The sequence below is a fragment of the Juglans microcarpa x Juglans regia genome, chromosome 2D, assembly GCF_004785595.1.
Source record: "Juglans microcarpa x Juglans regia isolate MS1-56 chromosome 2D, Jm3101_v1.0, whole genome shotgun sequence".
In the NCBI taxonomy this organism is placed as follows: Eukaryota; Viridiplantae; Streptophyta; class Magnoliopsida; order Fagales; family Juglandaceae; genus Juglans; species Juglans microcarpa x Juglans regia.
The window spans coordinates 38,601,147-38,673,235 of record NC_054596.1 but is presented as its reverse complement, the minus strand read 5'-3'; the positions used below and the strand labels follow the sequence as shown (position 1 = coordinate 38,673,235).

Here is a 72,089-nt window from a genome sequence, read left to right as displayed (position 1 = left end):
TCGGCTTTTACTTTTAAAAGCAAGAGGTCTATTCAAGGATTTGGGGAAATTAATAAAGAGAAAGCCCAAACTAATTTGAGTAATCCAATAGCAAAAGCCTCATCCAAAGTACTGTACCAAAATAAGTTATATATATATGACCTAAAACTCTAAACCTAGTTGGAGTTAATCTAAAACTAAGTCGGCTATTAATTAAAAACATGCATTAATATCTTGTCCAAGCAATCGATCAACATTCAACATGACTAAGAGTCGACCCGGCCTAGAAGGTTTTTCCCGAGTTCGATCGCTTCCAGATCAAGTGTTAATTGGAATCGCGCGACCTGGTACGTAAGTCCGAACGCTTATGTCAATTTCTAGATTCCTTCAAGAAACCAAAGACAACTTGGTTAATTACACTACATATAATTAATATATACACCTATATATTAATACAACCACGTGAATCAACTGGTTGTAAGGGGGGGGCTGAGGGAAAATTGTTTTCATGGGGGATCGAATATAAGATTCGTGTGAGTGCAAGTCCAAAAATATTCTGCCCTTCCTAGCTTGCTCGGCTTTCCTTTTGGCAATAATTGAAATGCCATTCCAAGAATATTCATATCCTTTAGCCAACCTTTCCTTGTATACGCATGCCTGAATTCTATTGCGACGTGACGGCCTAGAGCTTTTATAACCATGTGCATGGAAGCCTTTGACATATGTATTATTTGAGTGTGTATAATTTAAATGGGTGTGTACGTATTATATGTATATACAATAATTATATGTATACACACACACACACACACACACACACACACACACACACACACACATGACCATACCTATTATTTTATGCTCTTCAGGTTCCTCCTGCCTGGCTACCTGCCACAGGCCAGCTTGTTACACCATCGAATTTGAGAGAAAAATATCTGATCTGCTCCTTCTAGAAAATCAACCTTTACAATTTTTTAAAGAAAAAGGGAATGTGTTAGAAGCAATTTTATAAGAACAAGATTCGCGGCAGACCGACGCAGAGCATGAGGGCAGAATGGGCGTGACAACCTGGTCGATCTGGTACGTAGTTTTCTGAAAAGTTGTGCTACAGTATTGAAGTTAAGATTCCCTTTACCTCTAGCTCTGGATTGCAACATGACAAACAAGTTTTCTATGTGGGCAGGAGTTAATGTATTTCTTTGATTATATATATATATATAGCAACTCATAATATTCTTTGAAAAGGATTATATTCCTAATTGTCTACCCAGAGATACAGTCCTATAAATTATCTAGAATTATTATATACAGATGCATCTGCACAGCAATAAAGCTCGAATATGAATAAAAAAAGTTACAAAGTTTTCATGCACCTAAACATCACAAGATATGATTAGGTAACTCGAGTTACTATGTATGTTAAATTCATTAAGTATTTTATCATGAGAAAGATTATCAATTCCATCATGACTAGGAGCAATATTATATACTCAGCCACATGAACATGATGTCTCTAATCCCAATGTTGGGCTTGGCTCAGGAAAGGACTATACATGAATCGGATCATTTTTTATGAATTATGTTTGCCCATTTTCCAGAACTTTCTCAGATCAGTAGAGATGATCACTGCGCATGCATGCCACATTTAACTGATCATGGACTACTGCAGTAAATTAAATGTGATTATATTAATTATCTTATAAATCAAAGTGATGTGATTTTCAAAATTGTCAGGGCTATTCGGAGCAAGTAATTCTTTAGGCCGAGTTAGAATGCGGGTGTAGGCTAAGAAAATCAATGGATGCATGGGAATATGAAGATTGCACATTTTTGTATGATCTCATTGATTGAGGCCTCAGACGGGAACTAATAATATTATATATTGCATTAATTATTCATGATCTAGCTATGAGAAATTAAGACTGCAAGCAAGTATGTTTAGCGAGCCCCACAATATCAAATATTCTGCAAATCATCTTAATTATATGGTTTCCATGTTTCCTAGCTGATGATCAGCTACGTACCGATTAATAAAATGAAGCCCTACGGCCTGCTGCATGCACTTGGGTACAGATAAATTAAACGAATGTTAGAGCTAGCGCATGCTTTGCAACCCATGGAGACATGATGTATCGATCCAAGGGACCAAGAAGACAACATACTTTATCAAAAGGATTTAACCCTTGGAAATTAAAGCTAGCCTTCTGCAGCATGCATGAGCGTGGACGTATATATGCATGAGAGGTCCACACCTGATTTGTTCATGATAAGGCAATAACATTGATCAAATCAGCAAAGAAGAGATATATAATTGGCAAATAATGCAGCTAGCTAGCTAGCTTGCGTTTTGACCGACGATTCGATAAGGAGGAATCATAATCGATCGCCATACATCTTTTTTTCTTTTCTTACCAGACATGATGAATATTCCAAATGAAAAACCATAGTCATTATTGCACCCCCACAATCCTTATAATATATATATATTCTCCATGTGTGACTAACTTTTAAAGGGGGGCTTTTTCTCTTCAATAATACTTAAGAGAATCCACATCCTAACGTCGACACTTCACACCGAAAAACCAAAAAGGAAAAAAAATAGACGTTGCTTTTGAATTTTGAATATTCCCATATATATATATGTTGCTCTAACGAGTTGATATTTTTCAGCTAGCTCATGGTCTGGAAACCGGCCTATTAATACAAGTTTGGACCTGGGCGTAGGCAATTACAATTTGAGAGGTCGCTTTCCGATATGGGATTTGATAATTGATAGATGCTTGATCACTATTTATAATAATAATGGTCAATGTATATTACAAAATTTCCCATCACAAAAAGTTGCATGCATGCCCGCCATTGCCCACCCCATTTACATATCCTAGCTGTAATTAAAAGCATGGAAAATGACTAATTAATATGTAAGTTGCCAATTTCAACCAAAGTTGTAAAGCATCTAGTACATGCACTTTAATTTGATTAACTAATAATTAAGCTGCTTTCAGTTGAAATTAAGCATGCAGCTAGCTCCCTGGCCTGCATCCCGCCCTGAACAGAACTTTTGCCGGAGGAAGAAGGCTAGAAGAAGCTGCTAATTTTCCTACCTAGATCTCTACAACCAATCACCTCCACTTTAGCTGATCTCTTCCTTCCAACCCTCCTCTCCCCATGATCTTCATGTTAAGAAACTAATGAAATGACTCATTTTGATAAGTTTTGAACTAAGGGGTTTGCAAGTTCTGTAAATTTGCATTAAAACAAATCAGAGTACATATGTGCTCTTTTATACAAGCCAAAAAAGAGGCGGGAAAAATAAGTTTAAAACTAACTAAACTAACTAAGTGAACTAATATAACTTGGTTCACAACTAAACTAAATAAACAGAAGAAAAATACTTCTAATACCCTCCTATCAACCTGGAGCATGAATGTCAATAATGCCCAGCTTGGAGAGCAAGGTAGAAAACAATGGAAAACCCAATGGTTTAGTGAAGCAATCATCAAGCTGAATGTGAGAGTTAACATGAAAAATTTTGATAGAACTGTTTTGAATCTTGTCACGAACAAATGACAATCGATCTCTATATGTTTTGTACGTTCATGGAAGACATGGTTAGCTGCAATATGGATGGCAGACTTGTTGTCACAATACAAAGTTGCTGCACTTGAGTGATTAACTTGTAAATCCTGTAACAAAGAGATAAGCCAAACTAATTCAGAAACTGTATTAGCTAAAGCTCTATATTCAACCTTAGCTGATGATCTTGAAACCACGGATTGTTTATTTGATTTCCAAGAGATAAGAGAGCTGCCAAGGAATATGCAAAAGCCTGTGATAGATCTTCTGGTGTCTTGACACTTTGCCCAATCAAAATCAGCAAAACCAATGAGTTTTAAGTTTGAATTGGAAGAAAAAAAGAGGCCTTGACCAGGTGAGTCTTTGATGTATTGAAGGACTCTATGAGCAGCATGTAAATGAGGTAACCGAGGAGAATCCATAAACTGACTTAATGTGTGAACTGCAAAAGTAAGATCTGGTCTGGTAATGGTGAGGTAGAGTAACCTGCCAACCAATCTTCTATAAGGTTTGGGATCTTCAAGAAGAACACCATCAAATCTGGACAACTTTAGATGTTGTTCCATAGGTGTTTTAACTGGTTTAAAACCAAGGAAACTAGTACCTGATAATACGTCTAAAGCATATTTTCTCTGGGACAAAGAAATTCCAGATGTATTCCTTGCTACTTCGAGGCCCAAAAAATACTTCAAAGGTCCAAGATCTTTAAGTTTAAACTTTTGATCAAGGAAAGCTTTGAAAGTATTAACAAAAGTCACATCATTGCTGGCAATAAGTATGTCATCGACATACACTAATAAAGCCATGAAGCTAGTGCCCTGAGTGTTTGTAAAAAGGGAAAAATCTGTCTTGGATTGCATAAAACCAAGAGAAATGATTGTAGAGGAAAACTTAGCAAACCACTGCTTGGAAGCTTGCTTCAATCCATATAAAGACTTATTCAATCGACATACCCTTTTATCATTCTTATCACCAAAACCAGGAGGTAATTTCATATACACTTCTTCCAACAATTCTCCATGAAGAAAAACGTTGTTGACATCTAATTGAATGAGATGTCAACCCTTAATTGTTGCTATGGAAAGAAGACACTTAATGGTCACCACCTTAGCAACTGGATAGAATGTATCAAAATAATCAACGCCCTCTTGTTGTGTAAACCCCTTAGCAACTAAACGAGCCTTGTACATCTCAAGTGTTCCATCAAACCTAGTCTTCACTTTATAGACCCATTTGTAGCCAATTGTACTCTTACCAGGGGAAGAGTAGTTAAAGTCCATGTTTTGTTAGATTCTAAGGCTGTGATTTCTTCAGCCATGGCAGTTCTCCAATGAGGAATTTTAATAGGTTGATGGAAAAATCTAGGCTCAAAAATAGTAGAAAGAGTTATGACAAAGGCCTTGTGTTTGGATGACAATTGTGAATATGAAAGAGAACTAGAAAGAGGATAAAGATTACCTGAAACAGAACCAGAAACCTCATTGGAAGATGAAGAAGAGCAAGCCTTTCAAGATGCCATATGTCAATGAAAATCATGCAAATATCTAAATGGCTTGTGAGCTCGAGAAGATCTTCTAAAAGGAACATGTGAAATAGAAGAAGGAGGTTGGTTTGAAGGAACATGTGAATTTTGAGCAGAAGCTGATTGGTCTGAAGATAAGGAAGAGTCAAATGAATGAATATGGAAGTGAGACTGATCAGAAATGGGTTGAGGAAGAACAATGAAAATAGGAGGATGAACAAAATTAATATTCTGAGATAAATATTGGAAAGGAAAAATGTGTTCATGGAACACAACATCTCAGGAAACAAAAACTGTATGATCATCAAGATCATACAATTTGTAACCTTTAATAGCAAGTGGATAACCAAGAAATATGCATCTTCTAGCTCAAGGATAAAATTTTGATCTATTGTGAGCTAATGTAGAAGCATAACAAAGGGACCTAAATACTTTCAGATGAGCATAAGAAGGAAGTTTATTAAAAAGTAATTCATAGGGACTTTTATTGTTCAACAAAGGGGAATGAATTATGTTGATTAAGTACACAGTAGTAAAAATGGAATCTGACTAGAAATGTAAAGGAGGATTGGATTGAAAAAGGAGAGCACGAGTAACATTTAAAATGTGTTGGTGCCTCCTTTCAATCACTGAGTTCTATTGAGGAGTAGCTACATAAGAAAGTTGGTGAATTATGCCTTTACTAGAGAAGAAATTGGGCATGGAAAATTCACTACCATTATCAGTTCTAATGAATTTTATTTTTGAATTGAATTGTGTTTCAACCATGGCAACAAAGTGTTGTAACAAGACCCGAGCATCAGATTTAGGTTTTAACAAATAAACTCAATTCCTGTGAGAAAAGTCATCTACTATGGTTGAAAAATATTTGAGACCATCCAAGGAATGAGATTGAGATGGCTTCCAAATATCACAATGTATGAGCTCAAAAGAACAAGTAGATTTATGCTGACTATGTGAAGGAAAGGTAACCCCTTGTGCTTCGCAAGAGGAGAAACATCACAAGTGGTGGAATTATTAATAGAAACAATCAGAAACAATCGGGGACAACAATTGCATTCTAGAAGAGATGGATGTCCCAATCTCTTATGCCAAATTTCAAAACTAAGATGACTAGACTGTAAAGCAAAAATAGAAATAGAATTAGAAGACAAATCTTTTGAGCAATTCACAGGTGAATCTGGTTTTTGCAACAGGTAGAGTCCTTCTTTGACTTTACCTTTCCCAATCATTCTCCAATGAATAAGGTCCTGTATGAAGCAAGTGTCATGAAAAAAATGTTATAGAACAAGAAGATTTAGTAAGCTTACTTACAGAAAGAAGATTAAAATGAAAGGAAAGAATACATAGCACATTGTGTAAAACAAGCCGAGGAGGCAAATGGACAGATCCAACATGTGTAACTGGTACAGGAATACCATTTGGTAATCTAATAAACGAGTCATGTATAGGTTGAAAGGATTTGAAGAGAGAAATATAATGAACCATGTGGTCTGTGGCACCAGTATCGATGATCCATTCATCATGAGGTAGGTAAGTGAGATGTGTTGAATTGAGAGAAAAAACAAAATGTGGAGGAGAGACAGAACACTTACCAGAAAGTTGATCAAGTGGAGATGTAACTAGATTTGTTGTTTATGGTGAAGGAGCTGAGGATTTAGAATGGACGAGTGCCAAGAGTTGTTGACATTGCTATTGAGTAAGAGGCATCGAAGGATTTGGATGCAACATGATTAGCAAAATGGACAAGAGGTAGAGAATTGGATGCGGATCTGCCTTTTGATCGATATCCAAGAGGATATCCATGCAACTTAAAACATTTCTCCACAGTGTGCCCTGGAATGGAACAATGAGAGCAAATAGGTCTACGAGTGGAAGGTTTGGCCATATGAACATGCTTAGTAGAGGAAGAAAAGGTAGTAGAAGGTATGCTTGGAACCAAAATAGATCCAATATCATGCTGTCATTCTTCTTGAAGGACCAGAGAAAAAACTTTGTTGATAGGAGGCAGAGGATCAATAAGAAGGATCTGACCTTTAACATGCGAATATGAATCATTTAATCCCATAAAAAAACACATGACATACTCCTGTTGATGCATAGCTTGCAAGGAATGTAAACCACCACAAGAAAAAATAGGCAGAGGACGATAATTCATCAATTCATCCCAAAGGCCTTTCATCTGAGTAAAATATAAACTAACAGAAAGATCATCCTATGTAAGAGATGCGATGGACTTTTGTAATTGGAAGATCCGAGGACCATTGACTTGAAAAAACCTCTCTTTGAGATCAGACCACATCTCCATAGCAGAATCGACATAAATGACACTAGCAACAATGTCTTTAAAAAGAGAATTAAGCAACTAAGAAAACACCATATTATTGCATCGAGTCCATGATTGAAATAATGGAGAAGTTTCTATAGGAGATGGAACGGAGCCATCGATGAAGCAAACTTTATTCTTGGCAGTCAATGCCATGAGCATGGAACGACGCCATTTATTGTAATTGTCACCTGTAAGGGGTTGAGTAACAAGTGTTGTACCTGGACTATCACCACGATGAAGGTAATAAGGATCGAAAGAATCCGCAGGAAAAGAAGAAGAAAAAGAAGATGAACCGGATAAACTAGACGAAAAAGAAGAATTCATATTAATAAGATCTTTAAGTTTAAACTTTAGATTAACAAGAATGGCATTGGCCTGCCCATCAGTAACATTGGTGAGTCTTCCTTCAAAACTCACTCATCTTCCTTTAATCTTTCTAACTTGCTTCATGTTCCTTCAATCACAAAAAATATTGTCTCTGTTTCTCAATTTTGCACTGATAACTCATGATTCTTTGAATTCCATTCCACCTATTTTTTGGTTAAGGACAAAGTGACAGGGAAGCTCCTCATCAGCAGGCCACTTTGTGATACTCTACCAATTCCCACCACCACTACCCTCCTACAGTCCATCCACTCATGTCGGTGAAAGAGTCCCTCTCAGCCACTGGCATAAGCGTTTGGGTCATCCCTCCATTGATCTGGTCTCTCGCATTGTGCATGACAACCATTTGCCTTATTTCCCAAATAATGCTGCCTTTCGTTGTTTTGATTGCCCTTTAGTAAAATCACATCAATTACCGTTTTACCCTATTACAATTCGGGTCACAAGGCCACTTGCTTGTTTGGGCTGATGTATGGGGCCCAGCTCCTTTAATCTCAAGAATTGGGTTTCAGTATCATTTGTCTGTTGTGGACCATTTACATGATACACATGGTTTTTTCCCATTTAACTCATTTATTAAATTTGCCAAAAGATTCTTCAACACCAAAATAATAATCATACAAACAGATGCCAGTGGAGAATTTCGTCCCTTAACCTCCTTGTGCAAAATATTTGGAATTTCTCTGATACCATGACTCTGATACCATGATAAGTTTTGAACTAAGAGGTTTGCAAGTTTTATAAATTTGCATTAAAACAAATCAGAGTACATATCTGCTCTTTTGTACAAGCGTAAAAAGAGGCGGGAAAAATAAGTTTAAAACTAACTAAACTAAGTGAGCTAATCTAACTTCGTTCACAACTAAACTAACTAAACATAAGGAAAATACTTCTAATACATTTTATAATTATTTCATGCTCTATTTTATATACAAATTAACTATTATATATATATATATATATACAGTACTGAAAGAGAGAGAGGAGGAAATTATAATTATATCTATGCGACAAATTCTTCAAAGTAACTCGATCGTGCTAGCTAGCTTATAATCAGCTGAGCGTTGTACATGATTTCTAATTAACAACCAAAAAGACCACATCATGATGATCTCCACATGGTTAATTTTCTCCGGTCTTAACCTTTTTCCCTTTCCTTCATTCCGGCCAATATTCCTTCTCCTTAATTCATTCCCATTGCTTTTTTCTCTTCTTTGTTCTCCTTAATTTGGTCCAATATTCTTTGGGGCTAGATGTATCATGATGACCGCCTCATGTCTTTGATCAATTGCCTATATGCTGCACCACAGCCATGATCAACTTCACGGCCAGTAGTACTACTCCATCCGTGCATGCATGCATGCTCTCCTCCCATACACCAAGCCTCCAACGTGGGAATATTTTAGTTAATGAATCTTCTAATTAAAGAGTACGTGCACCTTATTAAAGTCCAACTCTAGACCCGTTTAAATAAATCCTTTTTTTGATAATCTATCCTTGGCATCAAGGCAAGAAATATGTCTTTTTTTTTTTTATTATTTATGATATTATATATATATATATATTTATATAGTTTGGGTCGATGCTTGTTGATATTTTTTTGCCACTAGCTATTTTGTACTTGTTATTAAAACAATTTCTGATGAATTATTTTTTCATATGATCTTTAATTACTATATATATATTATAACCTATATATATATATATATTTTTTTTTTAAACAAGTATTCTCGGAATGATTCAATCCTCCTTAACTGATGGACCAGTCCATTTTAATTGTTATCCTGATTTAACACTTGCTCTTGATGATAATCATATTTTAAAATATTTAACCCTAAATATTTTAACTTCTGGTTATGATATGCTTAAGGGTAGTAAACCCCTTACTTTGATTTACATGATTTATTATCGTCTTTTAAAAACGAGTTTAAATCTGAAAGCCATTGCAAAACCCATCCAGGGAAAAACTCTTCTGATCCAGAGTTCAACCCCAGATGCGGATGTTTCAACTCCAAAAATAATTTTTTGGAAGGATATAATCCTTCCCAAAGAATGGATTTTGGAAGATGAAGTTCCTCCTATCCCACGAAACCCTGTTGACAGTTACCCAAGTAACATTCAACGGTATTTGGATGGAACTATTAAAATTAGTTTTGATCAGACTAGATCTCCAGGGCTAAGGAGAAATTCTTATGCTGGATCTAATTCTTCTTTTGAAGGGTCGGAAATTCCAGTAAGAAGAGACCAAAATCTCAAGCAATTTCTGGAAGATTCTGTTAAAACAGCCCAACACATTAATCCTGTTTTAAAATTGAAAGGACTTTCTACGTCCTCTCAAGTTACTTCTGCTTTTTACTCGGCACAGGATGATCCTCTAAAGACCAACCTACTCATAATGAAGCTGATGATTCTCCTATATCACCTACAGTTTCAGATATGGTAGCTCCTATTGCACCACAAGTTCATCACAGTCTAACTGTGTTGAATAAACCATTTGAGTTTGATCTTGTTTATCTTTTTTAAGAATACAAACTTTCAAAAAACAGTGCTAGGGAAAAGCCTATCATGCAAAGTATTCTGAAAAAGAAAAACAACGTGTTAAACGGAAATGGAAAGAAGAAATGAATAAGCAGTAAAAGCATATTTTTTTCTTTGATTTTATTGAAAATATTTATGTTTATAACAATACTTTGAATGTTGTTAAAACTGATTTTGTCAAGGAAGAAGGCAAAATGGTCGTCCAGTCTAGCCATCCATCTTTGGAGACTGTTCTCATCACCCATAAAGGGGTTGAGATATCTGCTTCACCTTTCAAAATCTCGAAAACTGTTTTCAGAGATACTGAGAAGGACAAGGTTCTCAAAGAAACAAAAAAGGTTATTTCTCAAAATAACTTTGTGAATCTTGCTCTTCATACGATCGGACAACAGTTAGATCGGATTGAAGAAAAGGTTAAAAACCTGATCCTATTCCTTTGGTTTTGAATACAGATTAACCAAAGAAAATGATTGAAAAACCTTTGATTATCTTACCTGAAAGTCGAGCCAAAATTGATTTTAAAAATCCTCAGGCAAAGACTTTAGATAAGATTGATCAAATGCTTAATGATCTGAAAAGAGAACAACCTTCTACTAGTGCTTTGTCCAACAAAGAAATAGAAGAAGAAGTTCTAATTGAAACTACAGATGAGTCTTCTAACGATCATTCTTCTGATGAAAAGGATCTTGATCTACTTGAAAAGAATTTTCAAAATATAGTTTTAAAACCTGAAATCGCCAGATTCTCTTCAAAAGGACCCCAACCTATGAGTCTAACGAAGAACTGGTATTCCAGGCCTACTCCTCCTGATTTACAGTTTGAAGAAAAAGTTTTTCAAAACCAATCTTCTTACTCTGCTGACAAGGTTTACGAATGGAATATTGATGGTTTCTCCGAACAAGAGATCATGAATACCATGAGTAAAATGTCCCTTGTAGCAAATGTTTATGTAAACAACAGTATCAGACAACCTGATATTGTTAAGATTTTAACACAATGATTTTTCGGTGTTTTAAGAAACTGGTGGGATAAACACCTAACCAGAGATGCCAAGGAAACCATTTAGAACGCTGTTAAGTGTAATGATGAAGGGTTACCTATTTTTGATGAATCCATTGGATCTGCCCAATCTGATGGAGTTAATACTTTGATTTATACAATTTTAAAACATTTTATTGGCACACCATCTGATATAACCAGTCACATCAGTGACCAGTTAAATAATCTTAGATGTCATCAGATGTCTGATTACAGATGGTACCAAGATGTTTTTATTTCCAAAGTAATGCTTCGAGATGATAGCCAGAAGCCTTACTGGAAGGAGAAATTTATTGATAGTTTACCTCGCTTGTTTACTTACAAAGTGAAGGATGAACTTACTATTGCTAGGTCTCTTAATTACGACGCATACACCTATGGTAATATTTGTGTAGTAATCAAGAAACTTGGTATTAGTATGTGTAATGATCAAAGAATGCTTCGAGAGCAGATGAGAAATAGCAAGAAAGCTAAATACGAAATGGGAACATTTTGTGAACAATTTGAACTTCCTGCTATAGCTCCCTAAAAAAGGAAGCACAAGTTTTCTAAACCTCATGGTGGTATCAAGAGAAAACCCCGTGATGAATTTTATAAGAAAACTTACAAAAAACCATTTTCTAAGTCATTTCCTAAGAAAAAGAAATCTAAAGATTCTTCTCAAGGAAAATGTTTTATTTGTGGCAATCTAGGACATTTTGCTAATAAATGCCCTCAGAAAGCCAGAAAAGATAAAAAATTGAAAAAGAAGCTTAATCAGTTGAATATTGATAACAATGATAAAGAAGAACTATTTCGACTCCTAGAAATAGCTTCGTCCTCATCATCTGATATCCTTGAATTCAGTTCTAGTGATTCAAAATATCACTCAGAAACTGAATCTCCAGATTCAACTGGTCCTAAGCTAGGTTGCAATTGTAATGATACTTGTTGCCAGACTAAGGGAAAGACAATTCATGCCTTGACCAAATCTGAAGAACAAGAAAATCTATTGCTAACCTTGATTTCTCAAATAACAAATCCTGAGCTTAAAGAAGAATATCTTTTTAAGTTAAGAAAGGTTATGGTTCGCCAAGAACTAGAACCCCCTAAGCAAAGGATTAGTTTTCAAGAAACCTTGGAGAGATTCCAAAAGAAAAAACTCAAGGAAATTTCTATAAATGATTTACAACACGAAATAAATCTTGTTAAAAAAGAAATCATTGAACTCAAATCTGAGGTAAACAACCTTAAATCTGAAAACCAGATTTTAAAACAAGAATTTTTAGTGTTTAAAATCGATAAACAACTTGATCAAGATATTCCTTCTGATAATGAGCAAACAAATGACTCTGGTTCAAGCCAACATGAATTGGCTGCTGATAACCAGATTTGTTTAATCCATCATACCATTCCTCCAAAATGGTTTTCAAGAGTCACCATTGTGGTCGCCCATGATTTTCAATTTTCTGTTGTTGCTATGAATGATTCCGGATCAGACCTGAATTGCATTCAGGAAGGACTCATTCCTAGTAAATACTTTGAAAAATCTTCTGAGAGATTATTTTCTACAAATGGATCTCAAATGAAAATTACATATGAGCTTAACAACACTCATGTTTGTCAAAACAATGTTTACTTCAAGATCCCTTCTGTTTTAGTCAAAAACATGTCTGATAAAGTGATTTTAAGCATTCCATTTATTTCTGCTTTACATCATTTTTTGACTGAAAAAGATGGTATTACTACCGACCCCTTTGGTCAAAAGGTTAAATTCAAATTTGCATCTCGACAAGAGATTGATCAAAATAAAGGTTTGAAATCTTTGCTTTTTGCAAAACAAAAGCATCTGAATTTCCTCAAATAGGAAATAAGATACAAAAAGATTTCTGAACAATTATCTTCGCCAATTTTACTTTCAAAAATTGATGATTTTAACAAGCGTCTTGTTTTCGATGTTTGTTCTGATTTACCAAATGTTTTTTGGCATAGGAAGAAACACATTGTTTCTCTTCCCTATATCAAAAATTTTAATGAAAACACGATCCCCACTAAAGCCAGACCAATTCAGATGAATAGTCAGACTTTAGAATTCTGCAAAAAAGAAATTGCAGATCTTTTGAAAAAAGGCATAATTAAAAAAAGCAAGTCTCATTGGTCTTGTCCAGCCTTTTATGTCCGAAAAAATGCTGAACTAGAAAGAGGCACCCCTCGTCTAGTCATCAATTACAAACCTTTGAACAAAGTCTTACAGTGGATTAGGTACCCTATTCCCAACAAAAATGACTTAATTCATCGGTTAAGTGATGTTGTAGTCTTTTCTAAATTTGACCTCAAATCTGGTTTTTGGCAAATCCAGATAGCTGAGTCAGACCGGTACAAGACAGCCTTTGTAACCCTCTTCGGTCATTTCAAATGGAATGTAATGCCATTCGGTCTCAAAAATACCCCTAGTGAGTTCCAACATATCATGAACGACGTCTTTAACTCGTTCTCTACTTTTACCATTGTCTATATAGATGATGTCCTTGTTTTTTCTAAATCTATTGATGAACACTGGAAACATTTGAAAAAACAAGGACATCAGATTCCTTGGTTATGATATTTCTGAAGGGAAAATCAGGCCCATTCAAAGAGCCATTGATTTTGTCGACAAATTTCCTGATGTCATTCTTGACAAAAATCAATTACAGAGATTTTTAGGATCTCTTAATTATGTTACTGATTTCTACAAGGATATGAGGAAACAATGGCGTCCCTTGTTCAAACGACTTCTTTCAAATCCTCCTCCTTGGACAGAAATCCATACTAAAATAGTGAGAAAAATCAAAGCACATGTCAAGACTCTTCCGTGCCTTGGTATCTCCACTTCTGATTCATTTAAAATCGTTGAAACAGATGCCTCAAACATTGGTTATGGTGGCATTCTGAAGCAATTAGTTTCACCAGGTTCTTCTGAACAAATTGTTCGTTTCCATTCTGGAACCTGGAATCATGCACAAGAAAAATATAGTTCTATTAAACAAGAGATTTTATCTATAGTACTATGTATTTCTAAATTTCAATCTGATTTGTTAAACAAGAAGTTTTTACTTCGTATTGATTGCATGAGTGCTAAATTTGTTTTAGAACAAGATGTTCAAAACATTGCATCAAAACATATTTTTGCACGATGGCAAGGTATTTTAAGTATTTTTTATTTTGATATTGAATACATCAAAGGCACTGATAATTCTATCCCTGATTTTCTTACTAGAGAGTTCTTGCAGACACCCAACCATGAGCGTAAGCAAGAAGAAAGGAAAAGAGAAACAGAGAGTGAACCCCCCACCTCCAATACCCAGTATAAAACTCATCAAGAATGAGTCTGGATCCTCCATTGTGCCCAGTGTCTCCTCAACAGCACTGGATATTGCCAATAGGTTCACACCTCTTGGTAAAATTATGCAATCGGCAACCTTTGCGTCTACGGTTTTTACATCTTTTGATTCATATGCGAAAGCAATTGCATCAAAAGGTCCTACTTTGATTACCCCCAAGTTTTTCCTCCCAAAAGGAAAATATGAATACTTGAAGAAGCCATTCATTACTCATCTGTTTCATATAGAACCTAACCGTTCTAATTTAACAGATCCGTTCAAAATAGCCTCTTTCTATTTTTCCCCTAATTTCCACTGGATACCTGAAGATTCCTCCGAAAATCTCCAGTACTATTCCAGTATCTTGATTCTCACCAACTCTCTTGTCATAAAACCCATTTATGATAAGAATGATTCCACCAAATTAATTTACCACAGTGCTTATATACTCCGAGTCATGACCGAGGCCGAATGGGGAACAAACCCATGGACTCCCAAAAGACTCTCAGACTCTGCACTGAGTTATAATTATTTTGATTACATAATTGTCTGGAAACGTTTCATGTTCTTTCAGGTACCAGATATGAGCCATTCATGGTTCATCAATTTTGATACAAGATTCAAAGGAACTTTCACTTATTGGTTTCTCTAATGGTGGGACCAGTTCGGATTAATTCCGCAGAATCTCCCTGAGCAGCTCGTCAGAGCTTTTACATTTTATCAACAAGTTGCTGGTACAAAACTGAACCGACATTCACAGATGTTTCCTTATGAGCTCTATTTTTGCAAGAACTACAAACTACCGTGGATCTTTAAATAGATTTATGAGAAAAATGATTAAAGATTTTCCTCAAGTCGCTCCTGATCTACAAGACAAGAAGGAATTCCCAGCAATCAAATCTTGTTCACCAGTCCCCGAATATCCCCTGATAGTTCGGGCCCCTAATTCACCAACTGCTTCATCAAAAGGAAAAGCTATCAGCTCATCCTCAAAGAAATCTTCTAAGTCTGCTAAAGATAATATCCTCAACAGATTTGGTAAAAAAGATTTAATAAAATTGTTGGAGCAACAACTGTCTAAGTCTACGAGTGATAATTCTGAAAACGATGAGAATTCAGAAGCATCCTCAGAGGCTTCGTACAGTAATATATTTGGTCATGATTCAGAAGGCATTCCAAAGCTGAAAGATGATTGACTACTACTTGAGTTCAAAGAAGACCGACCAAAGTCCTCTTTGAGATAATTGTCACTTTTTGCCTAAAGTAGCCGCCCACAGAGACAGCTGGAAGATACAGAGACGACCGAATTCTAAATTGTCATCTTGTGCCCAAAGCAGCCGCTCACGAGGACAGCTGGAAAGACATAATGATGATACCATGAGCCCCGTGACTAAATAGTTCTCACTGTTCACTCACGGATTGATTTACTGTTTTACTTTAATAATTGTAAACAGGAACTCCTTATGCTATAAAAGGAGAGCCTTGTTCTGAGCTAAGGCAGAACTCAAACCAGAACTCACTCGAGAGAAAACCTCTGACCCTCTCTACCCTATATATATATATATAAGTTGGAAATTAGGAGTCGACATGCATGGTTTTAGGCATGTAATTTGGGTATTTAAGATCAGATGATAATTATGTATATAATAGTGAAATTATTTGTGAATGGTAATAAAATATAATTTTGAGTCAACTAGTTTTATTAGGTTTGGAGAAATGAGAGAAAAAAATTGAATAAAGATTTTATAAAGTTAAAAAATTATTGTTTAAATATATAAACTTTTTAATATTATTTTTGTATTAAAATTAGGAAATTTTGTTTTTTTTTTGTGTTTTGTTTGGAAATTTGAGAAAATTGTCATGATTAAGTAATGATTAGATTAAAAAATTGAATATTTAAAATTAAAAATTATTTTTTGTTTGAGTGATATTCGAAAAAAAAAACAATTTTAAAAAATTTTAAAATGAGGTAAATGTTATTTTCATCTGATCTCACTTTTCAAATATGGCCTTAAACGTTCGTAAACATTGGACTTCGATGGCGGCTTAAGAGCATTAGCATTGGTATGTACATATGCATATGCAAAATCACCTCTTTTGTATATATATACTTTGTCATTTAAGCAAAACTTTTATATTGGCTTATGCATATTTGAGACAAAATAATAATAAAATATTATGATTTTATTATTATTAATTTTTTGCCTAAATACAATTTCATAGCATCCAGTACATATATCAATATAATTTCATGCATCCAAATTTAGAAATTCTATATATAATAAAATACATCAAATTTATATACACCAAAAATGAATCACATGTGCTCATAAACAACACATATTAACATGTCACCTTGATTACAAATTCCATATATCCACTAGGTGATATGCTAAATCAAGGTACTGTTCATCTTAATACAAATTTCATGTATCAAAATCAACTTGATACAAGTTCCATGTCAAGTTAACAATTTATGTGCTAAAAAACAGTTTATAATGTCAACTTAATACAAATTCCATGTATCAAAATCAAATTGATACAAGTTCCAAAAAGTTGATTCAAAAAGTTGATTTTGATACAAATTCATTACAATACAAATTTCTCCAAGATACAACACAAATTTCCAGCAAGAGTATGGAATGAAAAATTTCCAACAACACAAATTTTTAGCAGCAGAAACCACATCCAGCAACCACAAACAAGTCCTCCAGCAGCTCCATCACCAGCAAGCAACAACAAAAACCCGCATTGGCATTGGGTTCTCCAGCGGCTCCACCACCAGCAAGCAGCAACAAAAACCAAACCCCACCAACAACAAAATTCACCCAATCGATTGGTACCCACCACCACCAACCACCAACCACCAACAAAATACAATTCCATATAGGTGTACAAAGAATGATTTTCATTTCATAGAAGTAACAGTACAATAATCCCCAAAACATGTCACCACAGTAAAAAAAAAAAATTATCAAAAACTGCACAAAACAAAGCATACAACTATATACGAGATATTGCCTTATTCCTTTGTTCCTCAATTATTTCCATTTGAAGATTATAGAAATACTCTTGGTGCACAAAATTCATAGAACCAATATCCAATTTCATAATTTCCATATCATTTTTCCTCTTCTTTTCAGTTAGTATTATAGATCTTTCTTCTTGAGCCTCAATTTCGATTTCCACCTTTCTTTTCTTAACAGCCAATAACTCAGACCACTCATTGTCTAACCTCAAATTTGATTCTTTTCTCTCCAACATATGAATCTCCCTATCATGCGTCATTTCCCTTAAGACGTCACTAAATTCATTATTTTCTCTTTCCCAAGCTTTTTTTTTCTCTATTTCTTTTACAGCTTTTTTGCCCGGAGGTCTCTCACACTCCATGGGCACATTTTCCATCTCTTCCCCTAATCATACTGAGTTTGGAGTACTACCTGAACGTGAGATATTGTCTCTTCTTCTTATGCTCTCCATGTGTGTTTGTCATTTCGGTTGGTGTCTCAAAAGATGACAACAATGATCCATGTTAAAGTTGGTTTTTTGAATCTCTCGGTATAAGATTTTTGTCTTATCAATCTGTAATTTTGTTTAACAATCAGCGAGACAAATCATTAATAAGTAGAACAATAACAATAAATAAACAACAACAATTTTTTTAAACGATTATACCTTGTCTAACTTAGTTGTATTGCTTGGATGCATTCTTTCAACTTAGGCCATGGAGCCACAAAATTTATTCACACATTTTTGAATGGTTGACCACCGATTGATCAAAGAATTCATGGAACGTTCTTGACCGTTAGGTTTTTTATAAGTGGAGTAATAATCATAAATTCTACACCACAATTATGTGGAGGTTTGGTCAGTTCCCCTATGGAATCTATACTAACGTTAAGCTAAGCTGAAATGAGGAGAGTATCTTCCTCAATAATAAATGACACACTCCACCGATATTTTTGTTTAAGTGCATTTCTTTTCCGTTGGGGTTGTGTCACTTGGACAACAACAACATCCATAGTAGGGTTGTTACTACCACCCTCACTACTTTCCAACAGTGTGGTGAAAAATGAATCCTCATCAATTAAAGCATTCATCATTCACCAAAATATTGAAGAACAAAATGTTATTAAAACAGCACATATTAAGCAAAATAGGGTGCACAAGCAAAACATGGTGTACATATTATAGGGTTTCAATAACAAACCAAAGAGAACCAACAAAACAGGGTGCACATGTTGCACATATTGTAAAATAAAGCTAAAAACAGGGTGCACATATTTAAAAAATCATGAATATAACCCATATGAACATTATCATCAATATTTAACAATTAGTGAGACAAATCATGAATATAACCCATATAAAATGAATCAATGGGACAAATCATGAATATAACCCAATATTTAACAACTAGTGGGACAAATCAACGAGACAAAGTGTGATTTCAATGGCTAAAATTTATATGTAAAAGCAAGAATCTAAAAGCAAGAACATAATCTAAAAGCAAGAATAGAAAATCTAATCCATGGGTCTAAAATGAAGAAACCCTAATCTAAAACTAGCATCATTGAAACCCTAATCTAAAACCCTAATCTAAAACCAAGAAGAACAAATGAAGGAATAACAAAATCATCAAAATCGTGAAGGGATAATAGCAAATCGAAACCGTGAAGAAATAGAGGGAGAAATACTTGCTTTTCAACATAGCGATTTCATGCCTAAAATGTAGAAAGCCAACAAAAAACCCAATCGTGACGAGTCCAGAGTCGTCGCAAGCTCCGTCAATAGCCGTCGTGAGAGAGAGGTGCATGGGTTTGATCTTCCGTTGGGGTTGTTCGAGTCGAGAGAGGAATGGAGAACCAGAAACTATATGGAGGAGAAAATAGAAAATAATCCCGTTGAGGGGTTGTCGAGAGAGAGAGTGGGACGAGAGAGAAATAATGAATAAAGTATATTTTGTAAAGTGAATAATAGATCTCCAAATCTACATAAATATTGTTCATAGCTAGCTAATTATTTGAAAATACATAAACTAATGTAGAAGAATTTAGATTCATATTATGCAAATATGACTTTGCATATGTAGATGCATGGACCAATGTGGATGCTCTAAGGACAAGGATTGGAAAGTTTTGTAATCTGAAAAGTATTCACGTGATGCAATATAATTAAAATGTTTTACACCTAATATCATTTTGAATTATTATTTAAATGACAGCTAGGGATGAAATATTTGAATGTTTATCTCGACTTTAATTTTTCTCTAGGCTAGCTACATGACTTATGCCAATATAATAAATATTATTTTTACTTTTAATTATCATTTTCTAACCTGATATTAAATTATTAGAATACTATTTATCATAGTTTATTTATTTTCTAATCATTTGATGATTATAATTAAGGATAATAAATAACATTTTTTCTCAATATATAATATATGTTCTAACTGTTGTAATTATTGTTTCAATAGTTTAATACAAACCAAAAAAACTATTAAAAAAAATAATCAAGCAAGTAACTGATCTTTTGATTCATCTTGTTTGAATGATTTCGTTGCAACAAGCAAAAATCCTTTACACTTTTTCATAGCATTGGTGGGGTGAACAGCGTCGCAGAAGGCTGCCCATCCTCCACCAACCAACCCCTGCTTGGGCGGCCGAGTGACCCCGGTCCTTAAATGTAGGCATGTTGGCCCCCGCCAGTACCTGGGCATTGACGAGAGGATGGGGCCCAAGTTGGGCCCGCCCGCATTGGCCCAGTCCGTATTTTAAAAAAATTACTCTCTTTAATAAAAACAACGTCGTTTTGATATAAGATTTTGACTAAAATTCCCCTAGCCCTTCCTCAGTTCCTTGAGTCTTTGGGCTTTCTCTCTCTCTCTCTCTCAATCTCTGTGCTGTTGGTTTATGGTGTCACCGTCATCCCCAACTGATTGCTATTGCTGTTATGGTCTCTCTCTCTCTCTCCCTTTCTCTGTCAACCCTAGCCGGTATATCTCTCTCACACACACTTCCTCTCGCTCGTTGGTTTTTGTTCATTGGTTCAATGGTTTGGTTCATTGAACCATGGCCGATGGTTTTTATTTGGTTGGTGGTTGATTATGAATCTGGATTGCTGGTTGGTGGTTTTTTCTATTGGATGGATGGCTAATGGACTAGAGGGCAATCTACCCCTAGCATGCGGAAAGGGCCCCCACCCACCTGAAGAAGGGGCAAAACCTCTGCTAGAGGGCAAGGGCGGGTAGGGGGTACCCCCATCCAGGAGTGCCTTATCAGTGTGATATTTTGCAAAGAACTAGCTAGTTAGAAACCTTTTGTAGGGACTAATTTAAAATAATGTGACAAAATCCATACTTTTCACAACAATTAATTGGCAACGACATTGCAAATTTTACTATTTTACGTTTTCTTTAGACTTTTTGCAATGAATGAAGAGCAAAAAGATATTTTTCAAAAAAATAATAATAATTTAAAATAACTTTCACGTCTTTTATAATAACTCACCGGAGTTAGAGCATTCGTAATAGATTCTTCATTCTATAATTTAAAATATATCCCCAAAATTCATTTTTTCTATTTTACAAACTGATTTTTACAATATACAATACAACAGTTTATTTATTTTTTCTTCATATCATTTAAATATTATACTTTTTAATATTTTTTTTTCATTTCAAATATTTTATTTAACTACCAATGATATCTTCATATTTTTTTGATATTTGCAATATCCTCCTATACACAATGCCATATAATTATGTTCTATTTTAAATTAATCCAAATTTATAATATAAACCAAAATATAAATTAATTCAAAATAGAAAAAGAAAATATTATATAATGAAAATATAATCAAAGTATATTATGAAAATATCAATTCTCGATAATTGTAAAAAAATATTTTTAAGATATTTTTCGATAAATTTCGTGAATATCCATTTTCGATAATTATAGAAGAATATTCTTAAGATATTCTTTAGTATATTTCATGAATATTCATTTTCAATAATTGTGAAAGAATATTCTTAGTATATTCTTTAGTATATTATGAGAATATACATTTGGTTTTCTCAAAACTTCAACTATAAATAACACCATTTGTTTATAAAGTTTCAGCGACATCTTCATTTCTATTTCTTTACACAATTCTTCTAGTTGTTCTTTCTATATAGTTCTTATGGATCTCATCTTTGAGATATTTGACTCTTTTTCATTTGACGAGGAGTTGTAAATAAATTTAGTTCTTGTTATGGAAGAAGAACGTCTGGGTAATGAAAGAGGCTCGACATCACGTCGTAATTCTATTCCACGTCGTATATTCATTCGAAGAAATTCCATTAAGGTTATCAACGCCTTTTCACATATTATTTTGTTGAATCACCCATATATCCTCCGAATTTATTCCGTAGGAGGTTCTGAATGCATTGCGTATTCAAGCTGCAATCAAAGCATACGAACCATACTTCGTCCAAAGAAGAGATGCTGCTAGAAGACTTGGGCATTTCTCCATTCAAAAAATAATTGTTGCGATGAGAATATTAGCTTATAGAGTATTTGTTGATTTTGTAGATGAATACTTAAGAATTGCAGAAAATATAACAACTGAGTGTTTGAAGAAATTCGTTAAGGCTGTCATTAGCATATTCTCCAGCGAGTACTTAAGACCACCAAACAACAGCGATATTGCTAGATTGCTCGTAGCTAGAGAAAGTCATGGGTTTTCTGGGATGTTAAGGAGTATTGATTGCATGTATTGGAAATAGAAAAATTGTTCAAATGCATGAAAATGAATGTATTATGGTCCTATTCATGAATCAACGATAATTTTAGAAGTCGTAGCGTCATACGACCTTTGGATATGGCATGGATTTTTTGGATTGCCAGATTCTCATAATGATATTAATGTCCTAGAACATTCTTATGTTTTTAGAGAGCTTGTTGAAAGGCATGCTCCGAAGGTTAACTACTTAATAAATGGAAATGACTATTCAATGGGATATTATCTTACTGATGGTATATATCCTTTGTGGTCGACGTTTGTCAAAACAATTAATACTCCACATGGAAAACCAAAAAAAAAAATTGTTGTAGCTCAAGAATCAACAAGAAAATATGTAGAACGGACATTTGGAGTGTTTCAAGCTCGATTTGTAGTTGTATGCGGACATGCACGGTTTTTTTATCAACAAATACTAAAGGAAATTATGATGGCATGCATAATTTTGTATAATATGATCGTAGAAGATGAGCGGCATTCTTATCTTCAAGTAGAAGACTTCATTTATGAACAAGATGATGAAATATTCCAAGAGCTAGTGTCCCATGAGCATATAAATAAATTTGTAAACTTCATTCAACGTCATCATCACATTCGAGATCGATGACTTCATTCTCAACTCGAATTGGATCTTATCGAATATTTATGGCAAATATATAATCAATTTTAAGTACTTGTATTTTACATTTCATTATGTTTAGCCTAATGTTATATTCTTATTTTGTACAAGATATAACCTTAACTTCAAAAAACTATATATGCATGTATGGCTGTGTTATTTAATTTCTAGTACGGCCCATTTGTCATTTTATTAAATAAGTGATATGTGAGACTCAGTTTCAATTTTGCATGGTTTATTACATAATACTTCCTGCACCAACCTACCTTTAGACTATTAAGACAATAGATACTAAAAGTTTGGCCATTAAAATAATCCTTATCAATCCTAGTGAGTGTCTAATCCTTATCAATAAAACTCATTCATGCTCATTCATTCACATAATACTCTCAAATCACAATAACACTTTAGTTCACATAAGAACTCATAGTTTAGTATGCCATCATCATAATTTCCCCAACAAATAACCCATTAGACTATTAAGATAGTTTAGTGTGCAAATTATGTTGTGTTCTGTACAAAAAAAATATATATATATATCAAAATCAAAATATAACTATCCAATAGCTGCATTGTGGCTTCAGGTTTGTTTTGTGTTCTATACAAAAAAACTATCAAAGTAGAACTTTCAAATGTGGCTGCATTGTTGCTTCATGTTTATGTTGTGGTTCTACACAAAAAACTATCAAAAGAGAACTTCCAAATGTGATTGCAATTGTGGCTTCAGGTTTGTGTTGTGTTCTATACAAAAAATTATTAAATGAGCATTCTCAAAAGTAGCTGCATTGTTACCTTTCAAAAAATGTTCATTTGCAGCCCATGCCAAATCCAGTCATGATTTTGTAGACCTTTGCTTCTCACGTATTTCCAATTAGAGGCTACGGAAATACTCTTATTGCATTTGAGGCAAACTTGAGGTGTCCATCCTCATAATTTCCTTATCTTCTTTCTGTTGATCCAAATCAAGCATCTCTTTTTTAAGGCGAATAATCTTTTTCCTATTTTCTCCCTTCTTAACATTTGCTCTCTTCTTCTCCTCTCTCTTCTCAGTCACCAAATCAGCTAGATTGGTAGATGTACTATTTGTGAGAGAGATGGAACTAAGTTCACAAGATGTAGATTTTTTATTGTTCTTATAATATTCATGTACCTAGCCCAAAATGAATATTTAGATTGATCAATCTCATTGATCGGGTCCAAACTAGTATTAAGCGAAGCTAACACTAGTAAGTTGTCATCTTCTGGACTAAAGTTTTCTTGTCTAGATTTTGTTTTTCTAACAGTCACTTGTTTTGGGTTTGGAGGAGTAACTTGAGATTCTAAGTCATTCAAAAATGTGAGAAGGTAGTCATTGTAGCTTTCTTCCCCCTCTTGTAAGAGGGTAGTAAAGGAATGAATTCCATATAGATGTGAATCCATCCTTCAAAAGAAAAAGAAAAAAGAACAAAAATTGGATGATGGAACTCAATCAAACTCAATTAAAAAGTTTATAAAATTCTAAATTTTGATAAGTACCACTTGTTTTTGATAAAAACTCAAACAAAGTCCAACATTCTTTGTTACACATCTTATCAAATGGGGATAATAACATGGCAGGTTAGTGGTGGACAAAGAAAAAAAAGAAGTTGATTACACGAATGGTAATAGTACTTGGATATATAAACCTTGTTTCAGGAAAAACTTAGGCTTTAGTTTAAGCATATTTCCTTCTATGTTAGTAAATGGCGTCACCAAAATATAATTTGATTCAACAAATATAAGAAAGTATATTGAGTACTTTTAAGCATAGATATGTGTTATTTAACTTCAATAAATTTCACTAAGCCACCATTTTTGTTAAGACAGTGCGGCATGTTTGGGATATATTCTATCAATTTCTATTAAATAACATACAACCCTGTTGAACTAACCACTTCCATTGCCATGAAAGAGCAAAAAGGGCACAACAACAGATCATCCTACAGGACATGGAAACACTTTATATATGCATGTGTGAGCATTGACAATATGACACTTCCATAATCATGTTAAAATATAGGTAATTCCATAACATTCATGCAACAAGTAGAGGAGAGTCCTGAGAAATTTCTGTGATGCTAAATTAGCTCTTTAACCACAAAAATAAAAATACCTTAAATTAGCTCACCCTTTACATACATTACCTAAATTAGCTCTTTTACGATAAAATATAAATTTTGGAAACTCCTTTATGATCTTTATTTATATAAAAAGATTAGAAAAGAATTGTTCAACACACATCTATACTTAATTTTACTACCCTGAACAAATTAGGCAATATCAAGGTCAAAGCTTGACTACAAACAAACTCCAATCAATTTTAAATTGAATTTCAGGTTAGCATCCAAATTTGTGAGTGCGGAAGGAATTGGTATTCCTGATATGACTACATAAATTTTGCTAAATTTAAATGGTGATAAACATCTTGACAGTAACGACCTCAATTTAAGTGGTAATAAACCACTTCAATGAACTCCATTGTAACTTTTTTCAAGGTTATAGCAACCAGACCATGAGCATTTGTTAGACAAAAGAAACCCCCTTTGAGGGGCAATCCAGAATGAGAAAAAAAAACTCAAACATAGAAAAGGGTACCATCAATTTGTAAATGGAAGGCCACCTGACTTCATCCCTTGAAGCAAACTCTAAAAATATTTACAATGGATTTTGTACCGCAAAGTCTCTCCCTAGACACAAACATCCCTGGATGCCAACTCTCTCTATATGCTGTAAAATCCCACAATCATGTACCCATGCAAACTCCTAGACCCATATTCTGAGAAGAAAAAAATTAAATGCTTTCATGCGTTTTGGAGAGAGAGAAAGGGAGAGACAGAGAGAGATTTCCCGAAAGTCAAAGTATTTGACCCATAGATTACTCTGAATCGATACATTTTGAGAAAAAAAATTCTAATGTTTACCTCAGCTGTGGGTTTCCAAACTCACTGAACCGTAGAGAGTAGAGCTTGAAGCAGAAGAATGACCTTGATTGGTGATGGAGTCAACGAGCGAAGTAGAAGGAAGATGGTGTCTCAGCTTCTAGTTCTGTCTTTGGCACCAAGCAAAGAAGAAAGCGTGGAAACGAGAGAAAGGGTTTGAAATAGGAATAAAGGTAATTTGAAGAAATGAGAAATATTAACATGAGGAGAGAGAAATTAATTTAAAACATTTACAATGATGAATAGCTTCCTCCACATCTAACGGGTTTCTTGTAGTAGAATGTAAAGTGCCTTTAAAATACAAGATCTATTGAAGGGCACTTTTGAAAGAATTTCTTTATATTTTAAAGAAAAATGTATTATAGAGCATCCATTGGGAATGCTCAGAGTGAAACTCAAGTTTCTTGTTCTTTTATTATTGAAGCACCACTATTACAAAATTATAGTTTTGAAATCACTATTTATCTAAAAAATTTAAACTAATAGAAAGAGATAAATTTAATCATTTATATTTTGTCTTAACACTCTTTCACACATGTGGGCCATATTATACCCCAGTGAATGGGCTTAACATGTGAAATGTTTAATTAAATAGAATAAAGTATAGATTCAAGATTCAAATTCAGGATTCCTGTTATAATATTATGTAAAATCATTATTTGTCCTAGAAACTTAAATTGATAGAAACATGTACACTGCCTGGTTAGCTTGCAAGATTAAAACCCAAAACTTTGAAAATTTCACATCTTATCATTACAATTTTCTCAAATTCTCACATAAAATAGAACAAACAATTCAACTTTTTCAAATCCTAAAACAAAAATAATATTAAAAAATATATTATAACAATATTTTATTTAATTTTTTACTTTAATCTCAACTTATCTCATCTCTAAAAACAAATGAAGTAATCATTTATATTGTCTTAACAAAAGTTGACCCTTGCTTATCTAGCTAAAAAAATACTAAACCCCATTACTTGATCTAAATGGTGAAAAAGAAATCGGGGATATTTAGTTGTATCATTTCATTGAAGATTGCTATAAATAAAATTATTTTATAATAGGTTAATATAATTTCCATACTTTATAAAAAGTATAAAAAATTTTAGAAAATTTAGATTTTCATTTATTATCTTTTAATTTAAGCAAAATCGTTTAAAAAATCGTATATATCATTTTTTTTATTGACAGAGAAAATTAATATTTCAAGTATTGTTGTATATGTGGTTGTTCAAATTTCTGGGGGAGAAAGAGATAGACCAAGTACACAAGAATGCTCCTCTCTCCATCTTCGGTACCGGTGCATATTTTGGCCTCCGCTCTCCATGTCGCCCCAGCGTCTGATCCTCCATATAAACTCCTCGAAAGCCACCCATCTGTTCTCCTCCTCTCCAAATGCAAAAGCATCCACGGCCTCAAACAAATCCACTCTCACATCGTAAAGACCGGCCTCCACAACACCCTCTTCGCACTAAGCAAGCTCATCGAGTTTTGCGCCACATCGCCCTTTGGCGATCTCCCTTACGCGCTCTTACTCTTTGAATCCATCCCAGAGCCCAACGTGTTCATTTGGAACACAATCATACGAGGGCACTCGTTGAGCTCCGACCCAATACTGGCTGTGGATTTCTATGTCCGTATGCTTCTGTGTGGGACACAGCCGAATTCTTATACTTTTCCTTTTGTTTTGAAGTCTTGTGCGAAAGCTGGGGCCACCCATGAAGGGAAACAGATCCATGCACACGTTTTGAAGCTTGGGCTTGAGTGCGATGCCTTTGTGCATACCTCGCTTATTAATATGTATGCTCAAAATGGTGAATTGGACGATGCGCGTTTGGTGTTTGATAAAAGCGCTTTTCGAGATGCGGTGTCGTTTACGGCCCTGATTACTGGTTACGCTTCAAGGGGCTATATGGATGCTGCTCGTCTGCTTTTTGACGAAATTCCTGTGAGAGATGTGGTATCTTGGAATGCTATGATTGCGGGCTATGCTCAGTGTTTTCGGTTTAAAGAGGCATTGGCTTTCTTTGAGGAGATGAGGAAAATGAAGGTCCCGCCCAATGAGAGTACCATGTTAACTGTACTCTCAGCTTGTGCTCAGTCGGGGTCTGTTGAACTGGGAAATTGGGTGCATTCTTGGATTGAGGACCATTATGAGCTAGGTTCAAATCTCCGGCTTGTTAATGCACTTATTGATATGTCCTCAAAGTGCGGTGATTTGGAAACTGCTCGAAGGTTATTTGATGGAATACATCAAAGGGATGTGATTTCTTGGAATGTCATGATTGGTGGTTATACTCATATGAGCTTCTACAAAGAAGCATTGGCGCTCTTTCAGTTAATGCTAGGATCAGATACTGAGCCTAATGATGTGACTCTATTAGGCGTTCTTCCAGCTTGTGCTCACTTGGGTGTTCTTGACCTTGGCAAATGGATTCATGCATATATAGATAAGAACTTTGAAAATATGACCAATAGCTCTCTTTCGACGAGTCTAATTGACATGTATGCTAAATGTGGAAACATAGAGGCAGCAGAACAAGTCTTTGATGGTTTGAATCCTAAAAGCTTGGCTTCCTGGAATGCGATGATATCTGGGTTAGCAATGCATGGACATGCAGATAAGGCTATTAGGCTTTTCACACAAATGGTCGATGCAGGACTCAAACCAGACGATATCACATTTGTTGGTTTGTTATCTGCTTGTACTCATGCCGGTAGACTAGAACTTGGACGCCAATATTTTAGTTCAATGATCCATGATTTTAATATTTCACCAAAACTGGAACATTATGGATGCATGATAGATCTTCTAGGCCGAGCTGGGATGTTTGATGAAGCAGAAGCGTTGATGAAGAATATGGAAATGGAGCCAGATGGGGCCATTTGGGGTTCTCTTCTTGGAGCTTGTAGACTTCACGGACGTGTTGAACTGGGTGAATACGTCGCAGAGCATCTCTTTGAATTGGAGCCCGAAAACCCTGGGGCTTATGTGCTTTTATCAAATATATATGCAGGAGCTGGTAGATGGGATGATGTGGCAAGAATAAGAACCAGGCTGAAAGATAAGGGAATGAAGAAAGTTCCTGGATGTACCTCCATTGAGGTGGATAGTGTTGTTCATGAGTTTCTTGTTGGTGGTAAATTACATCCCCTCAGCAAAGACATCTATAAAATGTTGGACGAAATAGATAAACTTTTGGAGATGGCTGGGTTCGTGCCGGATACATCCGAGGTGCTTTATGACATGGATGAAGAGTGGAAGGAAGGGGCCTTGAGTCATCATAGTGAGAAGTTAGCCATTGCTTTTGGTCTAATCAGTACAAAGCCGGGGGCCACAATTAGAATTGTGAAAAATCTTCGCGTGTGTGGAAATTGTCATTCAGCTACGAAGCTGATATCCAAGATCTTCAATAGGGAAATTATTGCAAGAGATAGGAACCGTTTTCACCATTTTAAAAATGGTTCTTGCTCATGTAAAGATTATTGGTGAAATGTTGTAACTTGAAAGAGATGGCATATGTATATGAAGATGATTTGCATTAATAAAGCTGATGGCCGGAAGCCCATCTTTATTTATTTATTCTGAAGATGGGTTTACATGATAATTGGCTTCTAATTTGTCAAACGAGGTAGAACAATAATTGCAAGCCATATTCGTGATTGGAATTTATACTTCATCGTTAGATAATTTCTTGAACGAATTCCTCCTAGCTGTTGCTAAAACGGTCTTGTCAGCAACTATGAAATATGCTGCTCCGGCCACTGCCAGTAAATAAATATTTCCAGTGAGAATTTGATAATGAAATAACATGATGATGATGATGATGATGATGATGTGATGCTAACCTGTGGAGATTATGAGAGCTTGAGCAGTGTGATTGAGATTGGCTCTTGCCCAAGGCAGCATCCTCACACTAGCCAGCTGTGTATAAAACATAAAATGAGTAAATGAAAACATTTGAGCTCTTTTACTAGTGGTTTATGGATCTTTGTGAAAACCACTCTTAAGAAAAAATTGTGACAGTTCTGAGAAAGAAAACTGACTGTTGGAATGGCAGTGGCAATACTAGCAACAATAGCTGCTTTAGCTCCTGCCATTACACCGTCTGCTTATCCATGAAAGAAGAAACGAAAAGATATTGAAGTAAGCTTACAATATACCCAGAGAAGCTTTAAGGTGTACTAAAGTTTTATTATCAGATTATCTAGCTATAGCTGTATGCAAAATAATTGCAGCATCCATCATGGCTTTCAAAATCATCAATCTCATCCCTCAGATCAGTCAAATTTCCATCTAATAATTCAGTGCATTAGTAAGCTTGTCAAAAGCAGAAGAAGAAGCAAGGAAAGGAAGAAAACGACATAGGGTTCATAAGCATGGTCCCCCAAAACCAAAAGGGAGCTCATCTTTATGCATGAAAAGCATGAAAAAATGGCCACAATGTTGCTATTGGGTAGTAAGGGGACTATGGAATATTAAAATCCTACCCCCATAATTAGGACCACTTCATCATAATGATTTTTGTGGATACAACCAATGCAATTGGAAAGATAGACTCCACTTGAATCTTATGAAGCAGAACATCATGAGACCACTCACATGACATTCAAATCCATTATATCCACTACAGTCTACTAGTCTGCCATGAAAAAGTTTTAAGTTTGCTTGAACTGAAATTATGTCTTGCAAAAGGTAAAGAAAATAAAGGGCAAAAAGCTACAGCAAAAGTAAAGCAAAGATACCATGAGAATAGCGCTTGGCCAGAGCCAGCTTTTGGTCAAGATAAGCCAGGGTATTCCTCTCCAGAGGGGACTCAGCCACATAATTTTGTGCCATTTTAAGAGATGGTAGCTGAAACAATGGCAATGGAAGAACAAATCAACAGAGAAGACAAAGGAGATTTGAAGGTTTCGGATGAAGTGGTTGTGAGAATTGTTCGGGTACTTAAATAAGATTTGGGAGTAGTTGATGAGACAGTGAGAGCCTCAGCTGTTGGGTGGGAAGGAATTTGATGGTTTCATTACGAGTCTAATGTCAGAGTCACTAGTTTTTACTTTCCCCCTTCGGTTTCTGTTTCGTCGGTTGATCGCTTGTTTCAGCACTCCAAAAAATGCCGTGTTTTTAAAGGAATATTAAATGCAAATACTGTGGCAATTACAGTCATACAATTGGTTATGAAAAAAGCTATTCTTGTAGCTCGTTGGGGTTTTTTATTTAGTGATTAAGTAAGTATATTGTAATAATATTATGATTTTTTTTAAAAATATATATTTAAAAGTGTTAAAAATATATATATAAAAAAATAAAAATAAAAACAATCAAAATAAACTAGCGGGAGCCCCAGCGGTGGCTGTAGAGCCACCAAATGGTTATTCCAAAAAACTGGCAGCCATTTTAATTCAATCATAAATTAGAAATTCTTGTGTGAAATATAAAGAGACATGCAAAGAGGGTATTAGATGAAGCATTTAACTCTAATCTCATGAATTTTCAGTAATTTATATACTTATATATATATATATATATTTCATTTTGCTCTAACAAGGTTATTTTTGTTTATTTAAGAACAGAAAGAAGAGAAGAACATCACACATCTTAATTTATGGAAGGAAAAAGATTTTTTTTTTTTTTTTTTAACACACTAAGCATATCATTGAAGTTGATCTGACCATCATAAAAAAAATGATATTTTAAATTTGTTATAATTATAGTGATAAATTGTAAATAATGAATGTAATTAATAAAATTATTACACAGAAGTGGGAGCTAAAGTATAAGGCAAGAAAAGGAAGTGTAGTCGCTGAGAGATGATGCAGAAAACAAGGGGCACTCAGATCTGCTCACCATTATCAGCCTAGGTTTCAAAACAGACGCCAAATTCTAACATAATAACATCATTTTGATGTGATTTTCTAACTTCAATGCTACTTTTTTAAAGTCGATTGCAGAAACCCACTGAATGGTTTAGGACAAAAGCAAAACATCCTTAAAAAAAAGTAAAACCATGGGTAGTAGGTACTGTCCTGTCATCTGCTTTAGTGCTATGCACCTGCCAATAATATTCATGGGATTGGACCAAAGGTCTCGCATTTTCCATTAATGTTTGTTGATCTACTTTACCGTTGCTGACCATAGTTATTAGCACTCCCAACATGTTTGATGGATTTCTCATCCTTTTTTCACCCTTTTTTCTCGAGTCGGTTGCCTAGGTGAAAATTATTAGATAATCTCAAAGTATAAATGACGTATTATTTTCAATTTATTACAACATCTCATGATATTAAAATGAAAAATATTTTAATCACAAAGTAATTATATAAAAGTAAATCTACGAATTAATGTGATTTAATGCGGTATATTAAATTATAAAATTACTTTTATTGTAAAATAGATCGAACAGATCATATGAAGATACGTCAATTTATAAATTTAATTTTATGTAATCATTTATTTTTATTGACGTAGCATAAGTTGCAAAAACTCTTGTTCTACTCAGGATAGTAGTACCTGGCTCAATCAAATACCAGTGCCAACTTTTTATCAGTTAATTAAGATCTTCATGTGCTAGTTTCATGATAAGATTTAATAAAAAAAAAAATCAAAAATTGATATAGTTTAAGGTGAGACAATCGTAGGTGCCTCCTCCCCCTCCCTCTCTTTTAAAAAATAAGGGCTTTAGATCTGATTTTTGTCGAAGGAGAAACTCTTGGCCTCCTTCTCCTCCTCCTCCTCTCTTTCCTTCCCTCATTCCGGTAACTCTCGAGAGACATGCGCCGCACAAGCAGATTTACAGGTCGAAAATCATTCGGAGGAAAGTGAAGGTTTTACGAAAATCACCGCGCATGGTTCTCACCCGCTACCCACATCTGCGCGTGGTCCTCATGCGCCACCCCTTACGGCAGCTCTTCTCAACACACGCGCCAGATCTCCGGACTCGTCATCACCAAACCTTTTAGATTTGATTTTTCTGACTGAAAAGAGACAAGTGTGTTGCCTTTACGGGCTGTCACAGATTCTAAATTCTACTTGAGTTGGTCTAAGCTGTAATCCGTCATTTTTCACATCTATCTTACTGCTTTCCTTCTTGGTTTTCTTATTGTTAATTAAAATAAAAAATAGTTCGTCTTTCATATGTTTGTCTGTAGAGGTTGAGTCCTCTCTTTCTATGAATAGTGAGATTGAGTCTCTATTTAGGTATAGAGTATTGTCTCGTAGACGTTTGTCTATAGAGAGTATTAGTAATAGTGAAGACCAGACCAATCACAAAAAAAATAGTGTACTGGTAGAATTTCAAATGTATTATTTTGATTTATGATGTCATTTTTGATATGGAAACATCTCAAAATGTATCCGGTAGATGTAAGTTTCTCTAATAAATGAATGATGAAAATTTCCCTTCAAAAAAAAAAAAGGAGAGACAATCGATTGTAAATTTTTTCTTAGTATAAAATAAATTTAATTTGACACAATAAATTCCATTAGTTTAAAAACTTTAGTTTCACTTATGGGATTGAATTAAAGAATTATGATGTACTTATCTGTTGGTAGGTAGGGTCAAGTTGTTTAGGGTTCCAAACCCATAGTTTTTCCATAATTTAAATTAATGATATATTTGTAAAATCAGGTTATTTTTATAAATTATTTTATAAAAATACTTCTTATTTAAACATAAATAATGATATATATAAATCCAAACTTCAAATATACAAATTTTCTACGAGTCTTTTACAGAAAATTGAACACCTGTCATAAAAAAAAAATGGTGAAAACCCTACCTTTTTTTTTTAAGAATTCATTTTTATTTACAAAAATTTACGCAATCATTTATGTCTCGTTTGATTACAATTTGATAAAAGTTATAATTTTATAAAATATTATTATAATATTATTTTTGTTAAATTTAAAAATTTTAAATTATTTATTATATTTTTATTAAAAATTTAAATAAATTATAATAATTAAATAAAATAAAATGAGAGAGAAAGTTTGTGTAAGCAAGCCAACCTGGAGCTTTCGGGAGAGGATCTTCCACACCCTGGTCAAAACCATCATTCTGCGAATCCCCAGGGCTGGGTTTTAGGCAGAGAGCAACACTTTGCAGTCTCGAACCATGATCGTCCTCGCTTCGATCTCAGCTTTATCAGACACTGAAAAAAAAATATTAATGATAGTCATCTAATATATTTTACAATATATATATATATATATATAATAAAAATATTTTAATAAAATGTTATTATTTTTATAAAATAATTGACAAAAATATTTTATTTTAAATATTATTATGTAAAGTTTCGTGAAAAATGATATTTTGATATTTTTGACAACTATTATATATGGCATGAATTTCATACTACAATTGGTCTCTGACTGTGACCCACGTCATCCACCTCTGTTTCATTGATGATCTTTTTGCTTTTCTATTTTTTGAATTTTCCTTCTCCTGTTTATCAAAGCTATATCTATTTTGTTTTTTAAATGATGTGGTTTTTGTTTGGCACAGCAGAAAATGAAAAAAGAAAACATGGCCCACATTGGTATATATGCTATAATTTTCTTTAATTATGTGTATTAGAAAAACTATTAAGGATGGAAACAAAATGTCTCAAATTCATCTCATCTCATTATTATAATTTTTTTTAAATTTTTCATATAAAATATAATAAACAATTTAACTTTTTAAAATTTTAAAATAATAATAATATTAAAAAATAATATTTTAATAATATTTTATTCAACTTTCATCTCAAATCAACTCAGAATCTAAACCTTACCTAAATTACTCAGATTTGTTGATGGTCGATATGTTGGAGGGAGGATTTGCATGGGATATGTTATATGGGTTGGAATTAAGTTCTCTACCTGTGTTGGAAGGTTCACTTCTGAATATCTGATAGATCATAAAGATACAATTTTAGGAAAATAACTTCAATTATAATTTAATATAAATTAGGTCTTTAATAGACCTTTTAATACAAGGCAAAGCTAACAGGCTAACACATCAATTTTAGTATTAAAAAACAAAATTAAAATAATTCTTTTTTGAAAAAAAAAAATGCTGTGGTTTTGCCACACCACCCCTTGCAAGTGCCAAGCTCCAATCCACATAGGGTGGTTTTCGCCACCACGTGTCGGGTGGTTAGACCATCCATTTGGATTTTGTTTTTCATTTTTAATTAGATTGTTATAAATAATATGCTGCATTTCAGCATTTTTATAAAACAATATAATATGAATGTACCAGTCGTTTATTGTTGGCACCTTATCTTAAGCATAAGTGCTTTCTAATCTGATCACATCTTATTTATTTCATCTTATTTTATTATTTAAACACAGTTTAAACATAAATATTTTTTCATTTTTAATTTTTAACTTTTTCATCTAATCATTACCTAATTATTACAATTTTTCCAAGCTTCCAAATAAAATATAAAAAATAATTCAACTTTTTCAAATTTTAGAACAAAATTAATATTAAAAAAATTATATTCTAAATCTCTTTTAAGTTTTTAACTTTATAATTTTTTTATTCAATTTTTTCTCTCTCCTTTCTCAAAATCCCATAAAAATCTTAATTCAAATCATTTTACTATTATTCACAAATCATCTTATTACTATTTACAAATTTCTCATCTCATCTGTGTAACCAAACGAGACCTCATAGTCCATATTGCTTATAGAAAAACTCTATTTATAAATCAAATCCACACCTAACTAGTAAAATATTTACGTAGCATAATTTGATTTGGAAGATAAATTTTAAATTTTTAACTCTTACAAGTCAAATCTTATTATTTAAGTGATCATATATATCGCTGTGTACTTTATACACCAATTTGAGAATAGAATAACTACTTTAGAATCAAAACAAAATAGTAGAGCCAAATTAATTAAGTCTTGAGAAAAACAATATGACCGTTTTTAAACTTAATAACTTGGTGACCAAACGATATTATCTTACGACGTTTTGATTATTTATTCTTTATTATTAGAGAAATCATCATGATCATCAGCATCCTAGCAGCTAGCTACTGCATGGTTTTCTTCCATTAATATTTCCTGTAAGTTCCTTTTTAAGCCTGATTTGCATTCATTTGCTCTTGAATATTCAAAGATTTTAAAGTCGAATTAAAAGCTAGCATGCATGCAGTTAGCTAGAGATCGATGCTACCAAAGATTCTCGTGAAACAGAAAAGCTAGCATGCATGAAGCACGCTTAGGTCGACGGGGAAGAAAAAAAGAAAGAAGAAAAAGAAAAAAGAAAAAGAAGAGAAAAGCAAGAAGCACAACAACTATCGACTCTATAAAGCAAAATGGAAATATGGATGCAGACAAGCTAGACGACTACTTCACATCAAGCCTTTGTCTTTGACTTGGGTCGCCATGCATGCCTAGCTCCTTTATTCATCTATTAAGTATTAATGGGCCTTCCCAGATTTTGCTTGACATCTATATAATATTATATATATATATATATATATATATATATATATATATATAAGATAAACCGATGATGATCATGAGCATCACTTCTTTGCTTTTTCAAAGCTTTATAAACTTCGGCCATTGAAATGAGCAGAAATATGTTGATCATACTATATATCACTTTCTCACTTAGGATTGTTGTAAAAGAATGTCCGCGAAAGTATATGGATGGAGTTTTTCTCTAAATTGGGTCGAGAAAAACTCGATCCATGTAGATAATTTTCATGTTTCTCTTGAGCATGTGCATGACAAACACTTTATTTTTTTTTTTATTGAAGGGATATCGATCGTAACATTTTTTTAATTTAAAAAAATACGTACTTGTCATATGCTCGAAAGACAGAAGTCATAACTTCTATATTTTGGTTGGAGGAAAAGTTTATATCAAAAGTTTAATATCATATATATGTCATAATAGACATATTTTTATGACAATTAGTTTTAAGTGAATTTGCAGCTCATTACGGTCTAAGATCTATGCCACAGGATTGTTTAGATTAAGAGAGCTTCTTAACTCATTTCATTTCATTATTATAATTTTATCAAACTTCTATATAAAATACAATAAATAATTTAATTTTTTCAAATTTTAAATTAAAAATAATAATATTTTATTCAACTTTCATATTTTCTCATCTATTCTCAACTCACTATTATATCTCTCCTCGAAAGAGAAGCAAGAAATCAGCTTAAGTTGTATATTCCATAGATCTAATATTGTAAGTCAAAGAGGAATTACAATAAAAAAGAAGCCGAGAAAGGGTTCAAATGATACGTACATATATAAATATTACAGCCCCGTGTCACTTTGGCATGCAGCATGAAAATTCCGAGTGGGGAAGAAGCACGCGTGCTGCTGCAAGCTGACCACTGACAGTTGCAGACCAAATTTCCAAGAATGGGGTTAGCAAAAATGGCAATCCAATGAAGCTGATTCAGCCTGTTGACCTTTTTCAAGCTGGAGCTGACTGAGTAGTAGTCTGGACTCTGGCCTCCTGATCAAATTAAGACCGTCAATTCTTCATTGATTTGACAGACAACTGATACCAGAGTTGAATTTTAATCAAGAAAAGTATGTGACCTTGCTATTGTTTTTCTAATGCTGAGAGCTGCAGATTATGACTGATCAGTGGCTCAATATATATATTTATATAGTACGAAGAAATGCCCATTTTTTTATTCATGGTAATGATGGATAAACATCCTGTAATTTCTGTAAAACAGTGAGTATAGCTTAGAAAATGCACCACTGCCATCATTGTTTCTGCCATAGCTGTAATCTCATGTTTATCTTGGTAAAATATACCAACCCTGGTACACATATATAGTTGGATAAGCATATTAAAAAGATGAAAATGGGTACTATTTTGGCAGAATTTTGACCCAGGAAGGATGCTTAATTAATAGCTAGCATTGGTAAATGCAAGATTAGTACGTACGTACTGACATTTTGATTATTAATCTTCTTGGTTATGATTCATTCAAAGAAAAAAATTAATAAAAATAAACCTTCTCGGTTATGATGTTGTGGTCAATACCATAACGTCCATTCTTGTGGCATTTGTCTCAAAGTGGCCGTCCTCACAAGAGACCATCTAATCCTAATTTCTTCTTACAACACAGCTTTTTTATACAGTTTCTACAACACAATTCCCAACTTTTCTGATCTTTTCCTTAAGTATAATTATTAAAGCCACTTAACTATTCATCAAAGGCCAAAAGGTTAAAAGAAAAGGGTGATCGATCTCTTGACAAGGGAAAGAAAAAATGGAAAGAAGAGAAAGAAGAAGATGGAAAGGATGAAGTTTGTTTACTAATTTGTTTCTTTGCAGTGTTCGGTGAAAGGGCATGTGAATGCGAGGATATAAAAGTCCCCATATGAGGAAAGTAGACAATCTTTTCAAACTTGAAAGAAAGAAAAGGTTCCATTTTCCTTTTGATAATATTATTTTTTCCTTCTATAATGGAGAAAGTAATTATTGTGATCACATGAGTTCACTGAGTTCTCTCATGAGAATCACATCGGGACAATTATGGGATCCATGATCTTCTTTCACACATAAGCACGAGTATTAATTATATGCGAGAGAGAGAGAGAGAGAGAGAGAGAGAGCAAATAGTACCCAAAAAAGTAGTATTCAACAATTAAATGTACCAAACAAATAAATGCAAGTTCAAAGCAATATAGTGACTTGGTCTTAAAATAGATATCTTAAACTTATAATAAATAATTACTAGGAAAAACAGAGGAGAACATGAACTCTTTCTTTGGTGTCATGCATACATGATATGTGCTTTTCTGCTTTACCTATTTTTATTTACATCTAAAATTAGAAGTAATCAAAATGATGAGGGATCTGATATGGTTCATCCCTCTCTTTCTTGCTTAACTTTGGTAACAAAGCTGATCTACTCCTGATGATCATCTTGTCATGTAAATCTCTAGGGACCTCAGGTGGTCTGACTGACCTAATCAAAGCCCAATTCACACCCTTGAAGAACTCATGCCTCTTGATCTCAACAGAACCCTTTAAGCTTCCAATTCTCTTGTTGGGATTCTTCACCAAGAGCTTACATATGAGGTCTTGAACTTTCACCATCTCTTCAAATTCTTTGCTGCTACTAATACCAATTTTTGGAAAGGTCAGTGGCTGTTTAAGGATGTTGATGAGAGTTTTCTCATTGTTTTCACCTTTGAAAGGTGTTCTACCATACAACATTTCGTACAAGAACACCCCCAAAGTCCACCAATCAACTGCACTCCCATGGCCTTGCCCTGAGATCACCTCCGGCGCCAGGTACTCGTGTGTCCCAACGAAGGACTTTGAACGAGCATTGATTGGCTCAGCCACCAGTTCTGGATCAAGTTCCTGGACATTAACCTGTTCTGTTATTGTCGAAACATTAGCTTTGTTTCTCTTGTTGGAGGCTGAGAAACATGACAGCACAGGCTGCATGGGTGCAACACAAGAAGGTGTCGAGCATTTTGCATACTTGTCATTGGAATCCAAGTACCGTTTTAGGAGCTCAGGAACAACATCGCATTTGAGTGAAAGATCGAAATCCGAAAGCATAACGTGTCCATCTTCTCTGACCAGCACATTTTCTGGCTTAAGATCTCTGTAAACAATACCCATCATGTGGAGATACTCTAGAGCTACGAGTGTCTCAGCAGCGTAAAACCTGTCACATTTCCACAGCATTTACTTAATTAATTTTAATCCATATAATAAAACGTATACGAAAAAAATAAAAATAAAAATAAAAAGTAAGCATAATGCAGTAGTACTAGCCAATCACTTGTTGCAACGTCGAAACTAATTCACTTCTTGACTTTGTTGCTAACAAGAAGAGAGCTTCCACAAAAGAAAATATTAACAGCTTTTAAAGTGATTCTGAAGATCAAAGAGACTTACCTAGCAGATGAAATGCTAAAGCGCTTCCCGGGCTGTCTTTGTCGAGCGGCGTACAAGTCTCCACCGGGACAAAACTCCATGACCAAGCAAGAGTAATGAGAAGCCTCAAACTCAGCGTACAAAGTTGGCAAGAAAGGGTGATCAAGCATACCCAAAATCTCCTTCTCCATTTCAGCCCTCTGCAGTTTCTTCCTTATGGCGAGAGCTTCTTTGTCCACCACTTTCATGGCGTAGAAGCACTGCGGCAACCCCACCACCGGGTTCCGAATCTGGCAGAGATAGACGTTCCCGAGGTCGCCGCTGCCGAGGCGGCGGAGGAGCCTGAAGTGGTCGAGCCCCACTGGACCTTTTGAGCTCCGGAGACGCCGCATGGCTTCCCAGGCAGCTTGGTTAGCCTTATGGGGCTTGTGAGAGCTTAGCAGAGAGGTGTCAGTAGTAGTGGAGTCGCAGACGGAAACCGAGCTCCGGCGGCTGCCGAAGCTGAGGTTGCTCATCCAGCTCCGGCTAGAGTCCGGCACGGTTATAGAGGAGCAGCTGCTGTCATAGTCGGATTCATCTCTGGAAATGGAAGCCATTGTTGTTTGGGGAGCATGTACGTGTAAATTAAAAGACTGCAAATATGTTTGAGAGGTTTTGCTTGCTTTCCCAGGCTTTATATATACACAAGAGTACTTCGTGGGTACTGTTAATTAGCGCATGAATATTTATGTAATGTAGTTTGGAGGATCGAAGTTCCCAAAGTACTACTTTTGCTAGCTAATAGAAATTGGCCCCAACTTTTGCCTAAATAATAAAGTAGTACTGCTTATGTTTTATGTGGTTAGGTAAATGCCACTACTATCCACTGATTATCACAACACTGCCACTACCATGATCACCTTATGGCCCATCTCGTCTTCAAACAAATAAATAAGCTTTATACCCTAATGTGATGAAATCTCCCTAATGTTTAGCTTAGCACATATATAAAAACCGGATACCATCGCGATGTGTTATATATGTAATCCCCGACTTGATTATTAGAGTGACTGATCATATGAGATCCAATATTGATTGAGGAAGAGAAATTCTAACAAATTATAACAATACGTGATTTTTGATAAACCTAAACGAGATTACAATTTATAAGCAAATAAAGAATTAGTACTCTTAAAAGTACTCGAGGCGCAAAGCTGATGATCATCTGCATGTTGAGATCAGTTCATGAGTTGCCTACATTTTTTGGTCTATATATATAGTTTTAGTGCAAATCATGATCAGCAATAATAGTACTACGATGGAGTCGTATATCTTTTATTTGGTGGCATGCTGCATGTTGTAGTAGTACTAGTCGTTCGTGTGGTTTTGAACTGAATAGATCAATGATCTGCAGGAATGAAGCATAGTGTTAAGAAAAGAAAAAGAGATTTGATGTTGGGTTGGGCATGCTAACTGACAGCACCACTAGGTTTTGTTGGTTCAAAGGTGGCTTCCAAAAAGGAATGTCCAAAGCATATACATATATATATATATATATATATTGTGTGTGTGTGTGTTACACTTTATATACAGTACTACAGAAAAAAAAGCATTGTAACTTGAAACTCATTATTATTTGTTTATATATGTTATCTTTTTAAGACATTTCATGATCAAATGGCCTTCACTACTCTGATAGCTTAAACGTACTTATAAACTATGATGCAGTATCCAGCACCAGCCACCTTAAGAGTACTGTGTATGAGAGAGAGAGAGAAAGAGAGAGAGCATGTCTCCCATGGGGGCCAAAGCTAAAAGACCCACATATATATATATATATATTTCGTACACATCAAATTCTGTGGCATTCTCCAGGTTCAAGCCTTCATAAAAGTGATCATAGTACTCAAGTACTCCCACAAAAAATAAAATTGAGAATAATTACTAGCTAGCTAGATAATTAATTTGGAGTAAATTAATAATTATAGAGAGATTTTAGTAATATTATATTATAGGAACACCAGAAAATCATATCATTTATATTTTGAAAATATTTAATAATTTTATATTCCATAAAAACGACATCGTATGGGGGCATCAAAGAAAGCCGACGCAATTCTGCAGTTTCGCCGGTCAAACATTGCCACGTTGAATGATGATTTCTATTTTCCTTCCTCTCGGGTTTTGAGTCGTGGTTTCAAAGAAAAGACGGGGAGTGTTTGGTAATTGCGGTGGATTTTTTTTTTATTTTTTATTTTTATTTTTTTGGGTTGTATTAAAGGAGATGTGTAAAGTTCGGGGGAGTGGGGGCACGAAGCACCCGTGCCCCCAAATAATTTTTCCACCTCAATAGAGAGAAATGATGGTAACTTTTTTATGACATTCTTGTAATGCATGTGAGGCTATCTAGGGACCTTTGTATTGGGTCCATAATCCATTTATTAGGATATTTCCAATAATTTCATATCTCCCATCCATATTTAATCTATCCGCTCCTTTAGACTTGACATTTTCCCTCCTTTTTTTTTTTTTTTTTTGTCTTCTTTTGCCACAACTTCATTAATATTACTTTTAAGGATTTATGTTTGAGTTTCAAAGAATTCTAGTTTTCAGCCAATAAATGAGTTTTTATGTTTCTAAAATGCAAAATTATTAGAGAATTAAACATTGTGTTTAGCCAAATCATATATTTATAATATCGAACAAATTTACTAAGCTAATTAGCTTAAAGTAATAATCACGATTTTACTTAGAAATCTTCGATCGATACCCATTAAGAAGTTTGAATAACTGTAATCTAATTCTAAAAGACAATGATAAATTTTGTTTGCAACATATAAACAACATTTTTTTTATAGGAATTTTATGCATTAACTACTATTTACTTTCACACCTCACACCTATAGTTTTTTTTTTTCATAAGATGTGAGGGTGTTTTTCGTAGAGTGTGGAGGTAATGAATAGTGACTAATGAAAAAAAAAATTCTTTTTTCTTTTTATAATTTTTCTTTCTATAATTGTGTATATAATGGAAGACAATCATGTCAAATTCAAATCAGATAAGAAACTCAAAGTTAAAATAAAAAATAAAAAAAATAAAATAAAATAAAAAACCTTCAATTTTTTCATGATGTGTAGTCATTCATGTTCATATCATTGTTCTCAAACAATGCAAGCTATTCCTAGATTAATGCTTGAAATGCAATGGAGAAAGAAAATTACCAATTTTTTAGCCTAAGGAAAGCAAATGGAGGCATTATTATTGCCAATAATTTCCTCCCTATCATTATTACTCCCATATATTGTGTAATTGAACTCAACATCATCTCTTTCACTTCTAGAAGATTATTTTATAAGTTGGTTGTGTTCTTTTAAGCATAAAAACACATTGGATACCTTGCTCCATTGGTTTTATTTATTAGTAATATCATTGATTGTGTTGTTGTGTGCATAATCTCTTGATCATCAAACCCATTATATAGAGAGGCATTATATACATGCCCTACCTACCTTCTAGACTTTCTTGTCATTTACCCCATTCCGTGATACGGATCTTGTGGCCCCATGATCCTAATTTCTTTCCATCATCATTGTTCTTTAAAGCAATCATCCATTAATCCAACAAAACATTGAGCACTTGATTTTCAAGACAAAAAGAAAAAAAAAATGCAATAAAATGTAATGTGGTATAGGTGAAAATGCAGAGGATGTTGGGGAAGATCATAGCACATTTTGTCCTGCATTTAATGGGGATTTGAACCACTTCAGAAACCTCTTTGATTTCTAGCTTTGTACGTTTCATATAAAACAGACAGTCAACATTTATATTTCTTTTTCTTTTTCCTTTTTTCTTCCTCTTTCCATTCTATCCCTCTTTTTCTGGGCAGGATCTTATCATTTACTACTTTTGGTTTCAGTTTCAGGCAGCATACCTAGCAAGAATTGCAGTGTTGCAGAGTGGCAAATATATTGGAAAACTCAAACCTCCATCACTTGCCCCATACATTCTTCTCCCCCTACCATCAGGCATATATGAAATGTCTACCAACCAACCTTCCTTCCTTTCAGCTTTCTAACCCCTGCTAAAATTTCAGTAGGATTCATGGAGTCAGCTCTTACTTTGATCTAAATTAGTTAATGTCCATTGAATGGGGCAGATTCTGAGTCCAAGTTAGTCTAGATATATTTGAATAGAAAATTTATCGAGTACCGACAAAATATAGAGGATACGGTGCTATCATCATATGATAGGATGAGAATACTACGTCGTATTTATATCTCGAACCTATTTTGTAATTACTTTTTCAAATAAGAGTAGGTTTCTTATTGTTAGTTATGATGCTTGCTAGTTGGAATGGACGTTAGCATGTCATATTTTATGGATTCAAATTAGTGGAAGCTCTGAAATTTATGAAGATATAAGAACAAAAATCAAACTGAGAAAGCACCACTTGAATATTGTAATGGCCACCTGACAACCCCACACTAAATTATGTAATAAAAAAAATAGAGTATTCAAAATAAAGAGACATCACATGGTAACTTAGCAAAGTTTGTTTATACAGAAAAGGCATCAATTTCAGTGAAAAGTGGACTGAATTCAAAATGGACATGAATGCAAACACTAAGGAACTGAACTTAATCTTTATATGTTTTTGATATGGGCATTGTCTGGGACATCTCATCATGGCCAGCTTCAATACATGGGGTCCAAGATATGCATCTGTACGAATATTTTTTTTAATTTGTAGATTCATATCCAAAAGAGGAATAATATACATCAGTCACTATTCATTCTCACATTCCATACTTATAGTTTTTTTTTTTTAATTTGTAGATCTATATCTAAAAGTAAATAGTGACTGATGAGAAGAATTTTTCAATCTAAAATAGTCTCACATCTCCTAAGTCGAGAGTTTCAATTAAGAGGGAGACATATGAAACGAGTTCGTGCCCTACTACATTTATTATTAGTTGTGTGGATTTTTCAGGTAGCATCAACTGCGCCTCAATAAACACTATAGGAATGTGTCTATCTCTCTTGCATTTGAAGCCTTCAAATTCTAGGAAGAACTTGGAGAAATCTTGATGCATGAGAGGTAGAAGGCATAACAGATAAAGGAAAAGGCAAGAAAATTGAAATGAAATTCACAAAGGAGTGAGGAACACATCCATGAAAACTCATAGAGCAATATATACGTTATTTTTCTGCCTTTATTATTTTAGTCTGTCAGAGGGAGACATGGTGACATACAACATCTTTGATTTCTCTTTGGTAGTTTTGGGTCGAACCCAACTAACAGATTGTCTAGTTGGTGGCAACACAAGAAATGAAGAAAAGATTGCTGGGGACAAGAACATAATGGATTGGAAAAGGATAAATTTCATTTTGAGCTAGAAAGATATGAAATGTCTACACTTCAATTCAAAGAAGCCAAATGCGTCATTTAGCATCTAAGCTGAATAAAAAGTTCTAAAGTAAAGCTACTCTTCATCTTGATTTTTGTCATCAGCGTTTAATTTACTTAAAAGAATAATGCTACATCCAATCGTGAAATACGCAAGTGTCGTGCAGCCGCTTTAAAAAAAAGTGGAATTCATTATTAAAATGAATTACAAACATTTCATTCTCATGCTCTAAACATTTATGGCTAATGTTAGTGCATATAACTCCAAAAAAATGTTATGGATGATGGATACATTAAGCGCTTGTTGAGGAAACATGCGCACAACTGGACTAAATGTATAATGCTTTTAGCCACTAAAAAAGCCTTGAAAACATGTCAAATTCTAGGAAACTTTTCAGAATTTACAACTGAGGAAAGTATACAATTAATGATCAGATGAAAGTGCCTTCATATAATATAAATATACATCTAACTGGCCATACATACATCAGCCATGGGAAATTTTTAGTAACATGTGATTCATCGGGGAAGTTGTTGGCTATCATCGAGCTACAATGTCTGAAACTGTTACATCATTCAAAGAATTAGTTTGCTGCATAGGTGAAGCAGAGTAACTTGTACGGACGTAAAAGGCTGATTCTTTAGGAGCAGGCAAATTTGTATTTTCATGGCTTAGCATAGAAATAGCGTCTGATATGGAAGGTCTATCTCCTGGACGCTCTTGCACACACAAGAGACCCACCTGAATGCATTGTATAAATTGGCTCGACAAACATGTGCTAGACAATGTTGGGTCCATAAATTCCAAGCCCTTTCCACTTTTCCACAAATCCCATGCCTTCAAACATAGATTAAAAAAAAAAAAAAAATGTTAGAAAGCGATCTGAACGTTTGACACAAGTATGAAGAATAAATTGAGTTCAGAATGTTTGACATTTTAGTTACTTACATATCCTAGGAGGCTCACAAAGCGATCTGAATGGCACAAGGTTACTATTTTCCTGCCACTAAGGATCTCCAGCATAATGACTCCAAAGCTACACACATCAGATTTTATCGAGAAATGGCCATGCACAGCATACTCCGGCGACATATAACCACTGTCTCAACAATTAACACCGAGTGGTTAGTACTTGAAGGAGAATACATGCTGAAATCATGCTTAAAGAACAACCGGTCACTTACTATGTCCCAACAACTCTGGTCGTTTTTGCCCGAGCTTCATCATCTCCAAAAATCCTTGCCATGCCAAAATCTGATATTTTGGGATTCATGTCCGCGTCCAACAATATATTGCTGGTTTTCAAATCACGATGAATGATCCTACATCGAGAGTACTTGTGAAGATAAAGAAGGCCTTGAGCTATCCCTTCAATGATGCTGAAATGGTGCTTCCAATCCAATAACATCTTCTTTGTAGGATCTGGTTCAAGCTATAAATTTAATGAGGAACAAAAGATCACCAAAAACATGCACAAAGATGAAACTGAAATAAGGTCTTCGAGTACCAAACAGGAAGAAATCCAAGCTTTTGTTGGCCATGTACTCATAGATCAAAATCTTTTCTTCTCTTTGAATGCAGCAACCCAACAGTGTAACGAGGTTCCTGTGTTGCAGCTTTGATATCAACTGAACCTCATTTTTAAACTCCTCCAGTCCTTGACCAGATTGTCTAGAAAGTCTCTTCACTGCAATTTCATTCCCCAGCAAAGTACCCTGCCAAATGTCAATTATTTGTTATTACCTGGAGTAGAACATTCTTGGTAGAATATTAATAGCTTTAAACCACAAATCAGAAACGGAAATGTAAAGCAATGAGTGATCAAAATAAATCCCATATCCCTGTATCTTCTAATTCTATAGCATAATAGAGCAGAATCCAAACTAATGCTTACAATCCATTCTTTTTTGGCCAGAGATGCTTATGAATTGACACTAAACACAATTAAGTTTTACCTATAAAAGAATATTAACCATAATTAAGTTTTGATTGCTGTGACATTAACTGTCAGAAGCATGGAAATGATCCTGAGGATGAGAAAACTGTCATGTCAGTTTCTGCACACAACGTGCTAAATCTTCATTTCAAATTAAAATGTCTTCTGTGATAATTATGTCTAACTAAGAAATCAAAGAAACGACGTCACTCTTGGAAGTCATTCAATATTGTGGAATTACCTTGTAAACAGGCCCGAAACCACCTTCTCCAAGCTTATTTTCGTCAGAAAAGTTATTTGTAGATGTTGCTACGCAATCGAAACTGAGCAGTGGCAGATCGTGATCCTTCTTTCTTCCATATTTGTCTCCACCTTTATCTTGATCAACTGTTGCTACATAAGAGCCCACTTGAACCTGGAATCTCTTCAGACTCAAGTCTTTTAAACGATGATTTCTCCAGCGCAAGTAACAAACTAAGGCAACTATGATGGGCAATATCAGAGAAAGAACTGGCGTTACTACTAACCACAACAGCCTTCTGTTGTGCAGTTCACCTGAAAAGAAATTCGACCATCAATATGCCTTTTACATGAATGGAGATTATCCATATTTGAATTCTAGAAAATGCAGATTGCTTGGGGATAAAACTTTTTTGTGATAAGTGATTGTTTGGGGGCAAAACTCTAGTGTTAAAGACTGTCAAATGAACTATACATTTGCATTGCAATTATGTAGTAGCTTGGATTTGGAATTTGCCACTATAGAGTTGAAATCCTATCAGATGAACTATACATTCACTTAGGCATGTTACTAAAATTAAAATCCTGAACCTGTCAATGATAACCGCATATAACATGGTGATTTCGATCAAAATGCATGTTCAGAATGTTTCAAGTGCAATTAGGCCTACCAGATTCTGTGGAAGTGTCCCCACGAACATATATTGTCCCCTTTCCTTCCCCAATGAATCGCAAAAGAACCTTTGTCTCCCCATAATAAAGTTTACATCCGGTGTCATCATCTCGGAACGAAGCAAAAGCAGCACAAGAACAATTATCCTTGCACAATATCTCACAGTCACTAAGACCCAGATGAACCGAACCGCTTACGATTGCTGAATCTGGCATAGATCCTTTAATTTCTGAGAACGTATCTCCATTCTGGCACATGTACGGGGTTCTTATGTAACAGTCAGTCGCCTTGCTGACTGTAGTATTTTCGCAAATTGAACGATTCTCCATTAATATCTTCTGTCCCATCATTTTGTATTCCTGGATTTGCCCAGATGACGAAAGCACAAACCATGAATAACTACGATTTTCTTCAGTTCGGATGGAAAAGTAAACCTCATTTGGGTTCGAAACATAGCTAAAATTGTGGTCATGTGACGAGCTTTCAAATTGAAATTTAAGCCCCTTTCCATCCCAAAATCCAATCTGCCTTGAGAAACCATCTCTGTGCCAAACCTTGACAAGTGTAAAGTTATATTTATCGAGGCCCAGAGCAAAAGAGCCTGTAGAAGGGACAGACGAGCTTTGCCACGAGACTAGATACTGTGATCTGTTGTTTTCAGTGCCTAAATTGAACAGTCCAATTTTCATTCCAGGCAGAAGAGTGTCGGATGGATAATAAAAACTCTGCCAATGTTATCTCCTTCTTTAAGAAGAAGATTTCCTGAATCCAGAAGAGTCGCTATTGTCTTGCTACTCGGGGCAAGCATTCCAAAGTTCACAATTATGGGAATCCCCTCTTGTCTATGATCAACATATTCCCATCGTGTCTGATAGAAAGGATTCCGGAGGAATCTAAAAGGGGGTATTCACGGTTTGCGACCCAGACGGGTTTCTTATTTGGGTCATTCGTGAACCATATTCCCAAGTAGTGGCTGCTTGAGGATGTTCCGCCGGAGCTGAAGAAGCCTAACTCAAAGACCCCATTTAAAGAAATTAAGGTCTCAGCCTCTCTCAGATCCTCGCCTGGCCTAAGGGTATCCCTTGCTTGACATAGCCATAAAAGAAAGCAGCAGTGAAAAATTGGTATGGTTAAGTAAGAAGTTGCCCCGGTAGCCATTGAAGGAAGGGCTCAAGGCTCGGAAACGCAGAGAGAGAGAGAGAGAGAGAGAGATGGGAAGTCGATGGGAGAATTAAAGGGGGAAAATGATAAATTACTACTAAATAATAATTTGAATATAATTATGTAATAACATAATATTATTTAAAATTTAATTGTGTTTAAATATAATAAAAAAAATTATTATATTTAAAATTATTTATAAATTCTGAATGGATTGTTACCCTATCATACCTATAGAAAGAGACATCGGTGATGAAAAGCGTCAATATTGGCAGGAGATATATATATATATATATAGACAGACGGGGAAAGCATACGTCAAATATGGGAGGAGATGTTCGATCCCACTTCGGAAATAGTCGACGTTTGCTTAGAAAAAAACATCAGGTTTTAAGCGAGCTTGTTTGTCACTATGTCGTTTTTTTTTCTTTTTTTTTTTTCTTGACCAAAAAGACCTCTAATGGAAATAAAGAATAGGAAGATAACGTGATAACAAAGAATCTAAAAACTAACTCAGAAATAAGGAACTACAACCTTCACGTACTAAATATCCCTCAACCGCAGATAAAGTAAGGAGCATTTGTTAAAGCACAACAAACTTTTAAATTTTCTAGGAATAAGACTGTGAGCACGAAGATCTATACAAGAATTACAAGCTTCTTTTTTGGCAAAAAAATCAATAATCATATTGCATTCTCGAAAAACATGACAAATGCGAAAGTTAAGAGTCCAAATAAGCTCAATCACCTATTCTCAAAAGTCTCATAAATACCAGTGGAAACGTTCACTACGATGAATCCACGAAAGCACCATCATAGAATCTGTCTCAACCATAATATTCGATAAGCTCATATCTTTACAAAGTCTAAGTCCATCTCTTAAAGCCCAAAATTCAGCTACAATATTAATCCGAATTTGATAGTGACGAGAAAACTTGCAAATAAATCTTCTCTATGATCTCGAATCACACCACTTTCAACGGATAAGTCAGGATTACCAGGCGATCAATCATCTATATTTAACTTCCAATAACCATGATTTGGAAGTTGCCAAGCAAAAACTATAGCTTTAGTACATTACGGAATAAGGATAGGACATCTAATGCTCCGCAATATCTCTTAGTCCCGAATAGAACAAGACATGAACTTCATAGGCACCACAAACACATTCTGAATCTGCATCAGAATAGGCGACACAATATGCTTCCAAGTGAATTTGCTATCCTCCATGCAAATCTTACACCGAAAAAACCAAAGTCTCCAAATAATCATAGTCGGAATAAGATCACGCACTATCCCCAACTGAGAAGAACTTTTGGCTTTCGACCACCAAAGTGAAGCACGATCAAAAATACCTCTTTTATATCTAACATCTAACCTCTTGGAAAAAAAAAATTCCAAGTTTTTTCAGCTAGAAAACCATTCCCAAATAGATGTTCTTTCGTTTCAATAACATCTTTATCCACACAACAATAGCAATGAGATGGTAAATGAATATCAATTTTTTTAAGATTCGCATCAACAGGCAGTGCATAATTCCAAAATTTTCAAGCAATATAAGAAATTTTACTAGGAATACCTCTAAACCAGGTCCATTTTGCCCAATGGGGAGGTTCTGATTGAAGCCTTAAAATATTTCATACCCTCTTAGTAGAAAATTTACCATCAAACGAAGGTGCCCAAATGAAAATGTCTGAATCTTGCTTCAACCGAATTTTAGATTGCAGAATTTCATTACATAAATCTTCCCTGACCAAAACTGAAAGACGGGGAATATTCCAACTGACTGGAGATAGCAAATCACAAATCTGGAGCAAAGGATAATCAATCTCTTGAATTTTATCAGCTAGCACACCAGATGAATGCTAAGGCTCAAACCAAAAATTTCCCTTACCTAATTCAACAAGGATCTATAATAGTTTTTTTGGCATATTTCCAATGAGACATGGATCATACAACTGTCCCCAGAAAGATTTTTGGCACTGTTTGTGACTCAGGAAGCACCAAACAGAAAGTTCATTTGACGTTTGCACGACAAGTCACTCGAAGGAAGTTCAGGCAGATAGTTCACTCGACAGGACGCTCGAACGAACGTCGGACAAAGAGTTCATTTGAGATTCGCTCAAGCAAATAATACAGAAAATTAAAAATTAAGATTTCTGCCATGCAACTCTATAAATATGTACTTAATGAATAGTATAGTCGGTTCTGAACAATGTATTTTCACCTCCAAAGTGTATGTAGTCATTCATTAGCATAATAAAATCATCTACAACTCTGGACGTAAGCACATTATTGAACCACATTAATTTTATGTCGTGTGATTGTTTATTCGTTTGATTTTATCTTTTTTGTCATCGTTTTCACAACATAATATACCCATCAAATTTTATGTCTAGAAACAATCTCCTAAATTTCATCCTCTCTAAACTGTACAAGATTGTATTTTTTTTTTTTTAATTAAAGATGCATTGAAATTAAAATGGGAGATACATAAGGAGAGGTTGTGCGCCCCATTCAAAAACTTCATTACAGTGACTCTAATGTTAAGAGGGACAGAGTAAATTAAAAGTAAAGAGGTAATGAACTATAAGTTTGGGCTTATGCTTCTCGACAAAGCGAGGAGGAGTCCGCCATCGGCGATTTGCTTTGATCTGACAAGTGAATCGATCTGTTGTGACTTGGAGCTACTAGTAAGTCCCAATTGGTAAAAAAAAACATTTGCAACCGTTTGTTTTGATGCATTTAATATGAAATTCCTACTTTCACTATCTTTATGTTCTCATTTGGGGAAAGCAAGAACATAGATTTGAAAACACACACAATTATCCACGGCACCTAGAGAAGATCAGCAGCTGCATTTCATATTCCCACTTTTACAATCTCTATGTTCTCATTTTGGAAAAGTGAGAACATAATTAGATAGCTAGAGATTAAAAACTTTTGTATATTGAAGTGGTGGTGTGTTTTTAAATCCGGACCGTTTGGAAATATAACTGTTTTTTTATATATTTTTACATATTTTTAAATATTTTATTTCTAAATATTATTCAAACACAAAATATTTTTTAATTTTAATTTTTTCTTCTATTCATTACAACTTTTTCAAAATATAAAATAAAACACTAAATCCTATATTTTTATTCAATTTCTTCTCTTTCATTTATTAAAATTTAATAAAATATTTTAACTCAAACTATTTTATTATTATTATTCATAAATTATTTTATTATTATTTATAAATATTCTCAAATATTTTAACTATCCAAATCGCCATAGTCGATCTTCCTTTTTGATCAATTGATGTGATTAGGTAATAGCAGTGTAGAGAGGTCAAATGGGAGAATGGATTCCAATTTTCCATTCCCAATTCCTGGAAATCGAGCATCGAATGCTTGGTCATATACGGCACATTATCATTGACCAGAGGAAAACGAGAAGGAGATAAATAATTAAAAATAAATGATATATACAAATTTTAAATATGTAAGTTTTATGTAAATTTTTTATTTAAAAAATAAAATTCACTATAAAAAAATGTGAAAACTTACTTTTTCTTGGTTTAATCCACATTTTTATAAAAGGTTTATATGTTTAGGATATGTACCTACTAATATTACTCATAATTAAATACATTTAAATTGAAAGACAATTAATTATTGTGAAAAGGAAAATCATATATATATATATATATATATGCCCCTTTTATATTTATATTTTTAAACTATTATAAACGGCAAAATCTTATCCGTCGGGATGGGTGGTGTATCTGTCACTATCTCCCCCTCGAGTCATCCTATTTATGTGGCACAGTTCAAGTTAAATATCTTTTTTTTTTTTTAAAATAGGCTTTGATACCGTAAAAGTTCATTTGTGACATGCACTCAAATGGAAGTCCAAGTTACTCTTACATCAAAGTCCTACTGCAAAAGGACTAATTAATTAATTAATTAATAATTCAAGTCTCATTAGAATTATTATAAAAAGTAAAAACTTTTACCTTTCAAATAATATGAAATTCCATGCACATACACTCATCAGCTAATACAAGGTATCACAATTCAACATCGTTGGTGTTTTAGGCAATGTTTTGAATATCGTACCAGAAGTCGTATCGGTCAAGATACTGGAACGAAATATTTCGATACTAATACTGTTTCGTATACCGTTTCGAAATAGTCGATATATGAATAAATTATATATAAATATATATTATATTATAAAATAATAGTCTATATATGAATAAATTATATATAAATACATATATATATAAATTATAAATAGCCTAGTCTGAATTGGAGGTCAAAAAATAAACTTATAATTTGAAAAAATTAAAAATTAAAGGCCGAAATATAGGTCGGTACAGGCCGAAATTGAGGCCGGTACGGCTGGTATTTGGACTGGTACGAAACGTATATGGTACCTGTATCGGCTCAGCAGCCGGTACAGCAAATATCGGTCGCCGGCTGGTACGGTACGAAATTGAAAACAATGGTTTTAGGCCCCGTTTGAATAATAAGATAAGATGAGATAGTCTTAGATAAAAGTTAAAAGTTGAATAAGATATTGCTAGAATTTTATTATTTAATATTATTATTATTTTAAAATTTGAAAAAGTTGAATTGTTTATTATATTTTTTTGTAAGAATTTAAGAAAGTTGTAACAATGAGATGAGATGAGATGAAACTATTTCTATATCCGGACTACAGATTTAGTAAATTCATGAAAAAAAATTATTGCAAACTGATATATTGTTCGTAGAAAATCCAGTCTAGTCTACTTTCAAAAGTTGAAAATCAATTTCGGAGAGAGAGAGGGAGTAAAGGGAACTCAATTTAATGGAGAAATTAAAGGTGAAGAAAACTGGTCGATATGAGCAAGAGATGAAGACTGGAGATCAGAGATCAATGGCATGATTTCATAGTCAACAAGTAAATAGTACTTTTATAGCCTGATCTCTTCCTTATTAGTATCGGGTCAAAACTTTAACGTACAGTCCAAGGGGCTAGGACTCCTCAACGTGCAGATGCATGCATGCAGAAGTCAACATTGCCCATAGGGGAGGAAAAAAATACATGAGCAGTCGATAGACCAAGAGAATGATATTTCACATTTTCCATGTCATAATTTGTCATAAACAAATATGGTACATGAGTTAAATTATTAGATAGTTTTAAAATATAGAAGAAATAATAATTATAATTTATGGCACATTAATGTCATAAAATGTAGATCATGACATAATACTTATGCTTTATCATATAGTACCACATGTATTCATCTATTATCACATGAGTTCTTGCATGCCTTACTACATTTATTATCTTTTGTTATTATAAGAAAAATAAATATTTATGACAAGTTATTCGCGATAAAAATGATTATTTGTGACGAAAATATATAACTTGAAATAATCATTTTTATAGAAAATAACTGATAACAAATAAACAGTTTTTTTGTAATATGTGAATTTTTCAAATAGAATGATCAAAGGCTCAATAGACATTATAGAGCACACTTTATCTATCTATCTTTTTTGTACATAATTGAAGCCTTCAAATTCAAAGAAGAACGTGGAGAAATCTTGATGCACAAGAGGTAGAAGGCATAACATGAAAAACGCTCAAAAATTGAAATGAAATTCAGAAATGAGTGAGGAACACATATGTAAAAACCTATAAAGTATTATATACGTTATTTTGTGCTAACTAATACTTTAGTTTGTTAGATCGAGGCAGGTATATGGTGACATACATAACATCTTTGATTTCTCAATGGTAGTTTTGGGTCGAACCCAACTAATAGATTGTCTAGCTAGTTGGTTGAGAAATAAAGAAATGAAGAAAAGAGTGCTCGGGAATAAAAAAATTATGACTTACTTTTCATGATCTTGATTTTATCATCTCCATCATTTGAATGGAAAATTAAAAAAAATATGTCATATAAGTAAATGTGATTGGAGATAGAAGAAATTTGAAATGAAGTACAAACATTTCTCAAAATTCTATTTGTTTTGGTTTAAAATAGCATAACTCTCTCATTTTCTGTTTTGCTCCATCATTTGAACCTTCTTGGGATCGATCAAATATCAATCTCTGTCTCAACTTTGAAACCCCTGATCAAAGGTGCGCCTGAGTTTCCTCTCCACAGTCTAACATACTGCTTGATCACTCTCGAGGAGAAATGCATCTCATTCTCATGCTCTAAACATTTATGGCTAATTTTTGTGCATATAACTTCCAACAAATGTTATGGTTGATGGATAGATTAAAGACTTGAGGAATGAGATGAGATGAGAGTTTTGTAAATAGTAGTAAGATGGTTTGTGAATAATAGTGAAATAGTTTGAATTAAATATTTTTTGGATTTTGGGTAAGGAGAGAAAAAAAAAAAGTTGAATAAAAATATTATAAAATTAAAATACTGTTAGAATAATTTTTTAATATTATTTTTGTTTTGAGATTTGAAAAAGTTAAATTGCTTTTTATGTTTTGATCTGAAAGTTTGAAAAAATTGTAATGATTAGTTTAAAAATAGTATGTATTTGAATGATGTTTGAAAAGTAAATGAGAAAAGATAAGATAAATTGGAATAAGATTTGTATATTGTTGCACTTGGTTACGAAAAGCCTTAAAGAATTCAGCCTTAAAAATTCTATAACTCCCAACAAATATTTTGGTAATATTCATATGCATGTAGTCTAATCTGAAGTTTTGAACGACATGGACATGTGAGCTAACGAAAATTGTGTCTAAAGATACATTGATCGGCTTCGTTTGGATGATAAATTCCTCTCAACTCATCTCAATTTATCATTATAATTTTTTCAAATTTCAACACAAAATATAATAAACAATTCAACTTTTTTAAATCCTAAAATAATAATAATATTAAAAAATAATATTCTAACAATATTTTATCATCTCAACTCAACTCAACTTAACTCAGTTCAACATCCAAACACAACCTAAAATTTTAGCAAAAGAATTTATAAAATATACAATATTCCAATTGCTTGCATATTTCAACATACAATTCCATTTCAAAAGCCCTTTATCTAAAACTTAAAACAGTTTGGGGAAGTTGCTAGCTATCATCGGCCACAATGCCTGAAACTATTACATCACTCAGAGAATTAGTTTGCTGCATAGATGAAGCAGAGTAGCTTGTACAGATATAGAAGGCTGATTCTTTAGAAGCAGGCAAATTTGTATTTTCATGGCTTAGCATAGAAATAATGTCAGATATGGAAGGTCTATCTGAATGTTTGACATAAGTATGAAGAATAAATTGAGTTCAGAATGTTTGACATTTTAGTTACTTACATATCCTAGGAGATTCACTAAGCGATCTGAATGGCAGAAGGTTGCTATTTTCCTGCCACTAAGGATCTCCAGCATAACGACTCCAAAGCTAAACACATCAGATTTTATCGAGAAATGGCCGTGCACAGCATACTTCGGCGACATATAACCATTGTCTCAACAATTAACACCGAGTGGTTAGTACTTGAAGGAGAAGCCATGCTGAGATCATGCTTAAAGAACAACCAGTCACTTATTAGGTCCCAACAACTCTAGTTGTTTTTGCCCAAGCTTCATCATCTCCAAAAATCCTTGCCATGCCAAAATCTGATATTTTGGGATTCATGTCCGCGTCCAACAATATATTGCTAATTTTCAAATCACGATGAATGATCCTACGTCGAGAGTACTTGTGAAGATAAAGAAGCCCTTGAGCTATCCCTTCAATGACGCTGAAACAGTGCTTCGGAAGAGATAGCTCAAGCTTTAAATTTAGTGAGAAACAAGAGATCACCAAAAACATGCACAAAGATGAAACTGAAATAAGGTCGTCAAGTACCAAACAGGAAGAAATCCAAGCTTTTGTTGGCCATGTACTTGTAGATCAAAATCTTTTCTTCTCTTTGAATGCAGCAACCCAACAGTGTAACGAGGTTTATGTGTTGCAGCTTTGATATCAATTGAACCTCATTTTTAAACTCCTCCAGTCCTTGACCAGATTGTCTAGGAAGTCTCTTCACTGCAATTTCATTCCCAAGCAAAGTACCCTGCAAAATGTCAATTATTTGTTGATACCTGGAGTAGAACATTCTTGGTATAATATTAATAGCTTTAAACCACAAACCAGAAATGGAAATGTAAAGCAATGAGTGACCAAAATAAATCCCATATCCCTATCTTCTAATTCTATAGCATAATAGAGCAGAATCCAAACTAATGCTCACAATCCATTCTTTTTTGGCCAGAGATGCTTATGAATTGACACTAAACACAATTAAGTTTTACCTATAAAAGAATATTAACCATAATTAAGTGTTGATTGCTGTGACATTAAATGTCAAAAGCATGGAAATAATCCTGAGGATGAGAAAGCTGTCATGACATAGCTAAAATTGTAGTCATGTGACAAGCTCTCAGATAAAAATTTCAGCCTCTTTCCATCCCAAAATCCAATCCGCCTCGAAAAACCACCTCTGTGCCAAACCTTGACCTGCGTGTTGTTATATGCCTTAAGGGCTAGAGCAAAAGAGCCTAAAGCAGGAACAGACGTGTAGAATAATTAAGAACAAAGGGAAGCGGAATTTGGCAATATGGTGACACTCCCGTGAGGGTTTTTGTCCCACAAGTTGATGATGAACAAAGGGAATTGAGTGCATTCATTTGTACACCAATAGCCCCTATTTATAGGTCATCATGCACTAGTTGGCAAAGGGCAAAACCATTGATAAACCAATGGTAACTCAAAGGTCACAACTTTAAGAAGTGACACAACCTTTTGAATAAATCAAAAGGTTGTGTCTCTTGACACTTCACTAGTCACACATATGTGTCTATTGACACTTCCTTAAACATCACCCATCATGGGAATCATCACCATGTTAGAGGATGTCATTCCAAGGGGTATACCATTTGGTGATTACACCCCTTAGAATAACATCTCCCACTTGATCACACAAAACGGTGACGATCCAATTGAGTATTTTACCTTGATACTAATATGAGCTTTCCACTACTCAACTCTCATCTGCTACTATTGTAGATCGGCATCAGAGCATAACAAACTTCTATGTACACACGTTTTTGTCATTACCTTATCTAACCACACCCTTTACCATATGTGCTCCCACTATTCACATATTAGGAGTAACTTCATTTCACTAAAAAGAAAAAATTTAGTGAATGACATCAATTCTCCGTGACTGGATCAATAATCCATATCCGGTGATAAGATCAATTATTCATTCCCCTGTCACAATTGACCACTTCAGCCGAATATATAACACATGTATCGATATGCGCTGAATTTTCGTTAAGTACTTCCTCTAGAGGCTATTCCTAAAGTATTCCCTAATCACTTTATCAACAATTTTGCATATGATTAACCGTTTACTTGGGTAATCAAATCACATTTCATTAAAACTTTAGTGAATGGCATTAAATTTTTGTTAAGTACTGACTCACCTGAGTCTTTTCTTAATCACATTATCAGCGACTTTACCATGATCAACATTTTACTTGGTTAATCAACCTGCACTGAAATTTCATCAAGTACTCACCATAAAACCATTCCTGATGTTTTTCTTGATCACATTATTAGTGAGTTTACAAATAATCGAAATTTTCATTTGGGTATCACCATAACTCCAATTTTCTAGGCATCCCCAGAATTTGCTGAGTTATGCATATCGACTATGAGATTGCTTCACCTATGTTTCTCTCAATCTCATTCTAGTCACATGTTCTCTAAGTTTCTCTAGAGATAAACATTTGGTCATCGGATTTACTACCATTTTGGTCGAGAAAATAAAATTAACATTGACCCCACTTCTTTCCACTATGTCTAAAATATAGTGATAATGCATATCAATGTGTTTTCCCTTGGAACTCTATGTTTTACTTTTTATCAATGAAATGGCAGATTGATTATCATAAAACACATTGATTGATTTTGTAGATATACCCAAATTTAAGCTTTCAACAAAAAGTTTTATCCATACCGCATTACTCACTGTAGTACTACAATCAATATAGTCTACTTCCATAGTAGACTTAGCAACACAATCCTGTTTCTTACTTAACCAATAAACCGTTGTTCCACCAAATAGAAATATATATCTAGTTATAGATTTTGTATCTCTACATCACTTCCAAAATCAGCATCACTATAACCGATTAATTCTAAATCACTGTTCCAAAAGCACAATTTCAAATTTTTGGTACCTTAATATACGATCTACTGTTTGCCAATGTTCTTTACTTGGATTGGATTGAAATCTGCTTACCAATCCTACTGCATAACAAATATCTGGTCTGGTACTTGTCATTGCATACATGAGATTTCGCACAGCTTGAGCATAAGGAACTTTAAGCATTTTACTTATTTTCTCCTCATCTATTGGGCACATACTTTTATTTAAAGTATGAGTTTTGCAAATAAGCGTACTTAAATATTTACAATTTTCCATACCAAATCTTTTAAACACTTTTTCTAGATATTTTTCTTAATCTAAATACAATATATTTGAATTTATATCTCTAGAAATTCTTATTCCAAGAACATAGGCAGCTTCACCCATGTCTTTCATTTCAAATTTAGATTTCAAGAATTCTTTTATTTCATACATCATATCTAACAATTACCTGTCAGTAATATATCATCAACATACAATGATAATAATGTTAATTTATTATATTTTTTCATATGTATACACAATGATCTAGTAGACTTATTTCATATCTCATTTCCAAAATGGCTCGGTGAAATTTCAAGTACCACTGTCTTGAAAATTGCTTAAGTCCATACAATGACTTCCTCAACCTGTAGACTTTCTCTTAATGTCTTTTAATTTGGAATCCTTATGGTTGAATTATAAAGATATCCTCATTTAATTCACCATTGAGAAAAGCTGTTTTTATATTTAACTGATGTAATTCCAAATTCATCCTGACAACAATGGACATTATGATAAACGGATGTGAACTTCGCCACAGGCGAATATGTATCCATAAATTCTACACCTAGTTGTTGAGTATATCCCTTGGCCACTAACATTGCTTTGTACCTTTCCAAACTACCATCAACTTTAAATTTTCTTCTGATAACCCATTTACAACCAATAAATTTTCTATCTTTTGGAAGATCTGTTAACTCCCAAACATTATTTTTGTTTATTGATTCTATTTCATCTTTCATGGCCTCAAGCTATTGATCTGACATTATTGACTGCCTCAGAAAAATTTTCTGGATCATTATCTAAATTTTTCAAACTGGTATTTAATGCTTAATGATCTTGAAATAATATTAATGGTCTTCTGGATCTTTTACTCACACTGTCTCCAACATCAATACTTGAAAATTGATTTTCATCTGACTTTTTTTTTATTTTTATTATTCTGGATTTGAATAATATCAGAATTTTCATTGTCAGACTCTATAGAGATTTGTTGATTCTCTAAATCATTTAATAAATCTATTTGATCAACAAGAGTAATAAGGTTTGTATTTTCTAAGAAAACAGCATCCATACTTTCTATCAATCCTATGTCAAAATGATAAAATCTGTAATCACTTTCGTTTTCTACATACTCAATAAACCTGCATTTCCAGATTTTACTTTTTAATTTATCCCTTAGTGGTCTTGGGATAAGCACTTGTGCCTTACAATCCCACACTTTGAACTTATTTAAGTTTTGTTTATGTCCCGTCCATAACTCGTAAGGTGTAAGAGGTTTTGCTTTAGTTTCAACTCTATTTAATATATATATATATATATATATATATATATAACAGTGGATAATGCTTCATTCCAAAAATGCATTGGTAGATCAGCATATGCCATAATCGATCGCATCATATCTAATAAAGTTCTATTTCTTCTTTTTGCAATGTCATTCTGTTGAGGTTTATATGGCATAGTATAAATGTATCTTATACCATTTAATTTGCAGAAATTATCTAAAGCTTCAAATTCTCCCCCTCTATCACTATTCAAACTTTTAATGGGCCTGCCCAACTGGGTTTCTACTTCTAATTTAAATTTTTTAAATTTCTCAAATGGCTCAGATTTATACTTGAGTAAGTAGATATGCCCATATCTTGAATAATCATCAATAAAAGTAATAAAGTACTCTATTCCTTTATGGTTTTTGTTTTAAAAGGTTCACAAATTTCAGAATGTATAATTTCTAGTAAATCCGTAGATTTCTAGCTTTTTGAAAAGGATTTACTACTCATATTTTATTTGATATATGGTTCACATATATCAAAGTTATTTGAGTTTATTTATGGTATTAATCCACTTTTACACATTTAGATCCTCTTATTTTTATTTATATGACATAATCTTAAATGTCATAAATATGTACAATCTGTAGACACATTCAAATAATCAGAAATAGGTACTATATTAATATCAACATTCAGTACATACATATTGTGATCTTTTACGCCTTTCACTGATACATTGCCCTTACTTATTACAACGCTTCCAGACTTAAACTCAACTGTGTAGCATTTCTGATCTTGTACAGGCACTGATACTAAATTCCTACAAATATTAGGTACATATAAAACATCACTAAGTAAAATAATGAAACCATTCACTTTGAATTTACATGTACCTTGCCCCAAGACATCACAATATGTATTGTTGCCCATATACACTTTGTGCTCTCCTATTTGTTTATCTTCAAATTTAACAAACATATCTTTGTTCCTACATATATGACTTGTTGCTGCAGAGTCAACCCACCATGAATCTGACATTGGTTCCACTAGCATTATTTCTGATACTGTCATCACAATTTCTTTGCTTTCTTGTACTTTTCATATTGTGATTTGTAATGCCTATTATTTCCACACTTAAAACAGTTTCCAAAAAATGGTTTATTCTGTTCCCTTTTTAACCATTTTTTTCTTAAATTGTTTTGACTTCATCTTGTTCTGTGTAGAACGTTTGTCCTGAGCCATCAATAAATTGAATGATTCACTATCTTTATTCCTTATCTTCATCATTTCTCCTTCAAGTACTAAAAGTATTGGAAGCGATATCATTGTTACTTCATTTTCACTGTATGTTAAAGAAGTAACAATGTGATCCCAAGATGAAAGGAAGACTATTTAGTATGGTTGTAACTTGCATTTTATGAGTAAGAGGATGATCAGAATCATGTAATTCTTTTACAATTAACTTCATTTGAAGTACATGATCGCCAATATCATCATTCTCTTCAGTTATACTTATTTGATAATAATTGTATATAAGTATCCGATCTTAAACCATACTTTGTTTCAACTGCATCCATAATTTCTTTTACAATTTCATAGTCTTCAAATAGAGGAATAATGTGATCACTCATACAATGCAAAATTAAAGTTTTTGCCCATGCATTGTGTTCTATCTATTTATATTTATTTGAAACACTGCTCCCACTTTCACTTTCATCATTTTCTACAATTTCTTCACATGGCTTTGGTGTTGTTACTGTATATAAGGTCTTTTCATGGGTTAGAAGAAAAGTTGTATGCCTTTCTAGGCTCGAAAATTTCTTTCATTCTATTTTTCTATCCCTGAGAGATCAATATTTTTCTTCGGTGCCATGAATAACAAACCTTAAAAAAATTAATCAACAAGAAGAATGTAGAAATAATAAATGTGTACTACTTAAATATAATAGTTCAATCGTAAGAAAATTAAAAATATTACAAACTTAATAGTAATAATAACCCTTGGATTTAATCCAAGGTGGCAGCCTAGAAAGCCTCCTATTATATTTTAAATAAGGAGAATAATGAAAGTGACGCCCCGATCGAGGATATCCACGACCTTTCCTTGATCTTTCACATTTTTCAAAAAATTCCAGACGATAATTTCGACTAATAGGTGCTTTGTAATAATTTGGCTTGAAATTTAGGGCACAACGACTTTTGAACGGACCAAATCGAGCTTGAAATGATCTCGAACGACTCGATTGAACAAATTTGTCACGAACCGGTTCAGGAAACCGAGTAAACTGGTTCGGTCAGTTCAAACCAGGTTCTAGAGAAAACCAGCGGTCGGTGGCTCTGTCAACAGCTTGGTCAATGGCTCGGAGATCGGCTTGCGACTAGGCTTGAAGGTGGCAAAACAGTGTCGTTTGGAGGTGACCTTTGTGTCTCTTCAATGCCGAAAACGACGTTGTCATTTGGATCTACGGGCTGAACGACACTGTCGTTTAGTCCCTCCCGAATTTGAACTTGATGACCATTGGACGAAACTGTCCAGGGTTGTCTTCAACCTCGCCCAGAAACGGTGAAGCTTATGTCTTCACTTCTGTCGAACTAGTAGGCGGCCGGCAACGAGGACTCTGACGTGCTCCTGAGGTCCACGAAGTCCAGCGGCGGTGAGGGGTTCCGACAACTGGCCAAAACAATAATAGTGTCTGCAAATGGACTAGATAATTCATTGTTTCTTTGTGTAAAATAATGCCAATAATTTTCTTCAAAATAATAACAACTTATAAGATTTTGAATATTCCCAGTGTACTCTAGACCCCTCACCGTGATCAGAAAAAATTTCTCTCTCGGATTTTCAAGCAAACGAATATGATTATAATATGCAAGTGTGGTTTCCAAACCAATCACTTGCCTATTTATCGTATTCACAATACGTGATAAAATTTCATCTGACATAACGTGGCTTTGATACCACTATAGAATAATTAAGAACAAAGGGAAGCAGAATTTGACAATATGGTGACACTCCCGTGATAGTATTTATTCTACAAGTTGGTGATGAACAAAAAGAATTGAGTGCATTCATTTATGCACCAATAACTCCTATTTATAGGTCATCATGCACCGGTTGGCAAAGGGCACAACCAATGGTAACTCAAATATCACAACCTTAAGAAGTGACATAACCGGTTGGTAAAGGGCTCAACCATTGGTAAATTAATAGTAACCCAAAGGTTACAACCTTAAGAAGTGACACAACCTTTTGACTAAATCAAAAGGCTGTGTCTATTGACATTTCACTAGTCACACACAAACTTTTGACTAAATCAAAAGGTTGTATCTATTGATACTTCCTTAAATATCACCCCTTATAGGAACTATCACCATGTTAGATGATGTTATTCCAAGGGGTACACCGTTTGGTGATCACACTCCTTAGAATAACAAGACCAGCTTTGCCACAAGACCAGAAACTGTGATCTGTTGTTTTCAGTGCCTAAATTGAACTGTCCAATTTTCATTCCAAGTAGAAGTATGTCACATAGGTAATAAAAACACTGTCGGACAGTATTATTTCCTTCTTTAAGAAGAAGATTTCCCGAATCCAGAAGTGTCGCTATTGTCTTGCTACTCGAGGACAAGCATTCCAGAGTTCACAATTATTGGAATCTACCTCTTGTCTATGATCACCATATTCCCATCGTGTCTAATAGAAAGGATTTCAGAGGAATCTACAAGGGAGTATTCACGGTTTACAACCAATGGGTTTCTTATTTTGGTCGTTCTTGAACCATATTCCCAAGTAGTGGCTACTTGAGGATGTTTTGTCGGAGCTGAAGAAGCCTAACTCAAAGACCCCATTTGAAGAAACTAAGGTCTCATTCTCTCTTAGATCCTCACCTGGCTTAAGGGTATCCCTTGCTTGACATAGCCATAACAGAAAGTCGCAGTGAAAAATTGGTATAATTAAGGAAGAAGTTGCCCTGTTGGCCATTGAAGGAAGGGTTCGAGGCTCAAAAATGCAGAGAGAGAGAGAGCAAAGACAAATGGGAAGTCGATGGAAGAGAGGGACATCACTGCATTAGTGAAGGCAAAGTCAATATTGGCAGGAGAGAAGAGAGAGAGAGAGAGAGAGAGAACAACTTATCACATATGCCGTATGGAATGAGATGCTAGATCCGAGTTGAAATATCTATGTTTGCTAACAAAAAAAAAAAACATGTTTTGACTTACGAGGAAAGCAGTCACTATTCTGATGATTTCTAGTTGTATTGATCTATCTTCGATTACAGTAATATAATATAAAATTCTATTTATCATTCTCATTCAGTCATACTATGTATTATATATTTTTTTTTCTTTTATTAAATATGTGATATATGAATAATGAGTAGAGTAATCCAATTAATTTAGGAATAATAAAATTAAAAATAAATTAAAAAATAAAAATAATATAATGTGTAAGGATGATGAATAACAAAATTATATTTCCAAAACCTTTAATATCTTGGCTCCTCTCATCTATTAATCTGATTGGAATGTCTCTCTACAGTCAAAATGAAAAAAATAAAATAAAATAAAATAATCCAAATAAAATAATTATAAAAAAGGACAAAAAAATGGTTAACAAACTTTTCATCCTTTTTCACGTTTTATAAGAATTTTAGTTCATATACATTTTACATTTATTTTGCATAGTAATCCAATGCAATTCCCATTTTGACATGTGGTTAGCCAGTTTACGTATGCATGGCCAACTTTTTCGTTTGTCGATAGAAAATAAATTGGTATTTTATGTCTTAACTCAACATCAATTTCGTTAACAAAAATGCTAGGGACAACCGCCCACATCAGCAGCTAATATTAATTAAAAACAGGGGGGGACATCCTGTACGTGGGAAGATGAGATATCAAAACAAAAAAAGTAATTAGAGAGGAAAAAGGTTAAAAAAAATCTATCAATTTTTCTACCGTACCTCTATTCATCGATTGGTAAAGCTGATGATCAAATACCCTTCAAAGTCTCGGCGATTTTGTCACCATCACTCGTGGTGAACTTGCGGCTTGTGTTTATTCTCAGGCCCTATTATTATGTTCTTTGTGTATATTGGGTTATTTATGCTTCTCGATATTCCTGAGTTTGTAATTTTTTTTTTTTTTTGGGTTTATGATTCTTTGGACCCAATTATTGGGTTTCTTCTGTGATTAATGGGGTTTATAATGATGAGTTCTTCTTAGTTATCAATATGCATGAGTTTACCTTTCCGTGTTTTAGGCTTTTTTTATTATTTTATTGTTGAGAGCTTTTTTTATTGATTTGTTTTGTGAGTATTTGTTTAGAATTTTCCAATCTTTTACAGAACGCGGGATTTGACTTTGAAGCCAAAAGAGTTTGTTGGGTTTGGCCATGATGAGCAAATACTGATGTCTAGGAGGTCTGTGTTTGGATGGGTTATGATGGGTTTTGACTTCGAGGGATTTTGCTTCTGATGAAGATGAAATTAAGTTTTGGGACTGTCTCATTCATGATCGGTCTTCAAGGATTTCAATGGTCCTTTGATTTTCATGAAAGAAAGATTTGATTTTTAGTAGCCAATTTGTTAATGTAGTTGATGGGTTTTAGGAAAACAAACTTCTCTCATACAGTTTGTCATCGGTTGGACTCTTCAAGATTGACCTCTATTCCATTTTCAGTATATCCTGACCGATATTCAGGTTTGAAATCAAGGCCCAGAACGACTGCTACAATGAGAAATCGATTCCCAGTAATTCGAAGATGCAACAGAATCCTATTACGAACAAGCAGAGATCATTGTCGCCTTTACCTGAAACTGTGCTTTCTAATGAGTTTAAGGAAGCAAGGTCTGAGCAAAAGAGATTCATCAAACAACGGGACGGCGACCATACGCGAACTGAACCACCATATTTTCTCAGACGCACGACGGTGATGAGATCTCCCTCTCTAGTTTTGCCCTCTCTTGCAAGCTTCCTCGAGCAATTTGTTTTTTGTTTTGATTTCCCTCTTTCCGCGTACAAGATGTTTCCCCTTTTTCCTTTTTTTTTTTTTTTTTAGCTGCTAACATGGCAGTCGATTCTGCGGCGGGGATGCAGGGGCGGTTGTCCCTAGCATTTTTGGTTCATTAATACATCAATCAAATTTTACACGCAAAGCAATCTCCTAAACTTCCATCCTCTTTAAATTGCATAAGATAGTGATTCACATTGGACACATAATCACTCTTTAGAAATTAATATTAAGAAATTTTATTTTTGTTTATTAAGTTCCATTTTCTTTTCTTTTTTTCTTTGTATTTTTGTGGTGGTATGTTATTTTCTTCTCTTCAATGTGTTTCTATTTCTAAGACTATGTTTGAATGCTGAGTTGATCTCAGATGATCTATAAATATTAATAAAAAAATAATAAATAATTTGTAAATAATAGTCTTCCTTTTAGTCAATATGTGTTATTATTTTAATAGCAAAGATGTCAACTGGGAGAATGGATTCCCGTTAACAGTGGATGCATTTCTTTTTCTCTTGTGCACAAGATATTTAATTTAGTTTTGCTACACATTATCTCCTGTCACCACACTTTTTTTTTCTGATTTATTCTTCATTAATTGAATTATTCTACTCATCATCTATACACCACACATTTGGTAAGGAAAAAAAAGTGTGATGTGTAGTGTGAAATGATAAATAAAATTTTTCTATCTAATTAGGAGGAGATAGATTCTAGGGAGTTTTTCTTTATTTAAATTAGGTGGGAGGGATTTTCCTTCGATCTAGTTAAAAAATTGATGCGCGTATAACTCTTTTGAACACATGTGTTGAGGATAGAGAACACTTTCGCTGAAGCACTCCACTACACAAGCACGAAATAGCAGCAATACAGCAACAAAATATTTACATGACAGAGCAATGACAGCAAGGGAGCAATGCAGTAGGACCACTAAGGCAAATGATTATGGAAGCACAACACCGAGCAATAAGGAATATTCGTGTAAAAGGGACAGGTGTCATAAAATCATAGCATAGGTTGTTGTAAATTTTGTCTATATATACTGATTGTAAATGCACTAAGAAACGATGGAAAAACAAAGGAATACAGAGGTTTTCTTCAGGTATTTTGTCAAACACTTTGTGGGCATGAATTTCCATAACTCAATATGGTAATCAGCGCCTTGTAAGACTCACATCTACAATATGTTTTTTTCTTTTCCTTATCATTCAATACCTCAACTCTTCATAGCTAATCCTGACTCTTCTGATATTTCTTCCACTACCACACAATCCACCACCATTAATCCCAACATCCTTAACTCAGCAAACCATTTTATAAACATAAAATTGTCCATTGATAATTACCTCTTATGGATTGCTCAAATGGTGTCTTTTCTCAAAGGACATTAACTCTTTCATCATGTGGATAGCTCATGTGACATGCCTCCCTCAGTCAAATGGGTTTTGACTGACCAGCTTATACTTTCTGCATTAAACTCCTCTATGTCCGAGCAAGTTCTAGCCCAAGTATTGGATTGCTCTACCTCACGTGAAGTCTTGTCACTCTTTCATAGTTTGTTTGCAGCACAGTCTAGTGCACACATAATGCAAACTCAGTATCAACTTGCAACATTAAAAAAAGGTCCCGAGTCTATTACGGCCTACTTCCACAAAGCCAAAGCTTTAGCAACCTCCATGGGAGCTACTGGCCAGCCCCTCTCGGATTCTAAGTTCTCAGTGTTTTTACTTGCTGGACTTGGCACCGAGTACGACTCACTTGTGGCATCTCTAACCACCCGAGCTAATCCTCTTACTCCTCATCAAATATATAGCTTCCTCCTTAACCATGAGTCTCGTTTAACTCACCAAACAACTACACTTCTCAGTACTAATCCTCTCACAGCTCATGTCACCACTACTAAATCCTCTGCCCCATCTTCATCTTCATATTCTCCTTCACATCATGGCAGAAGGGGTCATAATTTTCGGGGGAGACGAGGTCATGGTCATGGCTCACCATCCTTCTCTCAGGGACGTGGTCCCTTGTGTCAAATTTGCCACAAACCAAGGCACTCAGCTCTCAACTGTTATTTTGGATTTGATCATAGTTATCAAGCATCTCCACTTTCCTCTTCTTAACAAATAAAACCACAACTACCCTACCATTTGCTTACATTCACTCATGGTTTCCAGACACTGCTGCAACATCTCACTTTACACCGGATCTCACTAATTTGAATATGGTCTATATTATATCAGGGCTCCGATCAAGTAAGCATTAGAGATGGCTCTACCATGCCAATTCAACACACTGGATCTACCAACCTCCATACTACTTCTGGCAACTTCTTACTCTGTCAACTTTTACATGTTCCTTCTCTTACTAGAAATTTACTTTCAGTTCGCCAGTTTTGTGAAGATAACAGTATATATTTTGAATTTCATTCCACTTTTTTCCTTGTAAAGGATTCTCGCACTAAGGTGGTTCTACTTCGTGGCATCATTAAAGATGGCTTGTATGTCCTTACTGCAAACTCCATGCCTTCTTCCATTCCTTTTCAAGCAAATATTAGTGAGCTCACATCCACTGATCACTGACATACTCATATAGACCATCCTTCCTCTCGCATCACCAATCTCTCACTTAGGCGTTTTCAACTTCCTATCAATTTCAACAAAAATATGCAGCCATGGACGGTATGCTTCCAGTCCAAGTCTCACTCTCTCCCTCACCCTTTGTCTTCTTCTAAGTCTAAGCAACCTTTTGATTTAATGTTTCTAGATGTATGGGGTCCAGCCCCAATGTTATCCTCAAATGGTTGTAAGTTTTATATTGCTATAATAGATGACAATACCAAATTTATGTGGTTGTTTCCCATTCAGTCCAAATCGGATGTGTCAGCTATTTTTCTTGCCTTTATACAATTTGTTAGCAATTACTTTTCAAGTAAAATCAAAGTTGTTCAATCCAATTTTGGAGGTGAATTTAGACCTCTTCAAAAAATTCTTCATAATCATGGAATTATACATCGCCTCACTTATTCTCATGCTCAGAATGGGACAATTAAGTGACATCATAGGCACATAGTTGAAACGGTACTTTCACTCTTAGCCTGTGCTTCAATGTCGTTTAAATACTGGTCAAAGGCTTTTCAAACCGCAGTTTACTTAATTAATCGAATGCCCACTCCAGTTTTACAAAACAAATCATCGTTTCAAGCCTTATTTCATAAAATTTCTTCATGTTTTTGGATTCACCCATTTAATAGACACAAAATGGATATCTAATCCAAACTTTGTGTCTTTATGGGCTATAGTCATGATCACAAGGGCTATCTGTGCCTTGATCCATTGACGGGCCAGACCTATATTTCTAGGAATGTTTTATTCAATGAAAGCCAATTCCCTTTTGCAAATTAGTCAAATTCGGGCTCCATAAAATCTACTGACTGCCCAGATTCAAACCACCCTGTTTCGTTTCCTTTTCCTTCCGTTAATCCAACTTGGCTCGTTATACCTAGCCCACCACCAATCATACATTCACTACACTCGGAAACCCCTAGACCTGATTTAAATCTCATTGATCCTGGCCCACCTCACTCCCGCTCATCGTCTCACATAACTGAACCCAACCCACCCATTACTCAATCACCTTCGTCTTCTAAGGTTCTCGAGTCTTCTCCCAATTGCAATGCGGTGCCCACTGCTCCAACATCTTCAGTAGCGCCACCTGAGCCTTCGGTTACCATTGATTCATCTTCTAGCTCAGTCCATCCCATGATCACTAGGAGCAAGGTAATTATTCGAAAACCCCTCCCCCGTATGGATGGAACTGTCCCATGGCATGCTAGAAATCATTCTATGTCACTCACCACTTTTACACACACATCTGTTCCTGAGAAACCCACATCTTACACTGAAGCAATGAAATTTCCTGAGTGGCGTTTGGCTATGCAAACTGAATTTCATGCATTGTTACATAATCACATGGGATCTGGTTCCTCCATCTGCCCTCCTACAATGTTTTAGGTTCTAAATGGATATTCAGAACAAAGAGGAAGGCTAATGGAACTCTAGAAAGGCGCAAGGTTCACCTTATAACCAAGGATTTTCATCAACAACTCGGGATTGACTATGCCGAGACCTTCTCCCTTGTGGTTAAACCCACCACCATTCGCATCATTCTTTCATTGGTTGTTTCATCTAACTAGTCTCTACAGCAATTGGGCATACAAAACGCATTTCTACATGATGATCTCGAATAAGCTGTTTATATGCAACAACCCACTAGATTTGTGCATCCTGAGTATCCTTCATATGCGTGTAACCTGAGAAAAGCCATTTATGGTCTTAAACAGGCTCCTAGAGCCTGGTTTTCAAAACTCAACAACAAACTATTTTCATTAGGTTTTCAAGAATCAAAATCTAATACATCATTGTTTGTCTATAGAAACACTTCTCATGTCATTTTTGTTCTTATTTATGTCGATAACATTATTGTTACGGGTTCAGATTCTAGCTTATTTTAGAATTCATTTCAGCTCTTGGTACCGTTTTTCCTGTCAAACACCTAGGTCACTTACATTATTTCCTAGGTATTGAAATCTGTCGAAACAATCAAGGTATGTTTCTTTGTCAATCTAAATATATATTGGATCTGTTACAAAGAACAAACATGCAAAATGCGAAACCCGTTTCAACCCCAATGTCTGTCTTCACTAAACTTTCTACCTTTGACAGTTCCTCATTTGAAGATCCTCTCACTTATAGGAGTGTAGTAGGAAGTCTTTAATATTTATCATTTACTCTTCCTGACATATCCTTCGCTATCAACAAAGTCTGTCAATACATACATAATCCAAAAAATTCACACTATCAAGTAGTCAAAAAAATCTTTAGGTATCTTAGACTCACCTCTCACTTTGGTTTTTTTTCTCTGAATCTTCTTCAGACATTATCTCAGCTTTCTCTGATGCTGATTAGGTTAGTTGCCCGGAT

At 34.3% G+C, this 72,089-nt stretch overlaps 4 protein-coding genes and 1 pseudogene across 4 annotated transcripts; 1 reads left to right on the top strand and 4 right to left on the bottom strand.

Moving 5' to 3' along the window:
- Positions 1 to 27,299: 27,299 nt before the first annotated feature.
- LOC121250679 (pentatricopeptide repeat-containing protein At1g08070, chloroplastic) lies at positions 27,300 to 29,646 on the top strand. Its single transcript, XM_041149862.1, has one exon. The coding sequence runs from the start codon at positions 27,341 to 27,343 to the stop codon at positions 29,558 to 29,560; it is 2,220 nt and encodes a 739-aa protein (XP_041005796.1). The 5' UTR covers positions 27,300 to 27,340; the 3' UTR covers positions 29,561 to 29,646.
- Positions 29,591 to 31,161, bottom strand: LOC121250680 (early nodulin-93-like). The gene is made up of 4 exons (XM_041149863.1): positions 30,814 to 31,161; positions 30,115 to 30,176; positions 29,917 to 29,992; positions 29,591 to 29,832 (listed from the first exon to the last, which is right to left on the bottom strand). The coding sequence occupies exons 1-4, from the start codon at positions 30,905 to 30,907 to the stop codon at positions 29,738 to 29,740; spliced, it is 327 nt and encodes a 108-aa protein (XP_041005797.1). The 5' UTR covers positions 30,908 to 31,161; the 3' UTR covers positions 29,591 to 29,737.
- A 7,527-nt stretch (positions 31,162 to 38,688) lies between these two features.
- Positions 38,689 to 40,699, bottom strand: LOC121251200 (protein kinase PINOID 2). The gene is made up of 2 exons (XM_041150565.1): positions 39,973 to 40,699; positions 38,689 to 39,739 (listed from the first exon to the last, which is right to left on the bottom strand). The coding sequence occupies exons 1-2, from the start codon at positions 40,545 to 40,547 to the stop codon at positions 38,887 to 38,889; spliced, it is 1,428 nt and encodes a 475-aa protein (XP_041006499.1). The 5' UTR covers positions 40,548 to 40,699; the 3' UTR covers positions 38,689 to 38,886.
- A 5,019-nt stretch (positions 40,700 to 45,718) lies between these two features.
- LOC121250787 (G-type lectin S-receptor-like serine/threonine-protein kinase CES101) lies at positions 45,719 to 49,423 on the bottom strand. Its single transcript, XM_041150004.1, is given in 8 exon segments — positions 45,719 to 46,176; positions 46,288 to 46,438; positions 46,524 to 46,761; positions 46,847 to 47,054; positions 47,517 to 47,830; positions 48,187 to 48,921; positions 48,924 to 49,017; positions 49,020 to 49,423. Coding segments are annotated over 8 exon segments (2,364 nt in total). The 5' UTR covers positions 49,347 to 49,423; the 3' UTR covers positions 45,719 to 45,879.
- Positions 49,424 to 56,435: 7,012 nt separating this feature from the next.
- Positions 56,436 to 70,870, bottom strand: LOC121249502 (annotated as a pseudogene).
- Between the last annotated feature and the right edge of the window lie 1,219 nt (positions 70,871 to 72,089).

Excerpts from the sequence above, each read along its gene's own strand:
- LOC121250679 (XM_041149862.1), top strand. The coding sequence starts at position 27,341 with ATGCTCCTCTCTCCATCTTCGGTACCGGTGCATATTTTGGCCTCCGCT.
- LOC121250680 (XM_041149863.1), bottom strand. The coding sequence starts at position 30,907 with ATGGCACAAAATTATGTGGCTGAGTCCCCTCTGGAGAGGAATACCCTG. Across the intron at positions 30,177-30,813 it reads GGCCAAGCGCTATTCTCATG|ACGGTGTAATGGCAGGAGCT; the intron begins GTATCTTTGCTT and ends ATGGATAAGCAG. Across the intron at positions 29,833-29,916 it reads AGCTCTCATAATCTCCACAG|TGGCCGGAGCAGCATATTTC; the intron begins GTTAGCATCACA and ends ATTTACTGGCAG.
- LOC121251200 (XM_041150565.1), bottom strand. The coding sequence starts at position 40,547 with ATGGCTTCCATTTCCAGAGATGAATCCGACTATGACAGCAGCTGCTCC. Across the intron at positions 39,740-39,972 it reads TTTAGCATTTCATCTGCTAG|GTTTTACGCTGCTGAGACAC; the intron begins GTAAGTCTCTTT and ends GAAATGTGACAG.